Source organism: Gorilla gorilla, chromosome 17 (assembly GCF_029281585.2).
Source record: "Gorilla gorilla gorilla isolate KB3781 chromosome 17, NHGRI_mGorGor1-v2.1_pri, whole genome shotgun sequence".
Lineage (NCBI taxonomy): Eukaryota > Metazoa > Chordata > Mammalia > Primates > Hominidae > Gorilla > Gorilla gorilla.
The window spans coordinates 93,091,966-93,164,054 of NC_073241.2; the positions used below are offsets into that span (position 1 = coordinate 93,091,966).

Consider the following 72,089-nt stretch of genomic DNA (forward strand, 5'->3'; position numbering starts at 1 on the left):
TAATCCAAAAACTAAGTATCTGATGTTAAACTGTTATGGAAATATGAAGCACTTACAAAGAGTACCTTAAATAATAAAAAGTCAGAGAATGAAGTTAAAGGCTAAAGAATGAGTTTCAGCTTTCACTGGTGCCTTTGACTTGGGTTTAATAAGGCAGAAATTATTGGCCATTGGGTAAAGAATATTGTAGCTACTTTTTTTTATTAAAGATCATGTCCTGTGAACATGCACTAATTACTTTACTAAATCAAGGAAATTTCTAATGTCTTAAATCCTAACATTTCACCATGCTATTCTTTGAGAATTCCATGACTTGAGAATGCATTTCAGGCCAATGAACCCAGAAAAGAACAAGTTCAACCTGTGTTACTAAATGGGTCACTGTAGAGAATTGCATTACAATACAATTGTATAGTATTTCCCAAGTTATGAAAACAGAAACTCTGCATGCCATTTCTATGGTATGAGCTAAATTAGAGGCAGGCCCTAGAGTGAAGCTTACTCAACCTTCAGGGAAAAGAAACAAATTTTCCCAAGAGTTGAATTCTTATAAGTGATTATTAACCTGATAGGCTTGGATGAATTTTTCTCTATCACTTACAGCCATGGTTCCCAATATCTTGGGTAGGATTATGTGAGGGCAGTGGGATTTTGTTTGCTAAACTAAGAAGGTGTTACCACTCTACTGTTCTGTGGGCCTTAGCCCAATTACTGTGTCTGGGGATTTCAAAAACAAATTGTTTTCTGACTAATTCATATTCAAATAAACATATGAGTGACAAAGTGGTTTGGCCCTTTCTTGAAGGAACTCAGGTTTCTGCTTATTTGAGCTCTGACTGTCCCTATCCATGTGGCTGCTGAGTGGAGAGTCAAGAGGAAACTTCTCACTCATCTCTCAGGAGGGGCTGTTCCCAAGCACCAAGGCTATTCTTAAGTAACAGGTGACTCGATGTGTTTTTAAAATCATAGAAATTAATAATTCCACTATACTCTCCAGTCAGGCATTTCTCTCGAAAAATAAACACTGAAATATACTCTTATTAAACAATTTTAATTGGCAAAAAAAAATGGACATATGAATGGAGCAGAGTGTAACTCAGAAATAGACTGTTAGAAAGTTAAAACAGCTTGTAATGCATGGGTATCACACATCTTTTGGGAAAAGAGAGCTTAAAGAAATAATAGTGGTATATTTGATTAACCACTATTATTATTATTACATGTGTGTATCATCACCTCATATCTAAAGATTACAGAAGGCAAGAAAATAAAACAAAATAAACTACCAGAAGAGGTGAGTAATTAGGCATTGGATCACAGAGTAGGAAAGGAGTTTCTAAACATAAATCACAGAAAAAATGATATATTTTTCACTGTGTAAACATATAAATTACATCTATGTTAAAATTATCAACAGAAATTTAAAAGACCATAAACAAATTGCAGAATTTGTTTATGACAAATAAAATCTTCTGAGCTCTCTGTGATTCCTTTGTTTTTTCCTTCATAGTCACCTCCCACAATTGTAGATTCAACTATGTGTGAATAGCCAATAAGCACCTCAAACTTAAGTCCCCAAACCTCATTCTCTGCAATATTCCACATCTTAGAAAAATGATACAAACTCTTATTCAATTACCAAAGCCATAAGTCCAGATGTTATCTTGTTTTTTTCATTTTCTTCCCTTTCCTTATAAAATCCGTCAGTGTAGCCTGAAGATTCTACCTCCTAAATTTATCTGGAGTACATTTTCTCCATCTCTGATGGCACTCCGTGGTCCACATCACTATTATTTCTGGCCTGGTCTGTTCAAATAACCTGTCTTTTGTTTTGTTTCCACTCTTGTCCATCTCTGATTTGTTTTCTAGAGCAGCTAGAGTGTCATTTTTTAAAAAGTAAGATAAGAATAAGCCATCTCTTGCTTAAAATATTTCACTAGCTTCCCTTCCCATTTAGGATAAAATTCAAATTCTTTCTGACAGCCTACAGCCTCTACACAGTCCCTGGTTTTCCTCATCCTATGCCACTCTTCTTGCTGTTCTTTCTTTCTAGAATGCTCTCTCCCTTCCTCTCCTGCTCATACACTGCAGCTCCATTCTTATATTTTAGATCCTGACTTAGATTTATTTCCTTAGAAATGCCTCCATTGACATTACAATCTAAATAAGTGATTCCCATCCTATTATTCTCTTTCTAGAAACCGATTTTTTTCCTTCATAGCACTTATTATTTATAGCGTGTGTTTAATGTATTAGGATTAATTTGACAGGTTTCAAGCAGCTGAAAAACAGCATTTTTTCATGTAATTAGAAGTTTAGAGCTAGGTAAGGGGTTGCTGGTCTTGCCGTTAGTGGTTCAAGGCTATCAGGACAGATGTCTCTGTAATTCCTTTGTTCTTTCCTTCAGTGTCTCTGTCCCCAGTCACAAGGATGCTGCTCTACCTCCTGCATCCTACATTCCAGGGAAGAGCAGTGAAGAGCATAGGATAAAATGGGCACCTAACAACTGTGTAACTCCTCTCTTGGAAAAGTTTCCTGGAAGCCATAGACAGAAGCTTCTACTTGCATGACTATTTGTCAGAATCTAGACACATGTTCCTCCCCATCTGCAAGGGAGGAGGGAATTCTTTCGTTTGTTTTTGAACTGGGCACAATGGCTTCTCCCGTTTCCCATTAGTTTTCTTTCAACTAAACAAAATTTAGTTTCCTTTAAAAGAAAAAGAGGGAGAATGAATCTTGGGTATTAACATTCTTGGATACAGTGTGTATGTTTGTTTACCAAATTCCTGTTTTTCCTAACTTTTAAAAGAAGAAATCATGTTTTATTTTTTCCAAAAATGTATATACCCATGGCCTACATTTGGGTAAGCATTCAATAAATTGTTGGACAAATAAAACTTACTGAGAATCATGGCATAGCACTTCCTGAACTTTCCAGTTCAGGGATGCTATGTTGAGGTGGTCTAGTTTGCACTTGAAGGCTAAACTTTTGCTCATGCCCTTGGGGATCATTTTGCAGGAATGCTCTTCTGAAATTATCTTTCTGTTTCTCCTTCACCATCTATTATTCTTCCACTAGATGATTCCCAAAGCAAACAAGATGACTTATTATCTCCCAACTTAAAAAGATATATCTATATGCTGATTGCTACCTTCCCAACCCAGCACTGACTTCTTTCCTGAACTGGATAAAACTATCTGTCTGACATTACCATCTAAAGGCTGCTCAAACCATTATCAAAACAACTTTCAATTCCCTCTAGTCATCTGCATTTTGGTAAAAAGCGAAGCAACTAGTTACATAAACCAAAGAACCTTGAAGTGATTCTTTTTTCTACTTCTTTCATTACCTTCCACATCCAATCAGCAAGTTCTGCTAAATACACTTTCAACTTTGCATAAATCCATTACTTTTCTCCATCTCCACTGCTGCATCTCTGTTCACAGCATGGTTAGCCTTCTCCTGTCCTATGCTGAGTAAGAGTAGAGGCTGTCATTCCAGGCCACTCTTGCTGGATAACCATGGACCTACACAGGTCCAGTTGGGGACTGTGATGTGAAAGAATAGAGGCAATGGAGAGAAAAAAAATATGCAGAGATTTCCCACACATTCGCCGAACTTTTTAGAGCTCTCTTTTCTGCTACTCAAGCCAGAACCAGAGGGCTTCTCCTGGATTTCACTCTGTCTGCTTCACAATACTCAATTCAGAGTTCTGGGGTGGGCTGAGTTAAATAAATAAATGTATTTATTCAGGATGGGAATAATAGAGGGGAAAAAAGTTAAGCTCACCATTGTCTTGATTGTATTTAGAATTCTGTTCTTCCCAGATCAATCTGTTGATATTTGCTTTTTAGAGTTTTCAAATATCCATCTACACATTCTGTCCAGGTCTTATAGTTGAGTCTGTGGGAAATAAAAGAAAGACTGTGTTTCCTCCCTCGCCTTTTCCTTGGAGTGTTAATAGATTATACTAACAGGCTTTCTAATATTGAACCAGCCTTGCATTACTAACATAAATCCTTCTTGGTTGTGATGTATTATAATTTTTATATATTGCTGGGTTTGATTTACTAATATTTTATTCTGGATTTTCCAGCTCATAAATGAGCTGGAAACTGTTATTTCTCATTTTCTGGAAAAGATTTTGTAATATTGGTGTTATCTCTTCTCTGAATATTTGGTAGAATTCTCTAAGAAAACCATCTGGGACTTGAGATTTCTATTTTTGGAGTTTAAAACTACACATTTAATTTTGATAGGTATAGAACTACTCAGGTGATTTGTTTAATATGGGGTGAGTTTTGGTAGTTTGAGGTTTTCCACAGCTTTGGTCTAGCTTTTCTAAGTTGTTAAATTTATGTGCTTAAAGTTATTCCTAGTGTTTTTAAAAAAATTCTTTTAATATCTGTGAGGTCTGTGAATTCTGAAGGTCTCTTTCCTTCCTGATATTGAGAATTTATATGTTCTCTTTCTTTTTAGTGACAGTCTCGTTAGGGGTTAAATCTTATTGATTAATTTAGGAAATTATCTTTTGGATTAATTGATTTTCTGTATTGTTTTTATTGATTACTGCTCTTTTCTTTATGATTTTCTTGTTTCTGTTTGTTTTTGGTTTATTTTGCTCTTGTCCTAGTTTCTTCAAGTGAAAGTATAGATTATTGGTTTGAGACTGTTCTCCATTTTTTTTTATTCTGTAGATCATTCTACCCTTTTTTTCTTGCTTATCTATAACCTTCTGCTCCAATAGTGAGAAAATTTGACTCGCACCATCTTTCATCCATTTATTTCATCACTCCATTACACTATACATGTATAATGATATCAGAATTATTTACCTATACTCCTGTGAGAAACACCTTTATTACTGGACCACAGTGCTTATGTGCAGTTTATTTTGCCTTTAGTCTTACAAACTCCACTCATTTCCAAAGTCACTTAGGTTCATGCCTTTTCCCTTTCAGTGAGTTTGTTTCATACATTTGTGATATAATTAGATATTTTTGTTACATTTTGCATGTCTTTCTTCCTATTAAGTTTTTGAAAAGTCAGCTTTATTGAACTACAATTATGCATAATAAATTGCATCGATTTAAAATGTAATTCAATGAGCTCTGACAAATGCAAAAAAAATTGCCACACCCAGGAAACCACTGCCACCATCAATTCATAGAATGTTTCCATCACCCCCAAAACTCCCCAAGGTCCCTTTGCCATCTGTCCTCCCTCCAGCCCTGGCCCCAGTCTACTACTAAGCTCTTTGTTACCATAAATCAGATTATGGTTTTGTTTTAGGGATTTTGAGATTCATCCACAGTTTTGAATGTATCAATAATTTGCTCTTTTAAAAAAAGGACTAGTATTCCATTGTTTGGCTATACCACAATTTATCTTTATTTTATTTAACACCTGTTGAGGAATATTTGGTTTGTTTAAAGTTTTTAGCTATCGTGAATGAATGAAGCTACTGTAACACTTATGTACAAGCACTTTTGTGCAAATAATCTTTCTTTTTCCTTGGGTAAATAACTTGGAGTTACAACTCAATGACATAATGTTAGATGTTTTATTGGTGTCTCACAAGCTCTTGAAGAGAGATGAACAGAAAATTTGAAATTAAATGAAAAAGAAAAATTGATTGAAAAATTTCTGTTGATCTCTCTAAAAGTTTCTTTATTTTTTCCATCATTTTCATTACTACATTTTGATTTTTATTATTGTATTTTTTATTCTAAAATTTCTATTTGCTATTACTATCTATTTTCTATTTTCCCACTTATTATAAAAGTGTCTGAAACCACTTGTTAGAGCCTTTTTAAAATAGCTGCTTTAAAATCCTTGTCAGATAATTCTAAAATCTGTCTCATCTTGGTGTTGACATCTGCTGATTGTCTTTTACCATATGAATTGAGATTTTCCTGGTTTTTGGTTTGACAAGTATTTTGTATTATGTCCTGGACATTTTGAGTATTATATAATGAGACTCTGGTTCCTGTTTAAATCTACTTTTTAAATAGACAGCAATGGTTTTAATGATAATTGGTGAGTTCTGATTTTAATGGCAATTTAATTGTCAAAATCTTTGTAGTCCTACTCTCATCTGCCCTGTTTTTGCACTACCCAGCAGTCAATCTGAAACTATATCATAATTTAGTCAACAAAGCTTTTGCTCTATTGATTCTGTTCATTTTCACAGATTAATGGAACAGTGATGAACTCAGGACTTCATATACAAATTTAAATCATTCTTTTCTCCATCTCTCACTTCTTTATGATTGTCCTCAAACCCTCTACCTGGGAGGGGAAGGGGTGCTACACTTTTGCTAGTGTCTACTTTCTTCAGGGTGGTAGTTGACAGGATCCCACCTCACGACTTTGTGCACACAGTGTGAGTGGAAGGGGAAGGGCTTTGTTATCTGTGTCTGCAGTCACCATCAAAGGATGGAGGCAGGACACTGCCGCTTCTGCTTGTGTTTGCTTAGTGCAGAGTGGGATTGTCATTATGGTTCTACCCTACAGTTTTTACAGCAACCAGGCCAGTGGGGAGGATAGAGGGTGTTGCTTCTCTTGTGGCATCTGCTTGTAGTGGGGTGATTATCATCCAAAGGATTTTTCTTCTTTCCGGACCTCTGGTTAGAGAGATTTTATCCCTGCCCCTATTAGTATTATAGCTGCAGGGTGTGGTTCGCAATAGCACCTAGGCTGGAATGTAAACGAAAACAACAGCAACAACAACAAATGTAATACTAAGTGGCCCCTCAAGTCCTGAGATTCCTGGCCAGTCTTCCTTCTTTTCTTCCCCTTTTAGAGTTTTCTCATCGTTACTCTATGGCTTTTGTCCAGAAGTTTTAGTTGTAATTAGCAGGAAAGAATATGGTGGAGTGTGTTTTTCATATCTTGACCCAAACTGGAAGCTATTGTCATTATTATTATTATTAAATTCTAGTAATTTCAGTTTCTATTTAACTTTTACTCAGGAATTAATGACAGGATTTTTACTACCCATGTGAAGGAACATGTGAGTTTTTCTGCTGTTGTTGATAGTAAACTCTAGTTTTATTGAATGTGATCAGAGAGTATTGTTTGTAATATTCTTCCTTTATTAAAGTTACTGATATTTTCTTTGTGACTTATATGTGATGAATTTCTATGCATGAGCCACGGGCATTTGAGATGAATGTGTTCTCTACTATTAGGGTATAGAGTTCAATAGATTCATATTTAACATAATGATTATGTTGTTTAAAACTTTTACAACCTTACTTTATTTTATTTCCAGTCTGCACATGCACACACACACACACACACTCACTCACACACTCACACAGAGAGATTCCATAAAATTTTATTCATCCTCGTTGGAACAAAGGGGGCTGATAGTCTGAGAAGATGTTGCCAGGGTGGAAGAAAAACTGAACTTCCAAAAGATGTGCATGCAGTTTGCATGGTGGGGTGGGGTGGGGTGGGTAGGTCACATGGCACTGGGTGCTTTAGGAATGGGGATAGTGTGAACATGTACAAGAAAGTAAGAGACAAAAGGGAAAGGGAGGCATAATTGTTGTGAGGAAACAGTGCATTTGAAGAGAGATGGAAGGTATTTAGTTGCTGATGTGAGTGAAAGTTCGGGGATGGGAAGAAATATTTTAAAAGAATGTAGGAAGTACTTTTGATGTTGGCATGCTTTGTGAAATCCTTAGGGAGGTCTCTTTAAGGAAGCCTAAGTGAATGAAATGGGATTTGTGTTTTCTTTGAATATGGTTTCCTGCATAGACTGGATCCTGGTGGCTCCCAGTTTTTATTCTCAGTTTTTACTTTTATTTTATATCTTATTTATAATGATTGATAGAATTGTAAATGAAATGACCACAATAAGGTAAACTTTTAATAGTTTCCTAATCTTATTAGACTTCCCATTAGTTTATACTTATTTCATGTGTTCTTATGTGTTTCACATACACAGAACATATTGTTTTTTTCTTAAAGACAGAATTGATATATGCTATTGCAACCTCTGCCCATAAATTAAAGGCATCCTTCTAAGGGTTCGCACGGGTTGGAAATTTATTACTCCAAAAATAGTCAGGAAACTACTCTGAGTTGAAAGGGTTTACTTTTGTTTTTGATAAGGTTATATATGGGATTCTCTGTTTCTCATAGACCCTTATGAGAACAGATGGACTGTGATTTTTTTAAGCAGATTTTGTGGGGATATTTATGAATAAGTCAAGATAGTAGCCATATTGTCTTCTGACTTCTAAGGATAAGTTTAAAAGGATGTAGTGGGAGACAAGCCCAGAAATGATCAGGAAGGCTTCATGGTTCAAAAAGAAAAAAAAAAATCATAGGCATCCTAGGATCTATTTCAGCTGCTTCTTTTTTATTTAACTTTTATTTTAAGTTCAGGAGTACATGTGCAGGTTTGTTATATAGGTAAACTGCATGTCGGCAGGGACGTTGTATAGAGATTATTTCCTCTCTTAGGTAATAAGCATATACTTGAGGGTGGAGGGCGGGAGAAGGGAGAGGATCAACTGCTTCTTATTTGAGAAAGACACAACACAAACTTTCTGAGCCCTACTTTTCTCATTTGTAAAATGGGAGACTTCAACTTAAATAATGTCTAAAGTTTCCTTTAGCTTACTATCTATCTATCTATTAATAAAGGAAAAATTGGATATATATTTACTTTCAAGGCCACTGAATTTGCATATTTAATTAAAATTAAAGTGAGGATTTAAGCATCACTCTGCAAATGGAAGAATATAGGTAGAGGTTTTAAAGCTCCCATTTACAAACACAACAATAATTTTAAAGGATAAGAAAATAGAGGCTTGTAGGAAAATTAAATACATCATTTATATTTAACTTTGCCACTGAAACTGGTCAAGTAAAGCTTAATAAATTTAAAGGTTTACAATATTTACTTTTTCATGACAAATAATGACATTCAAAATGTGATGATAAAATAATTTAGGAGGTGAAATGGGACCAATTACTGCATTTCTCTGGGAAGTTGAAATCCTGAGGTAGAAAGTGAACTTTAATTTGCTTCTAAAATTAGATTTGGATTTTGTTTAGGAAACCTCCCTGTGTTTGTTCATGAATCTCATAGAACTAAAAGGTTTAAATAGAAAAGGTAGCACTGATAACAATAGTGATTCTTCAAGAATTTTCCATTTATTATTATGTTGGTTGGGGCCACGACAACGTGATGAAATGATGTAGCACAAATAAGTGGAAACCAACAAGGCCTCCTGCAGTTGGAATTCTGATCAGAGAGATGATAGGAAGTTCCGCTGACTGCATTCATTTAAATGCATAAGGACAATATTATATCATGTTATTTATTGCCAAATGAGAGCTGAGATTATTCGTGTCAAAAGTAAAAGAGAATCAGAAGAAGGAGGAGGAATTATAGCAAAAGGAGAAGAGAGGGTAAATATTTACATGTAAACAAGAGACATAGAGTAACTGAATTCCTTTATGTCCTGCCCACAGTAAAACGACAAAGAATACATCAAGAAGTAAAAATAGACCTAACATGCAATCACTTAGAATGAATTCACATGATAGAATCTGCAATTAAGACATGGAACTTGCCACTACAAGATTTTCTTCAAATAGATAGATTAGAAAGGTTAGATTTGGTAAACAGAGTTTATATAAAAATTTCAATGTCTGGAATTTGGACCAACAAAAACCATATCAAGCAAACAAATAAAACACAAATGACATCAGCTTCCAGGGAATAGGTTTATATATTTTAGGATGTGCAAAGAATATCCCTAATTTGGAACATTAAGTATTCCCAGGTCATTTCCATTTTCTGGGCACTACACTAAATCTAGCACCCCTTACCATGCCCTCGCCATTAGTATTCGGTCACCAAAGAATTCTTAAATCTTCAGCCTAACTACAGAGCTCTATGTAACCAGAGTTCACAGCCTTCTCTACTGACACCTCGTGTAATCCTGAATTAATCCCTAGTAGTTTCCTTAAACCCCTCTTCAGCCCTGGGTAAGTGAGGACAAGAGACAGTAAAATGTAGGTTATTACAGTTCATGTTTCCTCATCTATATGCATGAACTGGCAAGGCCAATGGAAATTTGGATTATCATTGTATGGCAAGGGAGAATAATTAATGTAACACGCCAGTCCACATGACTGCTTTCTTCTCATACTTATGTCACTTTGGGATTGGTTAATTGTAAATCAACTGTTGCAAACACAGTAGTGGGAGGGATGTCTGAGTTAATGTGAAGAAGAAAACAATGGTGAGTAGAGCCTTAATTATGGATGACTCTTGGTAATTCCAAGAAGATTATCCAGTATGTGTTTCACGTGGGTCCCTTGCCTTTTACCTATTGACCATTTCACCACTTGAAAGTACTTTATATCCTCAGTAGGTATGAAATAGAAAGGATGTGGGATTCAAAATATTCAGCCTATGAGCACTGCAATTAGAATATGGAGAACAGGGAATCCATTTGTAGGCTCATTTTTTTTAATATTAACAACAACCTTCTCCTTCAGAAAGTTCACCACAACTGCTAAATCAAAATTAAATTTCAGGGATTTTCTGCAACTTTACTTTTCTCTATGATTATTCTACTCATAAACAATCATGGAGGTGAGCAATAACTACTCTATTCGATTTTGGATAAGTTAACAGGACCCCCTTCTTCCTGGGAAAGAGGCAAAATTGCACAAAATTGAGAGGCGAGCAACTGTAAGATGATGGTACCTTCTAATTCCAATAGCTTTTTACAATAGAGAACCCAGTTACTTGGATAAATGTTGGCTGTACTTTTGAAAACACTCAGGCAGAAGGACCAGGCTTGCAGTCACTTCCATGCATAGCAGGTGAAGGTAGGTGCAACATACAGCTCAACCTCATGATGCTACGGCCAGAAACCGAAATGTGTTTTTGCCCCTGTGTGGCATGTTCTGATGGCAAAGGTGTAGGCAACCAACTGGGCCCAACCTACCTTTCCCTACACCTGGTCACTTTTCAAAGTGCAAACCCACTTTAACAAACTCTAGCCTGTATTATAGGAGGAAGGATCTGGGTGGTGCAGACGTGGCTTTCCATTGCCAGATCAGAAGGGTGGAGGAGAGGCTGGCAGGATGACAAGAATGAATGAACACACCAAGTTTCAGCTCCTATCTGAAGCTGCTCAGTTCAGGTAAGCATTTAGAGAAGCCAGTTGCAATAACTAACAGGGCAAACGTTTCTCTGGAAAATTCCAAGCCAGAGAAAATTGAGAAAAAGAGGGAAGGATGGAAAGCAGTACAAAGAGAAGCCAGCTCAAAAGGTTAGAGGTCCAGATGAAAATCTGAGATTGGAGAATGATAAAAAACATTGTGTGAGATTCTATTTTAGGTCATTATGCTAGGGAAATTTACACAGGATAGGGTTGAAAGAAATTAGGCTATAAGATGAGTGGCAAGTTGCAATAAAATGGCACCCTAAACTCACCAAGTCACTGTTGTCACTGCTATCTTGCCTTAGTTGATTTGATGTCTAGTTAGTCTATTTGTGTGTTTCTCACAGAAGAGTATGTTTTGACCCAGGCTGACAGACACTGTTGATTCTGAAATTTGTTTTTATGATTACGTTAAAACCATTGTCATTATAAGAAACAGAGATGGGAATATTGCCTCCTGAAATCTGATTCACATACAAACTGAATGAACTACATAACAACCACCTTAGTCAGATACTATTTTGAAACCTGGTTCAAAACCTAAATGCTTATAAGATTCTTGAGAGACAGTGCTGTGCTCTGAGTCATAGGGAAGCCATCCCAGAAGCCAGGTCTACTCATCAATAAGCAGCTGCCTGTGCAGGGTGCAGGCTGCATCTTTGGACAGCCTTTAAAACTAAATTCTCAGAATTTTAGAACAAATTTTGGTCTAGAAATGCTGACTTTGGTTCATTAGGTAGTGGTAAAACAGGCTCCCTTCGAAGCTGTCCTTCATCACCTTCCTAAGTGCATGGGGGAAAATACCTAGGGCTCAACAGTCTTGAGAAGTGTGGAAACGTTTTCTTTGTGAGTGAGAACCGATCACCTAGAGAAAGGAGACCAGATTCCCATCACTGCTTCTGGGTATCAGATGCTAGCGTGAGTACACTGTTGATTTGCTTATCCAATTATTGATTTACATTATTGCTCTTATCTTCTGTTGTAGGCAAGAGGTAAGTTCGCTAACGAATCTCAAGGAAGGTGTAAATGGCCAATGATCATGCTCAGAGGCCTGAAATCTCTCCAGGTCGCCTCGTTGGAGGGATGCTTTTCTGGTGGGGCAGCTTGTATCACCATACACAAATGTGCTTGGGTTTGGATTCTGCTGGAGAGAACACTGTGACCCGTGGTCTCTTCCTTGGGCCATGTCAGTCAGTCTTGGACTTATTTTGCATCCTATTCTTTACCTCACTGATGCCTGTGTATCCTTGGCTTGGTGTCCCAGCCCATTGTCCATCAAAACCTGCTATCAGGAATAGATCAATTATCAGTTATACACAATGCGCCATGACCCTATCTCAGAGGCATTAGGTCATTTGGCTTCATGTTTTTTTTGTTGTTGCTGTTGAGTTTCAAAATAATGAAATATAATGTAGCTACATAAAGATGAATTCAATAGATGCATACAATTTAATAATAGAACATCACCAGAACCTCTAAAACCTCCCTCCCCATTCTTTCACCAACAAAACCTCCCCTCCCACTAGGGGTAACTAAAGCAGTTATATCTGTGGCTTAGTCTATCCACCCATGTAAGCATCCATTAAAAAGCAGTTTTGTCTGGTTTGATCTTTTCATGAAGGGCATCTTACTGTGTGTATTCTTTCGTGCCTGATTTATTTGCCTTCTAAACCTTACTTCTATCAGTGGCGTGGGAGCTGATGGCTACTGCTGTGGTGATTTCAGACAGTCTTGAGAAGATGAGGGTAGAGTTTTGTGGTCAGAAACCTTCTTGTGTGCCTTAAGATAGTGCAAATTGAAAGACCATGTTCTGGTATGAAGCATAGTTTTTGGGTATACTAGATAAACCAAGGTCTGTGAGAAGCTCTGGTAGACAAAGGGAAGAAGTGGGTCCCAGTGGACGTCTAACAAGGACTGGGGGGTTTAAATCATTAAGACTATGATAATTTTATCCACAGTTGATCTATAAAGTGTACTATGATATACTTTTCACAATGTAAGCTTTCTCTGGAGTTAATAATTATCAAATTTGCTCATTTTTTGGATATTTGTTTGCTTTCTAAGTTCCTATCACTAATGTATTTCTTTTCTGATGGGGGTAGATATCCCTCTCCATGTGTTCAATATATTCTAACGCATCTCTCTCTCTGATAGCATATTCACCTTAGAGAGCTTCAAACAGTCAGCATACTCAATTTTAGCATTAATCATACAATGAAAATAAAGGCAGTATGTGCAAACACTTGTGGGAAATAATGTGTAAGATAAAGTCAGAAACACTATGTGAGGTACAACCTTACTTCTCCTGAGAGGGACAGCTCACCTACCTCCCTTAAATACAATGTTCCCCAAATACAGCATAAATACCATGTTAGTGATTATACACATACATAGCAACACACACATATATATATGTTTGTGTGTACTGATGAAAATGTAATTGGTGTGAATTTTTATTTTATGGATGAGAAAAGGCCCACTCTATTCTATAGCACTTTGCTTTCTTCACCTCTCTGGGACTGCAGTGCTACTCCTCTATGACAGTTGAATTTATAGATGTCAGAATGTGAATTATTCCAGGTGGGGCTCGGTCATATTCATCAAATACCAAAATCAGAGCAGGGAGGAATCAAATAAACAATAACAAAAATCAGTAACTAAATTTCCACATGTAAGAAGTGCCAGTTGTGCCTTAATGTAAGGATATCTAAATTTACTACATAAAAATACTATGTGATATTAAATATCAAATGAAATAACATTTCATGCTAAAATTTGATTCATTAAAAATATCTATTTGACTACTTTGAATTAGAGCTATAGCTAATATTCTACAGACTTCTTTTAAATTGCTCTATAAAGCATCTGAACATATTTATTTTAATGACATTATTTAAAACTATCATGGCCATCATAAAAAAAAAGTAGGGAGTGTCTGAGTCAGAGGCTTTATATTTCAGAGTAATGCAAGGAACTCTTTCAGACTCACCCAACCAGCGGCCAACTTCCTCTATGAAGACAGTAAGGTAAATACTTCTGAAGTCCATAATTTAAAGTCTGGCCAGATCCTTCGAAAAAAGACACACACACACAGACACAGACACAGACACAGAGAGAGAGAGAGAGAGAGAGAGAGAGAGAAAGAGAGAGAGAAATCTTGGTTACTTTGTGTCTGAGACATTAAATTCATCAAACAACATCCAGATCGGATAATGGTCCTCTTGTCTGCTTCTCCACCTTACAGCTTGTCTATGACTGATTTAAGTGGTGTCATGGGAGAATGGCATGGGAATCGGATGCCAGCTGAAAAATTTGTGTTCCATCTTTGAAGAGATAAGTAGGGATTATGTTCAAATCTAGATTCTATATTTCCTGTGTTCTTATTTAAGGCATTATAGGTTGGAATATACTAGATTTTGAGATTAGAATTGAACTCTTTTAAGTGCATAATATACTAATTTGATTAGAGGTTTATCAAAATTTGAAACTATGTTTTTAAAAGAAATACAAAGATTTTAAAATATTTCTTCCAGGAGTATCTGTATAGCATCGTATTTGACTTATTGATAAGAATAAAAATTAATCACATACAAGGGATTATTCATTTCTTTCCTATATGTATATCCTAATTCAGTAAATATAAAAGCTTTTTTAAAAAATAATGTGTCATGAACTATAATTAATTTTCTATATACAGGCAAAAGTATCCTAAGACTAGATAATACTTTTATCAAGCATTTAAGGCACATAATTTATCAGTTAGGTGTAATAAGTTTAGGTCCATAAAATAGTATCATAACTTTATGTTTTATTGAATGGGTTTTGTGCCTGAATTTTCTTATGCTTTATTTAAAAACTACTTTTTGCTTTTTATTAAACTTTAAAAAGAAGGTTTAGTGAGAAAATATCTATTTTTATTGTTGTTTTGACGCAAATAATATATTGGCTAAAGGATGAAAGGGATAAAAAAGTTCTCAGATTGAAATAGACCATAAGGAATCAAATAGGCTTCAGGCTGCCATGGACTTTTAGACCCTCAAGTCTGAAGTTTGGGATGTAAAAACATCCATGAGTACGTGCTAATTTGTGTTAACTTTAAAATTATAAATTAATTGCATGCTTGTTTGTTAAGCTAAAATATTTATGCAAGAAACATAAGAATATAGTATATTTTTAGCAAAATGAAAAATCAGACTATAAAGCCAAGTTCTTTTATGATTTGAAAAGAACTTTCCTGCATTGCCATGTCCAGACAATGAAATACTGGGTGGTGTCACACTGACATCTTCTTTAGGTAGCTTTAATGTGGTTGTTTTCCTTTTCAATTTCCTTAGTTATTTAACTGGGACTCAAGTCAATTGGTAGCTGTTGGTGGCTGTTGGTGGCTTGCCTGAACTTAGTTTATTTTTGTTAATGTTTTATCTATTTAAGTTGCTTTGAAAGTATTTATAGGGAAACGAAAAATCACAGTTTTGGTCTCATGCTAATTTTTATTTATGTGTCACCTGATGAAAACTTGGAGGTATAAAACAATCAGTTCAGTCTTAAATATAATTGTTTATTTGCCAATGAGAATCAGACTTTATATCAGAAGAGGAGAAACAAATCTTACTTTTATTCCTGGAACTTAAACAGTGCACCTGCATAGAGAAAGATAATAAAAATAATTATGTGAAATGGAACATACTTTTTGGTATTTATTTTAAGCATACATGAACATGTCTGTACAAGAATGTTAAAGTATATGCTATTTAGTATCACCTATCATTTTAAGAGTTATGACTTGAGAATTCATAATTATCTAGGAATGTCTTGGCTCATGTTTCTCTGTCGTGATTTTTTTTTTCTAGTATGGTTTCTCTGCCATAAAACTTACCTAAGCTAAACATTTACGTACTCTGTATCCTGAATGAATACATTCTTGTGTAGCTTCTCTTTTGTTCAATAAGATTATAGTTTCATCAATAATTTACCGTGGAAATAGGAAGCCTGAAATTTTAGAAAATGAAAATTTGTGATTGGTGCTTAGAAAGTAATTAAAGAATACTATTCAAAAATATAATTTTTTTGCCCCAAAGGATAAAATAGTAAGGCATAATTTGTAAAACAACAAGGAGAATTGGAACTTGAACAAAGAAAAATGTATCTTAAAGTATCTTTTTGCACTTTGGGAAATGATAGCTTCCAGACCCCCACTGGCCCGTGCAAGCGGGTTTCTAAACAGGGTCATTCAAAAACCTTTCAGGTCTTATTTTAAAAACTCTAGCTCACATTTTATGAAAACATTAAAATACACCCAATCTTCTATTAAATATATTTTTCACTGTAAATACTTTGAAAGGATTAATATGACTTTGCTTTCGAAGTTACTTTCCTAAGAACAATTCATTTCATTTACTACTGCCTGATTTTCAGCAACCAGCATGAAGCCTTGGAAATTCTTTAGGATGGAGAGAATCTAGCACACAATTTCCTTCTAAAATTAATGAAATTCTTATGAATACTAAATTAAATAGAAAAATCAGCATAGATTTCATTTTCATATATTTAATTGTAAACTTGTTAATTTTGATCTTATTTTTTCATATTTTAGAAGGAATACTTATCTTTAGGTCAAAAATATGATTTGAATCCCTTAAACATTTGAGGGCCTTTGGCACTGCTAGTATCACTCACTGTATAAAGCTGCCCTTTTCCTGCCAACTCGCATCCTGTATACCTAGCCCTAACTTTCACTGTTTCTCGTCTCCTTTGTTGCAAAGAGTTTCTCCTGTAGCTTTAATCACAATTGCCACAACTTTTTACCCGGGATTACTTGGATTAGATAGAAAATCAACATACATTTTTTTCTGGGTAGCTTTTGAAAGAACATAGGTGTTCTTTCTTAGTAAAGATATGTGGGGTGTGAATGATTTTCTCACCTTATGTGCCTAGGGTGTAACTGAGGAGTATGACTTATAACGAATTCTATATAGCTGAATTTGACCCTGAAAAACAGCATCATGTAGGGTGTCATGCCTCAGTGGTGTTTTCTGTGCTTGGAATTCCAAAGAGCAGAGTATGGGTCCCTCAGGGACATTCTTTCTGGAAATGTGTGCTGTCTTTTAGGACAGAACAGGCTATTACCACTTCACAGAGAATAGTAAATGCAGCAGCTTCAATTCATTGAACGTCTACTCTGGATCGTGCATTGTACTAGAAAAGTTTTTTTTTTTTATTTTTTAACTCAAACTCTCATTTGACATAATAAAAGTTAAAAAACTTATTTTAATTTCATTTGCAATTTTAAAAGGCCTTAAGTATTTGCAACTGCGACAAAGCCAACACAACGGCAATTTTAGAATGTTCTTTCAGACTGCATGGCTCTCCCTCCTTGTGACCCCGTCCTCACCCACAACATGCCAGTCCCCAGATGCCTATGTGTGCTCTTCTTATGGAGCAAAAGGTACAAGGAAGCATGGTTTTCTGTTGAGAATCGCTATGCTAGATCCTGTACATAGATCACCTCACTGAATAAGATGAAACTTAGAAGTTCAGAGAAATTAAAGACTTGACCCGGTTCACACAACTATTAGCAACAGGGTTGAGACTTGGATGAAGTCCCCTAAGGGTTTGTGACTCCTGGCATCTGCAACACCTGGCACCTGCCACACCATCAGATGTAATATCATTGGACATTCATGAGGAATAATTTGGAGAATTCATGTAAGTTCATGTAGTCCGAGACAACCCCAACTGCGATTTTGAGATCAATTTGAGTTGAGGAGATATTCTGCAAAAAAAATTACCCAAGTGGATCCCTGAAGAATTCCATGGTGGTAGCAGCCCTCTGTATTTCAGAAACAACATCATGAATTTGAAGATAATCTCCACTTTGTTACTGCACCCTGGGTTCTCTAGGAAGAAATAGGCCTGTGTGTTGAAAAGTCTTGTACATGTTCTTGATACATACTCTGATAATCACACTTTGCATTCCAAAAAAATCAGAAAATGGTTTTAAACAAATTAATGCACTTATGGGACCAATGATGCATAATACTTAAAATTAGGACAGTTTTGAAAAAAAATAGAATGTATGATTGTTCTAAGAATTTACAGAGGCCTTAATGGAAAGAATGGGTTAAAAATGATGTGTTAAACCTCAAAAATTTAACATTGTACTGAATTACAGATGGTTTAGAAAGCAAAGGCTGTAGTGCCTCAAATAGACTGTCTAATATTGTAATATTTACTTTTGCTGTGTTTCAGTTCAGAAATCTGGGGTGATTTGAGAAATAGTGAGCCCCATGAATGTGTCTGCTTGGGGGTTGGAAACAGGCCACTCACAGGGCACTGAGGACAGAAATGTCCACCAACGAGAAGAGATAGTTTTAGGGTATTAGTGACAAGGATACTGGGCCAAGGGAACTTTTCCCTTTTTGTTAGAGTTATTTGATGATTACCTCCAAGGCTGAAAAAAAATGAAGCTTTAAATTATAAAAAATAAATAAATCTAAAAATATAATATTCCTAGAAAATGTACCGGGAACTAATTTCATTTTCTCATTGTCCTCTAGGCTGCACTCCATTTTGCAATGGCCTCCCTTGCTGCAGCAAATGCAGAGTTTTGCTTCAACCTGTTCAGAGAGATGCATGACAATCAAGGAAATGGAAATGTGTTCTTTTCCTCTCTGAGCCTCTTTGCTGCCCTGGCCCTGGTCCGCTTGGGTGCTCAAGATGACTCTCTCTCTCAGATTGATAAGGTCAGTCTCAGCTTTTGCAGTTAATCATTGGGACAAATTGTTTTTCCCACGAGAACATTTCGTTGCAATGGTCCCCATGTTAATGGAGGTCATCATGAGGCACAAGGTGTCACATCTTCACACATCTCCACGAGGCCCTCTTTGGGTGTGAAGAAAGCACACAGCTTGCAGTACTTGTTTTTGAGCCAAGAGGCAGCAGAAATATTCCAAGTACTGCAGCTTTGATGTTTTCCCTTAGTGCAGTGGTTCTCAAAGTGTGTTTCCCAGACCAGGATCATCAGCACCGCCTGGAGAACTTGTTAGAAATGCAAATGCTGGCCGGGCGCGGTGGCTCATGCCTGTAATCCCAGCACTTTGGGAGGCCAAGGCGGGCAGATCACGAGGTCAGGAGATCGAGACCATCCTGGCTAACACGGTGAAACCCCGTCTCTACTAAAAATACAAAAAATTAGCCGGGCATGGTGGCGGGCGCCTGTAGTCCCAGCTACTCGGGAGGCTGAGGCAGGAGAATGGCATGAACCCGGGAGGTGGAGTTTGCAGTGAGCCGAGATAGCGCTACTGCAGTCCAGCCTGGGCGACAGAGCGAGACTCCGTCTCAGAAAACAAACGAACAAACAAAACAAAACAAAACAAAACAAAAAAGAAAGAAAGAAAGAAGGAAAGAAAGAAAAAGAAAGAAAGAAATGCACATGCTTGGGCTCTACCCCCGAAGTACTGAATCAGAAACTATGGGTGTTGGGCCCAGCACTCTGGGTTTTAATGAGCTCTCCAGGTGCACATGAAAGGTTGAGAACCACTGCCTGAGTAGATACAGTTGAGATAGGAGAGTTGGAAGGAGATTCCAATGACATCCCAGTTTAAGCACTGGTTACCTGGGCACAAAAACATCATAGTACATTCCAGATAATAGCAGCCTACCTGAATAGTCTTCACATTGTCATCATCACCACCTTCACCGCCACCTTCAGGGAGTGCTTATGAACACACCCTTGCACACAGCTCTGGGAGCACTTTATAGGGAAGTGGAATGGTCGTTTCCCTCCCTTCTCAGAAAATTGCCACTGAAACTCAGTAGCTCAACAGCAGGTGAGATGCCAGGTCCAGGCTGCATGCAGAGGCCTTGATGTCGTCCCTTTCTGCCCCCACCTCACTGTGCCCACCTCTTGCCCCACTATTCCCCCCATTATTTTAGTTCCGAAGGGCTTGCCAGAGGAATCTGGTGCCTGTTGTAACCTGTCATACCTCAGGTCATATGGAAAACCATTTGTGGAGATAATTTAAGCTAGAATAATTCCTTTCTTTATCCGAATAGCTCAGTAAACATTAATTGCTAGAGAACAACTACAGAGTCTTAGACTGCTGTTTTTTTCAAGCGCTAGAGCGGTTTACAACCTAGTACATAGGATACAACACTTTAATGAGATGATAGTAACAACTATCTGCTGAGAACTTTATCAGTGTTCAGGATCTGGGATAAGCCCTAAGAATATGATCTTATTTGATATTCACATTGACACACTGAAGTGGGAATATTACCCTGATTTTATGGAGGGGTGACCATACTGTGTGCTGGTAGATGGCGGACCTGAGATTCAAACTCAGGATGATCTTCTACAACTGGTCTTCTCAACTTTGGCACTACTGACATTTTCGGCTGGATAAATCTTTGTTGTGAGGGGCTGTCCTATGCATCATTTAGCAGCATCCCCGGCCTCTCATCAACAACTACCAGCAGCATACCCCTCCCCCATCATGACAACCAAAAACATTTCCAGATATTTCCAAAAAATGCCCTCAAAAGCAAAATCAGTCTCCAGTTGAGAACTGCTCTGAAGCCACCAAACTGAAATATAGCTCAAAGTACATCACTGTGAAGCTTCAGTATTTTAAAGTGGGTATTTTGATAAATAAATATAAAGCCCTTGAAAAACATTCAACAAATAAAAATTTATTCATTCATACAAATGCATAATGTTTCAGAACCAACTGAGATGATTTGGTATCATGGAAACATAGCCCCGGTCTGGGAGTTAGAAGATTGGGTCGAAGTTCTGACCTTGGGAAAATCATTTCATCTCTGTGGGCACTAGTGTCCTCACCTGTGCACGAAGGATGCTGATTTGATGATAAAACGAATAAAGAAAAAAACCTTACAGTTGTCACTGTTCAATGTGTTAGACAATGATGTGCAGGCACCATGCCTATGACTAAAGCTTGATTTTAATGCAACAGAAGACACACGGCTCTTACCTACTGTGTGCTTTCATGTCAGGAGCAATCTTTCAGCTCCTGTCTGGTACACCTTCTGAAGTCTCCTTGCCCCGCACATCATGCCTGGTGGGCCAGGGTCAACAGCTCATGAGTCATGGTGAACTGAGAGAGCTGCTGTTCTGCTGGAGTTTGCTCTGTACTCTTTACTGCCTCATCAATTACTCTCATGTGTGACTTTTTATAACTCTTACTATTATGATCTTGCATGAAAAAACATGTAAGAGGAGAAAAGGCAGCTACAGACACAAAAACATTCATCTAATTTATCTGCACACATTTTTAATCCTCTGTAAATGTCTTCTAGGAAATTAATTTTCAGCTTCTCCCCTGCTTCAGTTGGTTTCTCATTACTACACTCGACCCTTGTCACCATAAATCACACATTTCTATTTTAAATGAATCCCGGCTCAATTTATGGCTTCCATCTGTGTGTCTCTTTTAAGCATTCCCATGGATCTGTGTTTCTTTTTCTTTTTGATGCTCAAAGTGTCATAGCTTCACCAGTAGATATCTCTTTAACCCAATCTTTTTAAACAATCCTTCCCAATAACTTTAAAATATTTTTGCTTTCTGACAAGACGTTCTGGGCTTGTCTTGAGTTATCTTAGCTCCAAAAGGAGCTCAGCTATTCCTCATGAAACTCTGGCTCATTTACTCTATTAAATATATAGTATAGAGTAAATATATATGTTTACTTGATTAAAGTCAAGAATCAGTGTGCTTGAGGTTCAATGCAGTTGAAGTGCCATGAAGGCTGCTCACCATTTGAGTGAAAGAGCTGGAAAAGCGTATTTACTGACAAAGTCATGGGTTCAGACTCATGGTTTCTTTTTGTTGTTGTTTTTTGGTTTTTTTGTGTGTGTTTTTATTTTCATTTAGATCTAATAATGCTGTTCTTTCTTATAGTGTTTGAATATAAAAGTATTAAAAAGTGATTTTCCTATTTCATAAGCTACTTACTCCTCTCTTCTCTCACAAGACATTTCCTTCGAAATGCTTTATATATATATATAATATATGTATATATACACATATATAATATACATATATACACATATATAATCTATGTATATATAATATACGTGTATATATACGTATATTATATATGTATATATATAATATACGTATATATACATATATGTATATAATACATGTGTATATGTAATATACTTATATATACATATATACGTATATAATATAAGTATATATATGTATGTATGTATATATATATGTATATACATATATACACACACACACACACACACACACACACACACACCAGCATGGCACATGGCACACACACACCAGCATGGCACATACGTGTATATATATATATATATATACACACACACACACACATCCACACATTTCCTTTGAAATGCATTATTTTATATATTATATATAGTTTGGATTACACGTTTGGATTATATATGTATGAGAGCCATATGTTTGGACTTCCTTCTCTCAATGTTTCCATTGAAATACATTATGAAATATATACGTATACACACACGCATATATATATTTTTCTAAAGTTATGTTTGGATTACAATATTATTTAAAAGTTGTACAAATTTGAATTTTCTAAAATGCAACTGAGTTTTACAAAAAGCATTTAAAAATAATCACTATAATATATTACCTATTCTACCACTCTCTAAGACGAAATAATAGTTTTATAATTTGACATGAATATGCAGGTAGAAGCCCAAGGATGATTCATAGTATCCTTTTTTTTAAAAAAATCCTTAATCCAAATGTCCTGAAATTGCTTAGACTGTATAGACCCATGATTTTCCTCATTGCCATCATCTGAATTCATAAACCATTTATCAGAAAGAAAAATTCTGATTTCCCTACATAAGCACATGAGGGAACATGAAAGTATAGCACACTTTGTATTTCAGATAGAAACACCAAAGAATTAGATAAGAAAAGTAAGAAGAGGAAGAATTGTGATAAACAAGCCCTTTGAAGTTTTATCTAATGTTTATCACACATAAATATTTACTGTAGGTTGAATATCCCTTATCTAAAATGCCTGGGACCAAGTGTTTTGGATTTTGGATTTTTTCCCATTTGGGATTTTTTTAGATTTCAGCATGTTTGTTTATACATGAGATGGGATAAGACCCAGGTATAAACATGAAATTAATTTATGTTTCATATACAACCTATACATATAGCATGAAGGTAATTTTATACTACATTTTAAATCTTTTTATTAATGAAACAAAGTTTTGACCGTGACACATCACATGAGGTCACATATGGAATTTTCTACTTGTGTCATGTTGATGCTCAAAAATTTCAGAATTTGGAGCATTTTGGATTTTGGATTAGGATGCTCCACCTGTAGCATCATTATACATCTTTAGTCATGGTAGTTTTACTGTTGAATCTACAATTTCTTGGGTTTTTGTAAAGATAAAAACATATGTATCATTTCAATATTTGACACTTCTGTTTACTAAGATTCAATTAGGAATATCAGAAAATCAACCAAATTCATATCAAAAGAGAGTAATATTAGTAATGATCAAAGAACGATGTTAAATATTTAAACTTATTAAAACTTTATTCAAAAAGTTAAGGAGAATGACTTCTGGATAGTTATATAATTTTAAAATTATTGCCTGGGTGCCACAAGCATTATCTCAGGAAAGATGTTAGTATGTTTGAATCACTTTAACATGGTATTTTATATTTTTGTTCCATGCACATATTCCTAAATAATTCTTTCCAATGGTAGCTTTAGGACTATTAAAAACAAAACAACAACAACAACAAAAAACAAAAAAGAATTGCAGGGAGTTGTTAAAAAGTTACAGTCTGTCTTAAGAGAAATTTTGGCTAATGAGAAGGGGAGATTCCGTTCTCTGCAAGGCGTCACATGAATTACTACATTCTTTTTACGAGGTACAGTCACAGTCCACATAATGACATTTTGGTCTATGATGGACCACATATATGAGGGCAGTACCGTCAAATTATAATGAAACTGAGGTATTACTATTGTCTAGTGATGTTGCAGCCATCATAATATCATAGCGAAATGCATTACTCATGTGTTTGTAGTGATGCTGGCATAAGCCAACCTACTGGACTGCCAGTTGTAGAAAAGCCCAACACATACAATGATGTACAGTACGTAATGCTTGATAATGGTGACTATTACTGATTTATGCATTTACAATAGTATACTTTTAGTAGTTATTTTAAAGTGTACTCCTTCTACTTATGAAAAATAAAAGTTCGCTGTGGAACAGCCTCAGACAGACCCTTCAGGAGTGATTCCAGAAGGAGGCATTGTTGTCATAGGAGATGATGGTGCCATGCGTGTTAATGCTCGGAAGACCTTTCAGTGGGACAAGACGTGAAGGAAAAAGACAGTGATATTGACAATCCTGACTCTGTGTAGGCCTAGGCTAAAGTGTTTATGTCTTACTTATTCACAAAAAAGTTTAAAAAGTTAAAAAATTAAATAAATACAGCTCATAGGATAAGAATATAAAGAAAAAATATAATTGTACTGTTGTATGATGTCTTTGTGTTTTAAGACTAGTGTTGTTACAAAAGAATCAAAATGTTTTTTAAAAATAAGAAGTTTATAAAGTAAAAAAGTTAAAGTAAGCCAAAGTTAACTTATTACTGAAAACAAAAATATTCTTTATAAATGTAGTGTAGCCTAAGTGTACAGTGCTTGTGAAGTCTACAGCGGTGTACAGTAACATCCTAGGCCTTCACACTCACTCATTAGTCACTCGCTGACTCACCCAGTGCCACTTCCTGTCTTGCAAGTGCCATTCATGGGAAGTGCCTATACTGTTTTACCAGTTTTCATCTTTCATACAGTTTTTTACTATACCTTTTCTATTATTAGATGTATTTAATACACAGATATTTACCACTGTGTTACAACTACCTACAGTATTCAGTACAGTAACATGCTATACAGGTTTGTATTCGGGAGCAATAGGCTATATCATGTAGCCAAGTTGTATAGTAGGCCATACCATCTAGGTTTGCATAAGTACACACTGTAACATTCACACAATGACAAAATCACCTAACCATACATTTCTCAGAAAGAATCCGTGTAGTTAAGTGATGCATGATTGTAATAAGTAGAAGGTTTAAAACTTTGAAGAGCAGACATCAGTCAAATTATATTTTATAACTTATATTTATATAAATGTACATAGCCATTTATATTTTGCTCAAGACGTTATGTCATAATCAAATATGACTTCCAATATGTTCTCAGCCTTTACTGGTTAAACTTTCCTCCTTGAACTGTTTCAAAGATTAGCGAGCTGGTCCCATCAACTCCTGACCCCTCATTTTAGGAAAGAAGGATACAAAGGGACCACCTAAGTTCAAGCTGGCCACTGCTCATCTCTCTCTCCATCTTATACTGAGATGATGGACAGTAATGGCTTTCATTTGAAACTTTTCATTTTGGGAGCCCTGACAGACAAACTTCATCTATTTTCTGACATAGGATGAAACAATTATAATGACGTAGTCCAAAGTATAAAGATACATGCTTTTATTTCCTTTCTTATAGTAGTCCAAATAAATAATTCCATGGAGTGGAAGGTCCCTGTTGAACCTCCCTTTCCTAGTAACAAGTGACCAACTCCACTGTTCGCCACTGCTCACCAATGAAGTCGCAGCTGCAATAAAATTGACTAAAAAACTGAGGGAGGATTAAGGATACAGAGTACCCAGTATATTCTCTCTCTGAATTCTTTCTCTCAATTGGGAAGAGATAACTGCCATATTTTTAAAGGCATTGAAAATCCACGTTGGCCAAGAGCTTATTCTATTTTCAAGTAGAGATGTTGCAAAGATGCAAGATTCTCAAAATATAGTGAAAGGTTGAAGATTAAAAGACTTATGCTTTCATCATCTTTTCTTTATCATAACATGCATAAATGTTCTTGTAGACTGATATGACAGGTCCTTCAGTACCATATGCTCACAGTGACAGTTTATCTAAAGACTAAGAAAGCTCTTCTATAAATCAAATGCTGATGTTCCCAGGCTGTTGAACCAGAATTGTTCAAGGGTCTCTGTCACTCAGTCACTGCAGGTTCTAGTTCAAAATTTTGGATTTTGAATTTTTCCATAGGTGAAAACATGCCATGCATAGTCACTATTGAAATAAAAATCACTTGCAAATAATTAGGTGATAAAAACTACAACTTAATAACAGCAATGACTTCTTGAGCTTTATTGTAAGTACGGACGTTTCTAAACTGAAAAATATTAAGCTTTCCAGTTTTATTATATTATGAATTTAACAAATTTTTCTTTAAACTAAGCCCACTTAATATAAAAATCCCCAAATTAAACACATTTTAAATTTTATAAACCTCCGTAAAATAATTTTGAATTGAAGGAGCAGAGGGGGCAAGTGCTGAAAAGTTCTCTTCTTTTGTCAGAAGCCACCATGGTGAGGTTGATGACAACAATGATGGTGGGATTAGTTAAAAACAGTCAGCTTTGTGGAGGAAGCATTTAATCACTGTTATTCTGTATATACACTGCTATGAGAAAAATCCTCTATCAGACTAATATGGTCAAAATTATGCCTGATACACAAAATATAGTTTTTAAATTTGGTTGGTACAAATGATTACCTTAACTCAGTTTGTATAGTGCCTCCTTTGTGTGAGACAATGTGTAGTTATAAACAATAAGAAAGAAATATAAGGGATAATATCGAATATTAGAGATAGTACAAATTCTAATTATGAGTTTGTATTCTCAATAAGCTGAAAGTTAGGGGAAGCTCTACATGTTGAAAATACTGTAAAACATGGGGTAGGGAGGGAAGGGGAGAAAGAAAGAGTTTTAAGTGTTCATATGGATTTGACCCACCCATCCCATTACTGGGTATATACCCAAAGGATTATAAATCATTCTACTATAAAGACGCATGCACACGTATGTTTATTGCAGCGCTATTCACAATAGCAAAGACTTGGAACCAACCCAAATGCCCAGCAATGATAGACTGGATAAAGAAAATGTGGCACATATGCACTATGGAATACTATACAGCCATAAAAAGGATGAGTTCATGTCCTTTGCAGGGACATGGATGAAGCTGGAAACCATCATTCTCAGCAAACTAACACAGGAACAGAAAACCAAACACTGCATATTCTCACTTATAAGTGGGAGTTGAACAATGAGAACATATGGACACAGGGAGGGGTACATCATACACCAGGGCCTGTCAGTGGGCTGGGGGGGCTAGAGAAGGGATAGCATTAGGAGAAATACCTAATGTAGATGATGGGTTGATGGGTGCAGCAAACCACCATGGCACGTGTATACCTATGTAAAAAACCTGCACATTCTACACATGTATCCCAGAACTTAAAAAATAATAAAAATAAATAAATATTTTTTTAAAATGGTGATGACATAGAGTTTTAGAGCCTATTTAAGTAAAACAGTGCTTTTTTGTGTAAAATGACATTTCAAGAAATTTAGGAATAATCATTGGTGGGAAATGTTGATAGGTTCCATGATTCCAAAATTACAAAAAATAAGAGGAAAATCTGGTAGGTAAAACTTAATAAATATTAAATTAACACATGAATTGATGACCTAATTTGTATTGGCCCAAATGTTAAAATTATAGCTGCCCAGTCACTTCAGAAAGAGGCTTATTCATTCCATAAATCACAAAATAGTCCACAGGTATTTTTATTTTTATTTTTTTTGAGACGGAGTCTCGCTCTGTCGCCCAGGCTGGACTGCAGTAGCGCTATCTCGGCTCACTGCAAACTCCACCTCCCGGGTTCATGCCATTCTCCTGCCTCAGCCTCCCGAGTAGCTGGGACTACAGGCGCCCGCCACCATGCCCGGCTAATTTTTTGTATTTTTAGTAGAGACGGGGTTTCACCGTGTTAGCCAGGATGGTCTCGATCTCCTGACCTCGTGATCTGCCCGCCTTGGCCTCCCAAAGTGCTGAGATTACAGGCGTGAGCCACCGCGCCCGGCCAGTCCACAGGTATTCTGAGTTACATCATTGTATAGTGAAGAAGGTGGTCACATTTCACTGACTATATTGAAAATTGTAGAGTTCCGCTGCTGAAATATGCTTTTCATTCAGTGTCAGACTGGGAGAGCTGTGCACTGAGGCATTAATATCCGTGTGTGGACTGACTACCAGACAAGCATGATTTAATTGGAAGCGATATCACCATAGCATTTATGTAAATTGACACAAATTCCAAAATCCTAGTAAACCTAAGAGAAAATCAAGTTGTGGTAAAGAAAGGAAATGCAATAAAAATTAAAACCAAGTATGCCTGTTGATGTGCATTCAGAGTCATGGGGAGAATCTGCTCTAAGATACTAATGAACTTGGAATGGCAATTAGACACACTTATTGGGAAAGAATATCTTTATTTTTAAAACCTCTTGCAAACTGTTCTCGTAACCTCTGATTCTAATGATTGCTTTCCTTGTGCCCTGTTTACAGTTGCTTCATGTTAACACTGCCTCAGGATATGGAAACTCTTCTAATAGTCAGGTAAAGACAATATGTTCTTTTAGAAAAAGAGAAGGTGAGCCAGGTGCAGGGGCTCACGCCTGTAATACCAGAACTTTGGAAGGCTGAGGCGGGTGGCTCACTGGAGCCCAGGAGTTCGAGATCAGCCTGGGCAACATGGCAAAACCCCATCTCTGCAAAATATACAAAAATTAGTTTATAATCCCAGCTACTTGGGCGGCTATGGTGGGAGGTTAGCTTGAACCCAAGAGATGGAAGTTGGAGAATGTGGAACTATCCTTTCAAAGCAAAGAAACATGCTTTATTCAGATTTCCAGATTGTGAATTTTTCAAGTAAAATTTTTGATAATTTACTTGTTATTTATTACTTTAGTAATATTTTATTTGCATATTGGCCATATTTGGGCAAGAAAGGATGAAGTTAAATGTTTTGCCTTTTTCTTTGTATATTCATAGACAACTTACATTGGTAAAATTAATTAATATATATGTTATGCAAAATCATTACCTTCTGTTAACAATTTTAAGTCCAAGTATTTAGTAAATTATTTCATTTGATCACAGACACTATTTTGAGAAAGGGTAAGACATAGATGTATGTGGCCTTGTTTGCCATTTTTATAGTATTTAAAAAAATTCTTTTATGGTATAATTTGCATGTTTTGTTTTATGTGTAAGTGAGATTATGCATATCTTTGCAGTCCAAAAATAAATTTTTATACATCTTTTTAATAACAGTCAGGGCTCCAGTCTCAACTGAAAAGAGTTTTTTCTGATATAAATGCATCCCACAAGGATTATGATCTCAGCATTGTGAATGGGCTTTTTGCTGAAAAAGTGTATGGCTTTCATAAGGTAAGTGAAACTGCCTTTGTTAGAAGGACCTGAATCTTGTTAAATCCATTATCTGAACAAAGGCTTGTGTCTTTCTACTGAGCAATACAAAGATGGTTTTGTTTCTCATTGCTACTTATTATGTTCTCAGATGTCTTGAATATATCATCACCATTTCCAAAGTTCAACTTTTTACCCAATTAATCCACATATTCAGGTTCATTAGACTGATAGGCTTCAAAACAGAAGAGAACGTGTCTATTGGTAGGGATGCTGAGCTGTAAATGGAATGCAGGAGCAGTCAGCCCATTTAGGGGTGTCCATGGCAGGAAACACATTCCGGGCTCAAGCAATAATCCCACCTCAGCTTCCTGAGTAGCTGTGACCACAGGTGCATGCCACTATGCCCAGCTAATTTTTTTGTTGTTGAGAAAGGGTCTCTCTATGTTGCCCAGATTGGTCTTGAACCCCTGGGCTCAAGTGACCCTCTTGCTTCAGCCTCCCAAATTGCTGCAACTACAGGCATGAGCCATCTTGCCTGGCCAAATTTTATTTTTTATGTCACTTAAGTTTTATGTATTTTTTTAAGGACATAGACAAGTCTTAGAAGGAGATCAACATGACATACTCGTTGGACTTTGTAAAAAAGTATAAATGCTTAGTGGCTTCTAGCTCTTCTAGAGCTTCTCTCTCTCTCTCTCTCTCTTTCTTTTAGACAGAGTCTAGCTCTGTTGCCCGGGATGGAGTGCACTGGCGCAATCTCGGCTCACTGCAACCTCTGCGTCTCGGGTTCAAGCGATTCTCCTGCCTCAGCTTCCCAAGTAGCTGGGATTACAGGCACGTGCCACCATGTCCTGCTAATTTTTTTTTTTTTTTTTTTGTATTTTTAGTAGAGACGGGGATTTGCTATGTTGGCCTGGCTGGTCTCAAACTCTTGACCTCAGGTGATCTGCCCACATCAGCCGCCCAAAGTGCTGGGATTACAGGCATGAGCCACTACATCTGGCCTGAGTTTCTTGGAAGTGGTAGAGAATAGCAACATCTATATAACTATCCTGTCCCTCCCCACTGCTATCTTTATTCCTTGCTGACATCTTGCATGTATCAACCTCTTGCATGTATCAACCTTTCTAGGCCATGGACTACTTAAAACTACTCTTTGTGCGGTGGCTCACGCCTGTAATCCCAGCACTTTGGGAGGCTGAGGCGGGCGGATCACGAGGTCAGGAGGTCGAGACCATCCTGGCTAACACGGTGAAACCCTGTCTCTACTAAAAATACAAAAAATTAGCCGGGCGCTGTGGCAGGCGCCTGTAGTCCCAGCTACTCCGGAGGCTGAGGCAGGATAATGGCATGAATCCAGGAGGCGGAGCTTGCAGTGAGCCAAGATAGCGCCACTGCACTCCGGCCTGGGCGAAAGAGCGAGACTCTGTCTCAAAAAACAAAAAGCAAATAAACAAACAAACAAACAAAAAATACTCTTTGTGTCAAAGTGGATGGATGAATGGATGTGTGGATGGAAGAATGAATTAATCAGTAGATGAAAAGAGCTGTATCCAAGGAAATCACACACAAAGCTTGCATTAGAGAGCTAGTCTTATCCTGCAGGTAGACAAAGGACAACTAGTGAATCTTCATTATTAGGATGAAAATCCTATAAACTTTAACAGGAAATCCACTAACAATACATGGTTTGTAATACATCTTTCTCTTCTAATTCTGAACATCTTTCCACAAAAATATATTTGTGTATATTCATTGAATTACTAATGTGTTGATAAATTAGATCATTATGACTTTTTTTGTATTAAGAACAGCAAGTATTTCTTAGGCAACTATAATGTCCAAGGCAATGTGCTAGGTACTGGGAATAAAATAATAAGCAAGGCATATATAGTCTTGACTTCACATAATTTGCTGTTTTGTGAAGGACTCAGACAATCTCAAAGGTAAAAAGGATGCATTATGATAACAGCTGTTAAGAAAAGAAATCAAGATAAACAGACTGTTAGAAAATGTAGGTGGGAGCAGGCACGGTGGCTCATGCCTGTAATCCTAGCACTTTGGGAGGCTGAGGCGGGAGGATCACCTGAGGTCAGGAGTTCAAGACAAGCCTGACCAACATGGTGAAACCCCATCTCTACTAAAAATACAAAAATTAGCCTGGCGTGGTGGCAGGAACCTGTAATCCCAGCTACTCGGGAAGCTGAGGCAGGAGAATCACTTGAACCCAGGAGGCAGATGTTGCAGTGAGCTGACATCGCGCCATTGCACTCCAGCCTGCAAGGGGACAAGAGTGAAACATCGTCTCAAAAAAAGAATTAAAAGAAAAGAAAAGAAAAGAAAATGTGGGTGGAACCTAGAGAAGATATCTGTCCAGGAGAGACAGCCATACTTGGAACTAGAAAATGGGTAAGACATAATCATGAGCTATATGGGCCATTTCAGGCCGAAGGAATGTTGTTCAAACACCTCTAGTGAGAGAGGACACATGGCATTTTTGAGCAACTGTCAGGAATGTGGTATCGTGGGAGAGCAGAGTAAGGAGAAAGTGGCTATGATGTAAGTAGGGTGGGGATCAGCAGAGCCTTTTAGGCAAGGTTCAAGAGCTTGGGCTTTGTCTTGAGTGCAATAATGTAGCCTTGAAAAATTTGCAGCAGGAAGGGATGACACAGGCAAGGGAGACTGGTTAGGAGGCTATTGAGTTATTTAATATGAGAACGCAGTGGTAAAAGAGTGTGCTTTATCCATTCTCTATTAGCCTCCTCAAATCCATTTCAGATAAACTTAAGTTTAAACAGAGTATTTGCTGTACAAATTCAACTTCAAATACACCAGATCCCCTTCCAGTCCCATTTCCATATGTCCCTATATTTACATACTCATTTTTGAATAAAGCAGTGGAAATTAAAAGTTCAAAAATACATTTCTTATATACTTAGTTGGTGATGATTTGTAAATACAAGAACTATATTCTTCTTTATAGGACTACATTGAGTGTGCCGAAAAATTATACAATGCCAAAGTGGAGCGAGTTGACTTTACGAATCATTTAGAAGACACTAGACGTAATATTAATAAGTGGGTTGAAAATGAAACACATGGTGAGTATTGAAATACCCTATTTTTCTACAAGATTTGTCAGTTATATGTGAATACTGGGAACAAAAGCTGGGTGTCTTTTGTACATACAAGGAACAGCTCCTCCTAGTTCAAAGTAATGATTGCTGCTACTTAAAATTGCTTTAGTATTTGTCTGCAATGTGGTTTTGAATAATCTTAATAATTTGAATGCCTTGTACTTTTCAGAAGTTCAGTCTTTTACATTATCTCATTTAATTGGCAAAACCCTGCAGGACAAACATATTATTGTGCCCACTTCATATATGAATAACAAGCTGAGTTAATTTGATAAATTAACTTCAATATATCACCCTAGTTAGTGAACAAAAACTAAGAGTTATTATTTTCTTGTTATTACTTTCAATGACCGCATTATTATTTTCAGTGACCACAGCATAACATTTCATTTAATAATCAACCTATTTTTTAAAGATAGGGCTGATTTTCATACTTTATAATTGCTTTATGGACTGAATCTTATTAAAGTTATAACATTCTACTGTCAAAGAAATGTATTTTCATGATATTGCTTTTTCCAAGGATGTATATTATATCTCTCATTTTAATTATTTACCAAAATAATTTATGTAACAAAGGTAGTACCTTCCAGAACAAGTACAGCTCTTTATTGGTAAGTCTCTGTCACAACTAAAAACCGAATTCCAGCTAATGTTCTGGTTTAGTGCAAAGCAAATAAAGAAATTTATTAATCCTTGTTTTGTTCATCAACCAATTCCAAAGCTAGTAGTTGTTTCATTACCTAAGGGTTGGCCTTGATTTGTACTCTAAATATTGTACCTGTATTTACTGAGCCTAGCTGTGCCTCAGAAATATGATATAATATATCTTGCACTTTTAAATGCAAACTTTCAGCAGCATACACTTAGTCCTGGGACTAAGAATGCAGTGTATAAATTTTCTTTTTATTCATTCATTCCTCATTATATTCATAGTGGGTTACTTTGATGTTTAGCCATCACGTGTTTCATATATAGCACTTATAAATCAAGAGAAACTATGTAATTATTACTCTTCGAAAATCTAGGTGGGATTCTATTTAATATTTAACATAAGGGTATCAGATTGCTAAGAACTTTTTCTATTTAGTTATTTATTTCTCTTCCTTTCTCATGCAAATCTATGCATAATTACTCTAATTTTTCATAAGCATATCTACTCAATATTTATTTGAGGAAGCACTTTAAAATGTTGCCAATATTCTAAACAACCCTACCCAGGTCTTGAAGCCCACATCCTCTACACAATACCAGAGCCATCTTTTTGAAAGGCAAATCAGATCCATCATGACCATGACCTTTCTTGTCTTTCAATGAATCCTGAGCAATTATTTTCCATCATCTTCAAAATAATCCACAGTTCTTACCAGACATTCAAGCCTCTTCATTATCAGGCCCTTGCTTCCAATCTTGCCAACCTTATTCTCCCCGACAAATACACCTTGCTCTTTCAGGTTTCTGTGCCTTTGAATAAATAGTCTCTGCTTTATGGAAGCTCTTCCTGCTCCCCACTGTTCTTCAGCTAAAGCAGATAGCCACAGAAAAAGTTGGGTGACTTTAATCTGTGCTCCCACAGTGCACTGAGATCAGACCTCTATGTTACTGGTGGGTTACAACTGCTCTTTGGATGTTGACTCTTCTGTGCTGGACTGGGAGCTCAATGATGGCACAGGCTATGTCTTTCACATTTGTAATTCAAATATGCAGAATAGTGCATAGCATCCAGCAAAAATTTCATTTATGTGGAATGAAGGAGGGCATTACCTTTCAATGGATTGAAGTACTGTAGTAGCAAAAGGTGGCCTAGTCAATGCAGTAAAGGCACTTTGGTACCTATGAGCAGGGACCCTGGGGTTGTCTTCCTGGGTTGGAATCCTATTGCTATCACTTTCTTGTGTGTCTTAATCTCTTTGTGCCTTAGCTTCCTCAACAGGAAATGGAAACAATAATAGTGCCTACCTCACAGGGATTATGTAAGGATTAAACCAAAGATTGCATTTAAAGGGCTTAGAAAGTGCTGGACACATTAATTGCTCATAGGTTATCTTAATATTCTTATTGGTGTTATTATGTGTTAAGAAAAAAACTTCATACCAATTAATGGTCTTTTAAATCATTTAAAAAATTATATTAAAATAAACGTTTTTCCCTCAATTTTTTTTTCAAAAGGCAAAATCAAGAACGTGATTGGTGAAGGTGGCATAAGCTCATCTGCTGTAATGGTGCTGGTGAATGCTGTGTACTTCAAAGGCAAGTGGCAATCAGCCTTCACCAAGAGCGAAACCATAAATTGCCATTTCAAATCTCCCAAGGTATGTTGTCAATCTCCTATTTAATTTAGAACTTTTCCGCAATCGTATTCCTTTGCAGGACTGTTATAGTTACATAGTAAACTCTAGGTTCACCGTTTTTAACCCATTTCTTCTTTTGCATTACCAGTGTCGTATGGTCAGTTGCTTTATAAAGCAAACTTTCTATTTTCCCTGTCATGCAGGCTATGAAACACCACCAAAGGTGTCTTGTAAATTGGTATTCTTTAAAATACATTCAAAATTGAAAGAAGTGGTATGAATGTATCTTAAGATATTATAATTGGAGACCTATAAGAAAAAATATGACAAAAGTGTGTTTTTCGTTTTTCATTATTTTAACCATGGGGTCTATACTTAAAATCATTTACCATCAATGATTTTCCTGAGTCACAGCAGGGAATGTGTTTTCTTTTGCAAGGGGAAAAGTTATATTTAGTAAAGTTATGCATTTCCAAGTACAAGCCATATGTATTTCTTCATTTAGTTCTGTTTTTGATCTAAAACATCTTATTACCAACCTTTATAAAACATATATTCTTGGGTTTTAAAATCAATTTGTACACAGTAATCTTAGTACAGCAGAAACAAGAAAGCTCTTGCAGTCACGAATGTTGTATTGGGGCCCCTGCCTTGCTTCACAGAAGCTGCATTCCTGTTTCCTGTGTTATTCTTTTTCTCCTAATTTCTTTTTATTTTAAAAAGCATTACTATATCATAATATTGTTTTAAACACTCTTCCTGCTAGTCCACACACCCTATGTAATGTAGCTATAACAGACAGCTTGTAATGTAATATGCTGTGGAATCTAGATCTCTGATATCAATGTTAGTTCTATCATATTAAAAATTGGTGACATAATCTCTCCAGCATAACCCAGATGTGTGATTCTTTCCCTGCCCCAGTGAGACATCCTGTCTATCACATCCCAGTCCCCATGTGTATCAGGCTCAATTCTGCGGACCTGTCTCACTAAGTAGGTAGATTTCATGTGTGTTCTTTCTGAGGATTGGACTCTAAGTCAAAAAAGGCAACCTTTCCAGAGAGAGAAGGACCTTTGGTTCAAGGACAGAGAATTATCTGTCCTCCCCATGTAGGATGTTTTTTCCTAAAAGGGGATATTACAGAAATGTTGACAAGTTTGCAGATCGTAATATTACTAGGAGAAAATTTATTGCACCTCAGTGGTATCTCTAAATCTATAAATGATATTCTCAAGATAAGAACTACTTATTTTTTGCCCTAGTGAATTTGAGGGACATTATCAAATACCTTGCAGGAATCTTTATTTTTCTGAGACCTCATGCTTAAATAGTGTATTTTTTTTTTTTTTTGAGACAGGGTCTCAAGCTTGCCCAGGCTGGAGTGTAGTGGTGAACTCACTGCTCACTCTAGCCTTGACCTCTTGGGCTCAGGTGGTCCTCCCACCTCAGCCTCCCAAGTAGCTGGGAGTACAGGCATGTTCCACCACACCCAGCTGTTTTTTATTTTATTTTATTTTTAGTAGAGATGCAGTCTCGCCATGTTGCTCAGCCTGGTCTTGAGCTCCTGGGCTCAAGTAGTCCTCTTGCCTGGACCTCCCAAAGTGCTGGGATTACAGGCATGAGCCACAGCGCCTGGTCTTAAATCATGTAATTTTGTTAGTACTAGTCTGTATTTTACTTCTGAGAAGAAAAAAAAAAACCTATAGCATTCATTTTTCATTTTAATGTTATTTAGTAAATTTTCATTACTTATTATAGAGACTTTTCAGTTAAAATACTAAGTACAATGTTCCAAGTGCTAGCTATATTAATTCACATAATCCTCACAACAATCCTGTACAGCAGGGATTATAGTCATTCCCATTCTATAGATGAGGAAATGGAGGAACAGAGAGGAACAGTAACTCACCCAAGGTCACATAGTTAGGAAATTTTAAACTCAAGGAATCAAATTTGAAGTCGTGGCTTTACCACTAAGATTTGCACCAATGCAACCACTATTGGTAACATGTCAGGAAAAAATCTGCACGGTCAACTGAGCAAAAATTTATTGACCAAGTACAATATTGTTATATGTATTTGGTTAATAAAGTAAAATGAGGTGGGACTATAAATAATTTTTTGTGACTTGACTTTCAGTGCTCTGGGAAGGCAGTGGCCATGATGCATCAGGAACGGAAGTTCAATTTGTCTGTTATTGAGGACCCGTCAATGAAGATTCTTGAGCTCAGATACAATGGTGGCATAAACATGTACGTTCTGCTGCCTGAGAATGACCTCTCTGAAGTAAGTTACGACTGTCATTTTCACTATTGGGAAATAAGACTTTTAGGATACTGTGGATTCAGTTTTCATTGATAAACTGTAAGATTTCAGGGTATTGAGATACTAGAGACTTACCTGCTTATTAATTTATTTGACAAATATTTAACGAGTACCTAGTATGAACCAGACACCATTATAGTTGCTGAGATTGACTTAACTCAGTTTAGCATAATTTTAGTTGAGTAGTGATCAAATTGGAACCCTCTCAAATGTCAGCTATGGAATTAAAAAGACATGAGTTTAGGCCTTTTTGGTGTTTGACCATGAATACAGTCTTCTATGTGTCATTGAAATTTTGCTAGACTGAGCATCTTTAGGCAGGTATGATATGATAGAGTCCTGAACCTTTTAGAATTAAAATGTATGGTCTCACTGTAATTGGACAAGAGGGTCTCCCTGCCTGCTGCACAGACAAAATCAATTCACTGAGGGCACAGCATTGTAGTAAAGAGAGTTTAATTGATGCAAGGCTGACCATGCCACATGGGAGATGAGGTCACTACTACTCAAATCAATCTCCCTGAAGGTTTGGAGGTCAGGAGTTTTCAAGGATAGTTTGGTGGGCAGCGATCTAGGGAATGAGCACTGTTGATTGGGTGGGGATGCAGTCACAAGCGTGTGTAAAACTGTCCTCGTGCACTGAGTCCACCTCTGGACTCTGTGGGGGCCAGAGGACCGGTTTAGTCATGAGTCATGAGTCCAAGTGGAGTTAGTGTCAGAAATGTAAAAGTCTGAAAAGACATCTCAAAAGGCCCGTCTTCGGTTCTACAATAGTGATAGTATCCACAAGAGTCATTGAGGGGGTTACAAATTTTATGGCCTCCATAACAATGATTGGTTAATGTTTACTATCCCTACATCGTGGTGGAATTCAGGCCTCTCTCATAATCATAATCATGTGGTCTTTCATTAGTTTTACAAAGGTGGTTTAGTTTTGGGAAGGGCTACTATGATCTTTGCTTTACATTCAAACTATAAACTAAATTTCTTCCAAAGTTATCTTAGCCTATGCCAAATAATGACCAACAACAGCTTGGAGGTTAGCAGCAAGATCGAGTCAACTATGTCAGATTTCCTACTGTTATAATTTTGCAAAGGCAGTTTCATCACTCCATGCTGCTGTGTCTCAAGTGAAAAGCACAGTTTAGGGACTGCCCTGTGACTGATGTGGCAGGAGAAATGGACCAACGCAGTGCAATAGGGAGACGGTGGGGGCCATGCAAGCCAGACACCACCACTGAATCTCAGAGCCTGATCTTTTTTCAGCCCTTTTTCTGCTTTTCCTCCTCCTGAACTTGGCTCTTTGAGTTTGATCTGCAATCTCAGAGGCCTGGACTCATCTCCCTTCTCTATTCTCTCATTAAAAAGGAATAATAGGTGCCATTTATTGAGCACCTACTACATCCCAGGCCATGTGCTCTGAGCTTCATTTATATTATCTTGTTTGATGTTTATAGCAAGCATGTGAGATAGGGAAGGGAGGCTGACAGAATTTAGTCAATTTTTCTGATAGATGCATATGTATAGATATGCATATTTGTGTGTATGTATGTGCACACACATATATGTATGTCAGCTACACTGAAAAGTTACATACACATAAAAGTATTTGTTTTGTTTTGACTTGGAAAATAATGAATATTTGCTGTGGAATAACAGGACAGGGGAATGAATATAAAGAAACAGACATGCCTACCATCCAAGGGGCATTAGTATGATTTAAAAACATGACTTTAAAGCTTTGGAATGACACTTTCTGCATAGACAAAGATTACGGAATTTTAGCAACAACTTTCTTTCATTACGTTTTCATCTTAATTATTTTGACATGAGAAGCAAGAGAAATGTCATAAAATTGGTACTATTAAATCTAAAGTATGACCATATAAAATATTGGTCCTCATATTAAACCTATAATTCACTTGATAATCTTCATAACAGTCAGATTTTAGCATACAGCAATTAGTTTAACTTGAAATAATCTGCAACAGAAAAAGTAGCCCAGATAAAGCAAGCTAACAATATAGTTTTGTTCTTGCACTTACTGTCTGAATTTTCCTTTTCAGTAATAGATTTACCTAATAATGTTTGAATCTGATTATTATAAACCTACATACTATACAATCTTAAATACCTGCATAATCTTTCATAACCAGATAACGATGAGGAAGTTGGATCTCAGTGCACTAAATGAAAAAAAAAATTCCAACAGGGTAAAAATATATTACAGATTAACCGCAAAACTGGATAACTAAAACAAAAAATTCAAATTAGACTAAATTTGATTGTATAAATTTAGGTCCTTGATAAGAATACAAGTTAAATTTAATATCAGTAAAAAGTTGTTTAGGATTGAAGTTGAGCCTGAATTTAGGAAGAAATGTCCTTATGTAAGATTTCTAAACAATGTTTATGAAAAATCTTCTTATTCTAAATTGAGAATTTATGATCAATTCTCAGTATTCAAGAGCTGGTGAATTGGCTTTGTGAATTGTTTGCGGGCAGCGATGCTGTTGGAGAGAGAGATAAGGACTCTTCTAGCTGTGTAACTAAGGTTGCTTGCTTTGCATTCAGGCATATCCAGCTACATCCTCCTGCACTTCAGTTGCCCCATCTGTTGAGAACAAGAAATTGATTTGAATTCAAGCTTCCCAGACAGTATGGGTAACTGTACTGGGAGATATTGGTCACCCAAACCTTCGAGGCTGGAGCTCTGGCCTCCTTGCCTCAGGCCACATGGGGTTCCTTTGGTTTACTCCAGTAAGCTGTGCAAACATTATTTTATCTGTCTTTCATGATGAGGAGATGGCTAGGAAATATTGATTTAAATGACCACTGGGCTCCTTTCTCCCTCTAACGGTCTCAAATTCCCAGGTTCCTTCACCTGTCTATTGCTCCACGTTGGCTGTATCTGCTCATGGGTGAGCAGAGAGCGGAATTGCCCTAAGGTGCAAATAAGACATGCCTTCTCATAGTAGAGCAAATTAAACATGGGATTTGTTTAAAAGTACTTGAGCTATTCATTTTATTCATGTTGTTTCAAGACTTCCCAAGACACATTCATGTACTTGAACACAAATATCCAGGAAGCGATAATTATAGAAAACTATGTATCTCTGTAGCTATTGTTTCACCTATCACTTAACCATATGATTCTAAATTATCTCTGAATTATTTTTACAGATTGAAAACAAACTGACCTTTCAGAATCTAATGGAATGGACCAATCCAAGGCAAATGACCTCTAAGTATGTTGAGGTATTTTTTCCTCAGTTCAAGATAGAGAAGAATTATGAAATGAAACAATATTTGAGAGCCCTAGGGCTGAAAGATATCTTTGATGAATCCAAAGCAGATCTCTCTGGGATTGCTTCAGGGAGTCGTCTGTATATATCAAGAATGATGCACAAATCTTACATAGAGGTCACTGAGGAGGGCACCGAGGCTACTGCTGCCACAGGAAGTAATATTGTAGAAAAGCAACTCCCTCAGTCCACGCTGTTTAGAGCTGACCACCCATTCCTATTTGTTATCAGGAAGGATGACATCATCTTATTCAGTGGCAAAGTTTCTTGCCCTTGAAAATCCAATTGGTTTCTATTATAGCAGTCCCCACAACATCAAAGAACCACCACAAGTCAATAGATTTGAGTTTAATTGGAAAAATGTGGTGTTTCCTTTGAGTTTATTTCTTCCTAACATTGGTCAGCAGATGACACTGGTGACTTGACCCTTCCTAGACACCTGGTTGATTGTCCTGATCCCTGCTCTTAGCATTCTACCACCATGTGTCTCACCCATTTCTAATTTCATTGTCTTTCTTCCCACGCTCATTTCTATCATTCTCCCCCATGACCCGTCTGGAAATTATGGAGAGTGCTCAATTGGTAAGGAGAACGTAGAAGTAGCCCTAGGGATCCTTTTTGAAACTCTACAGTTATCGCAGATATTCTAGCTTCATTGTAAACAATCTAGGAAATAAGCCCTACTGCTTTCTAGAAATAAGTGTGAAGGATAAATTTTCTTTGTTGACCTATGAAGATATTAGAGTTTACCTTCATATGTTTGATTTTAAATCAGTGTATAATCTAGATGGTAAAAAATGTGAAATTGGGATTAGGGACCAACCAAAATATTTCATTAATGCTTTCAGTTGACAAATTTTGGCCTTTCTTTGATAAGACAATATGTACATAGTTTTTTCAAATATTAAAGATCTTTTAACTGTTGGCAGTTGTTATTTACAGAATCATATTTCATATGCTGTGTAGTTTATAAGTTTTTTCTCTATTTATCAGAATAAAGAAATACAACATACCTGTACAGTGTGATTGTTTTCCTCTGACCAATTGTAGGACAACTAGGGCTTTCTTTGTTTTCTAGGCAAAGCAAGCAAGCAAGCAAGCAAGCAAGCAAGCAAGCAAGCAAGCAAGAATTCTTTTATAATATGTTTGATTTGATTCAATGTGGCTCATTTATTACACATAAAATTGCTTATGCAGATATATAGACTGATGAACTAATTTTAAACAGTAGTATTTAAATTCATGAGGGAAATGATTTGTGTATACGAATATTTATAATAAGCCCTCTGTAATTTTATAAACAGAAGAAAAATAAATTGAGAATCAGTAGATCATGCTGAACTTACTTATGAGTTTGTAAACAATGAGTCCATTGAATTATATTTTCATCAAAAAACACTTTTACCTGAATAGGAACTGTATAAATCAATGATAGCCTACTGCATGGCTCTGCAGTGCTCAATACCAGACCTGGCAGATACCTAATTTTCAACAAATATTGTGGAATCCAAAAATATGATATAAATGAGTAAATATGACATGACTTGAAATATGTAGAAAATCTCTTGACCAAAATAATTTAACCACTAACCTGTAGCACCCGAACTATTACAGCTTTCAGGACATTTATGGAGAGTGAATTTAAGTGGCATGTTTTGAGAGAGGAATTGATTTTTCTGATCACCATTCCAATCTACCACCGTTCAAAGCATGACCTCAGGAAATAGGCGATGGGAACATGCATTCGGCTGGTGGCCATATTGTGTTGGGGGTTAGGTATCGACATACGGACTTGGGGAGATCACAAACATTCACACCATAGCACTATAGACAAACTAAATACAAACTTTCTCTGCAATTTTGGTTGGTTGGTCCTGCCCATATGTCCATCTCATGTTTAAGGGTCCCAACTTATTCAGAGAATGGCTATATTGTGTAGTCATGATCTAGGCTTTAGTTTAGTGGAACTTTCATAAGCTTGAAACAGCTTCTGAAACTGTGGTGCCTGTGGAATCATCGATCTTTTCTGTTGAATGTTGTCAAACATCAGGTTCAACAGCAGCAAAGGTAACATCTGTTCAGCTCGTCTCTTACCATTGAAGTTCATGCTTCCTGGGACAGGATTCATGTCTGATTTGTTTTTGTATCCTCACAATCCCAGAGCAATACTTGACATATGGTAGGTACTCAGTATATCTCTAGAATAAATATAGTCATTCGTTTCAAGAACATGATTTGAGTTGGAAAGAAGAACATAGGGACCACTTTAGTATAAGGACATGTCACTGACCTTGTAATGGGTTCTTTTTTATACAAAGATGACTTTTCATCTTTCAGGTTCATAATTCTTTAATCTGTTTATTAACCACAGTTATTTGCAGGGTTCTTCTCCTCTTTTTCAAAATTCTTTCTATATATAATTCCATCCAGTCACATGGCTTCAATAATTGCTGGTGACAACTATCTATATGCTTAACTTCATCTTGATTCACAATTGCCTCCTGATAAATCCACCTGAATGTCCTAGGGTGAAACTAAACACATCTAAGAGGAAACACATACCCCTTTCCTTGAGTTTGTTACCCAGTCTTCGGTGCTCATTGTGGTCCATTGACTAAAACTCAAACACGAAACATCAAGATGATCCTTGTATCTTCCTCCTTTTTCACAATGGAACTGTTTATTGGTGTTACCATGAAAATGACTCTTGAATATATCCCCTTTTCTTCTTTTTCATCAACACTGACCTTATTTAGGCTGCATTTGTTCTCTGGATTCATCTCGTATCTGTTCTACCTGTCTCTTGTGACTCTTAACTTTTCTCTCACTTTTAAAGTTGTGAAGATATTCTATGTTTTCATCTATAAATGCCAGTTTTCTACCTAAAACACAGATCAGATCAAGTTCATATTCTTATAAAACACTGACAGCTCTTCACCCTCTGAGGATAGAGTCTAAACTTTCTAGTACGACATTCAAAGCCTTCCCACGAGGTTACTCTACCTTCCTTTTCCTATTTGTTTTGCCACTCTCTGCCAAAGACTCTAACCTGAGGTAACTTGTACTATTTGGAAACCAAATCCACTACTCTCACATTGTTTAGCTTGTCCCATCTGACTGGGACGCTCTCTCTATCTTTGTTTGATAAGACTCATTTAATTGTTCAAGAAACTGGCCATGTTCATGTTCTCTGTATAGCTTTTCACTCAGCTGGACTCAAAGAACACATTGTGCATCCTTGTATGAGAGCTGTGTTCGGATTTCTTGCTATGTGTTGTTTGTGTGTGTGCATGTCTATATGCGTATGTATGTGCATGTATGTTGTGTGGTGTCTCGCTAGCTAAAAAACTCTTTAAGGACAGAAAATGACATACGGTAGGTATCCCTTTCTCATTTCAAATGAAAAAACTCCCTTAGAGTCCTAAGAAAGGAACAAAATCAGAGTACAAGTGCAGACTGTATCCAGCCCTAATTCCCACCTCCACCAGGGGCTCCTGAGAACTTTCTATGTTCTGCTAGTCATATGCCAAAGCCCATATAAAGGCACAATCTTGATCTCTAAGGTGGGGGAAGGAGCACTACTGGATCTTCTGTTATTAGAGGGGTAGGAGGAAGTGTGTTTCATTCATCTCTCAATGCCCAGGCGAAGCATTACTGTCATCATCTTCACAATCATTTTCTTCATTGCCATTCCTGCTTCATCACTTACAAAATAATTTCCCAGGCTTCATCTCAATTGTCAGTACAGTTGTGTGAGGTGGGAGTTACTATGATTATTATTGTTATTCCTATTTCATAAGAAAAATAATGTTCAGAGAGGAGAGGCAATTTCCCAGGATCATGTGTGCTGTTTCCATCATAACATGCTGTTGTGGACTTCATTACAAATCTCACTTGTGCCTCAGCTGTGCTCAGAGTCCTCTCATTTCATGCCCCAGAACGTCACATGGCTCACTTCTTCCCTGGCATTTGTACTGACTGATCAAGCATCGCTGATGACCTCAGATTTTCTTGGAACACCGCACCTCTTACAAACTTGGACAAGTCCATAATAGCTATGTGTTCTCGTGTTTGGGTAGTTTAGACATTTAGGTGATTTCCCTTGGCTTGATATTATTTATAATAATCTTCCTGAGAGTTTCTATAACAGGAATAATATTGTAAACTCTCCAAATAATAAACTCTTAAGTATAAACTCACTGAGAGAAGAGACAGCTTCTGCTCCCTTTGTAATCTCTGGCACATTGTAGACAACTTCACTGACTGATTGATGCTACTTATCCAGGGAAAGGCAGTATATGTATCTTTAATCATCTGGACATTTCTTGACACTAATGTTTCATTTCTATTCCTGCAGACAAAACTAGAATGTGTGAAAACCCATGGCTAGAATAGTATTTATAAACCTAAACCTCCTGTTAGATATGAGCAGCACCTTCAAAAGAGAAAGCCGCAGAAGTCTTACCTAATAAAACAGGTAACAGCCTGGTTAACAAAACTTAATTGCATAGTTGGACATTCCTTGTTACTCTTTGTTCCTTGCCTATAGCATTGTGAACCAAAACAAGAATACCACTGTCCTTGAAATATAAGAATACTTTAGTGAAACTAAAGTGACTAAACCTTTACAAATAGTTTGACTCTTAATGAATGATGTATAATTTAAACAAAGCAAAATAACATAACTCTATATTATCAGTTCATTGAGAAGAAAGAAAAAGTGATCCGAATAGAAAGGGAAGTGTGGATGGAGCAGAAATTCTTTCTAGATATTTTAAAAACAATCTATTTTACATTATACCATTCTCCCACCCCATGGTTGTGCCTCTTCAGACAATACTCTTCAGTGTGACTAAGAGTCTTAGTCTTAGTCTAGAAGGAGTGGTCACAATTTCCACAGGCATAGCAGGGAAATAAATGTGATGAGTGAGGGCAGATGAGCTATGGACATGTGAAGCAGGGGTTTCTACACTATTCCCGAAGTTTGGGAAGACTTCCTGGAGGAAGGGATGCTGTGGCTCAGATGTGGAACAATGAGTAGGAGTGGGAGGAATGGGAGGAGAAGGAGAGAGGGTTCCAGTGGGTGCAACAGCATGATCCAGGGCCCATAGTGAGAGAATACAGTCTCCTCGGATTCCTGCAAGGATGTAGAGGGCATAAGCGCAGTGAAAGGTAGGTTGGGGAGGGGCAGCAGGCAGGCCACAGAGAGCCTTGGACAGTAGGATGAAGAGTTTGCTGTGGTTCTAAGATGACTGCAAAGGCATTGAAGGGCTCTAAGGAGAGGAGTGAACCTCTCTGCTTTGAATTTCTGAAGGGTTGTGTTTGCTGATTTGTGGGCATGGGGTTAGAGTATTACGAGACTTGACAGGGAGAAATGGACAGTGGTCCAGGTGAGAAGTGATGGTGGCCTAACCTAGAAGATGGGTCTTGGGAATGCACATAGTGAATGAAGGTGACAGATTTGGGAGGCAGCCTGACTGGTCAGGACTCTGTGAATGACTGGATGAATGTGGCAGTAAAAGGGGAGGACTTCTCAAGATTCAACTTCACAATCTTTAAACAACCGTAACATCACCAGCCAGAGCAGAGGGGAGGGGAAGACAGAAGAAGGGGAGAAGCTGGATGGCAGGGGCATCCCTGTAAGGCCACTGGAGCTGTTATTGTAACGGTTCTTTACTTTTGAACTAAGCACTCCTTTTGAAAATCAGATTTAGGGGTATCCAAAAATGCACACAGAAAGAATTTAGGTATATAATTTTAAGAAGTTCAAAGAGCTCCTGAATCCCATTCATAGATTCCCTAGGTTACAAATCCCTGTCACTTATACCTAAAATAGGGCATACCGGATGGGAACCATCCATCGTAGCCCAAAGTGAAGGGTAAGAGCCATGGACCACTAGATAGATGCCCTTTCTATGGGACTAGGACTCTAGGATGATCTGTGCCTTTAAACATCCTGCACAATAGGCAGGGATGCACCACCTCACTCGTAACTATTAATTAGAGTCTTTATAGACAATAGACTTTATAGGCAAGAGAAACCGGTAAATGTTTCATTAAATATAATAACATAGATGTCATTGACCACACCCAGCCACCTCTTTGCAAACAACCTCTGGTTCTGTGACTAGACATTTAGTGAATATTAACCTTTTAAAAAGTATCCATTCCTTGGGTCTATCAGAGAACAGTGTCTCTAGAGGCATCAGGGTCTTTGAGAAGTTGATAGCATTTATTCTTTCATTATGATTTCCTTTTTTTTCCCTCTTCGTCCTTGAATCCAAATCCTCCTTAAGACTGTAGATGAGAGAAGTCAGGTTCTTCAAACTGCTGGACCGATTCAAGGTGTGTTTCTTTGAGCCTAGAGAAGATTTTAATAGTTGTTTTATAGTTCATCTCTCTCCAGAGCAAGATGAATACTGTCCCCTTTTCTCACTCAAGTGTTTCCACACAAGGCCTTAGCTCCTCAACGAGTGATCCCATGCCTCCTGTCTCTGTTTTAAATGGCTCCTTTGCTAGAAGTGGGTACTGGTATTTGGAGTGTTTCAGTGAGGTGAGTTGGCTCTCTGAAAGAGCTAGGTCTTCTTGAGAATATAGACCATGCATCCTGGATGTCTCTCACTAACGTCGTAAATGATTAGGTTGTTTCATTTTTTTTCCCTTCCCCTTTTGAAAATTTCAGAAACAAGCAGAACCATTAGGCATTTTTCTACTGGCTTCTGTGCCATTTCTTTTCACACTCCTTAGGGTAAAGCCAAACACTGCTTAATTGTTTGAGAGGGAAGGCATTTGTCATTTTTGTTTTCTGAAAACCATAACTTAAGCTTTTACTCTTGTGTGTACAATAATTTTGTAATATTTACTATCAAGTTACATAAAGTTTTATAAAGGAAACTATTGGGTTAGTTTCCTTTGTAACTATCCTTTGTGCCTATTTTTACATTATTTATACAAATCAGGCTCATTTTATGAAAATACAAAAGATCTAAATCTTGCCTTTTCTCTTTACTTTTTATTTCCATGAATCTTTTTCTTCCATTAATTAACCTCTTCTTCCTCTGTAGATGTCCATAGTTTGGATTCCCTTTTAAAAAGTAGAAGCTTTTCTTTCTGTATATGTTTATACATGCGCAATTTGATTAAAAGGAGTTAATATGAGTGCCTGGCTTTGATTTTAATTACACCCAATTAGTGTTAGCTAATAATTTGTTGGGGATATTCTTTATGAGAAAGTCAAAAATATGTATCTTTAATTTTAGAGAAAAATATGTTCAGGATATAGTTGTTTAATTTACAGGGGTCAAATGAAAGACAAAACTTCTTAAGGAATACAGATGAAATGAAACAACTCAATCAAGATGCCTAATATCAACATACAGATAGGATCTTCTGTTGGCCAATTGTACGCAAACACACAAAATTACCCCTTATAGAAGTTAGCTGCTATGCACTGAACAATTTGAGAAGACTAATCTTTTTTTTTCTTTTTTTGGTTTTTTATTAAGGCAGAGTCTTGCTCTGTCATCCAGGCTGGAGTGCAGTGGCACAAGGTTGGCTCACTGCAACCTCTGCCTCTCTGGTTCAAGTGATTCTCCTACCTCAGCTGGGATTACAGGCATGTGCCACCACACCTGGCTAATTTCTCTATTTTTATTAGAGGTGGGGTTTCACCATGCTGGCCAGGCTAGTCTTGAACTCCTGACCTCAGTTGATCCATCCACTCCCAAAATGCTGGGATTACAGATGTGAGCCACCGCACCGGGCCATCCTTTCTATCCATGCACTATGTTAAAGGACTTACCTAGTGCTTAATTCTTCTTTTGAAAAATGAAGTTGTTCATGGTGTCTCATGCTTATAATCCCAGCACTTTGGGAGGCCAAGCAGGAGGATTACTTGAGGCCAGGAGTTGGAGACTAGCCTGGGCAACATAGAGAGACCTCATCTTGACAAAAAAAAAAAAAAAAAATTTTGAAAAATGCTCTGAGTATGGTGGCATATGTCTGTAGTCCCAGCTACACAGGAGGCTGAAGAGAGAGGATTGCTTTCAGGAGTTCAAGGCTGCAGTGAACTATGATTATGGCACTGTACTCCAGCCTGGGTGACAGAGCAAGATACCATTTTTAAATAAATAAATAATAATAATAAGCAAAAAAACATGAGGTGATTGGGCCATATCAGTGTTTGTAATGTTGGGATGGAACCTATCTGTAGGTTGTAAAAACAATTTAGAGAATTGCCACCAGTGTTTTAAAAATATAAAATAATACAGTAGAAAAGGAAATATCAGAATGCATTAGTAGTAGTAGTTAGCAGAAGTTTTTTTGTGAAACACTTGAATATGTATTCTGGATCACTGTTGGAATTTCTTAGTTGGAATCCCAAATCCCTGAAGAAATGCTTTCTAAGGCCTTTAGTTCTAATATTTGAAGACACAGTATTGGTCTCTGAGTTAGGGCTGCAGCTGATTTGTAGTTTGCTTTAAGTGGGAATCCTGCCTACATTTGTTGTGAGATATGTTTGAAACCCTTATGCAACAAAGATTTCAGGGAAAGCAATTTGTTACCAGTTCCCAAGACAAAGTGCTTCCTCTCTGGCTTTTAAACACCAGTAATTTATTGTCATAGTCAGAGGGTGTATATAATGTAATATGTGTGTGTCTCTGTGTGTGTATGTATCACATTTAATTTTTAACACATAACATATTTTATAATTATAAAATAACATTTGATTTGTTGTATAAAATGCATGACATTAGATGTTTCATTAATATTCTTCTACATCTTTTGGGCCATTGTTTTGACCCAGGGAAACTGTGTGTCTCACAATGTATGCGTCAGCTAGCTCATGCTCTATCCTGTTGTATAAATACTTTAAATCGCTTCACAATGCAAGGAAAAAAGACTTGTGGAACCAAATTCTAAGAAGACAAGGGAGGAGCCAGCTGAGTGCTGGTGTAGCTGTGTATTTCAGACTCAACTCTGGGCTCACCAAGCAGAACTTGAGAAAACTTGAAGATGAAGTAAAAATGTGAACACTAAATTGTACTTTCTTTGAGGTGATTTTTGTAACTGGTGATGATTTTATACAGGATAAAATATTTAGTTGTAATCAAAGGAAAAGGGCAATGTGAGGCACCTGGTGTGGGGGGCTATAGGTGTGGAGAGGGAGACACAAATTTATAAGAATGCTGCATACTTCACTTTCAAGTTACTGAATGAGCTTGTTGATGTCATGGTTTCCAATATTGTAGAGAGCTGTTCCTGTTGCCAATCTTCATTTTCAGGTTAATGTGAGGATTTAAAGAATGATAGAACTAAGACTGAATGAGTAATTTTGTAAATGCCTATGAATACCCAAAGGAGAAATTGTACCATGCAGTACCAAAATTTAGATTCTCTTTTTTTTCTCTTAAAGTTTTATTTTAGATGCAGAGGGTATGTGTACAGGTTTATCACATGGATATATTGCATGATGCTGAGGTTTGGGGTATGGATCCCATCACTCAGGTAGTGAGCATAGTACTCAACAGGTCGTTTTTCAACTCATTCTCCCCTTCTCCCCACTACCCCCAGAAGTCCCCAATGTCTATTGTTCCCATCTATGTCCACGTGTACTCAGTGTTTAGTGCCCACTTATAAGTGAGAACATATGACATTTAGTTTTCTGTTTCTGGGTTAACTTACTTAGGATAATGGCCTCCAGCTGAATCCATGTTGCTGCAAAGGACATGATTTTGTTTATTTCTGTGGCTGTGTAGGATTCCATGGTGTATATATACCATGGAATCTTTATCCAGTCCTCTGTTGCTGGTCATCTTGGTTGATTCCATGTTTTTGCTTTTGTGAATAGTACTGTGATGGACATTTAAGTGTGTGTGTCTTTTTGGTAGAACAATTTATTTTCCTTTGAGTACATATCCAATCATGGGATGGCTGGGTAATGGTAACTGTGTTTTAAGCTCTTTGAGAAATCTCCAACAAGCTTTCTACGGTGGCTGAACTAATTTACATTCTCACCAACAGTGTATAAGTGTTTCCTTTTCTCTGCAGCCTTGTCAGCATCTGCTATTTTTTGACTTTTTAATAATAGCCATTCTGACAGGTGTGAGATGGTATCTCGTTTTGATTTGCATTTCTCTGATGATTTGTGAGAATTAACATTTTTTCATATGTTTTTTGGCCATTTGTCTTCTTTTGTGCACTCTCTTCATGTTTTTTGCCCACTTTTAATAGATTTATCTGTTTTTGCTATAATTCTGTTTATGTGATGAATCATATTTATTGATTTGTGTATGCTGAAACAGCCTCGCATCCCAGGAATAAAGCCTACTTGATTGTGGTGTATTAACTTCTCGATGTTTTGCTGGATTTGGGTTGCTAATGTTTCGTTGAGGATTTTTGTATCTATGTTCAGCAGAGATATTAAACTGAAGTTTTCTTTTTTCATTGTGTCTCTGCCAGCTTTTGATATCAGGGTGATGCTATCTTCATAGGATGAGTTATGGAGGAGCCCCTCCTCCTCAATTTTTGGGAATAGTTTCAATAAAATTGGTACCAGTTATTCTTTGTACATCTGGTAGAATTTGGTTGTGAATCTATCTGGCCCACGACTATTTTTAGTTGGTAGTTTTTTATTACTGATTCAATTTCAGAACTTGTTATTGGTCTGTTCAAGTTTTCACTTTCTTTCTGATTCAATCTTGAAAGGTTGTGTGTTTCCAGGAATTTATTGGTTTCCTCTAGATTTTCTAATTTGTGTGCATAGACTTATTCACAATAGCCCCTGAGGATCTTTTGTATTTCTGTAGGATCAGTTGTAATGTCATCTTTGTCATTTCTGGTTGTACTTACTTCAGTCTTCATTGTGTTAATCTGGCTAGTTGTCTAGCAATCTTATTTATTCTTTCAAAAAACCAACTCTTGGTTTTATTGATCTTCTGTATGGATTTCATACAGAGTTCATAGAGGAACTCAATTTCATTCAGTTCCTCTGTAGTTTTAGATACTTCTTTTCTTTGGCTAGCTTTGGGGGTTTTTTTCTCTTTTTTTTTCCTCTTTGTCCTCTACGTGCCATTTTAGTTTGTTAGTTTGAGATCTTTCTAACTGTTTGATGTAGGCATTTTAGTGCTATAAACTTTCCTATTAACACTGCTTTAGCTGCATTCCAAGGATGTTGGTTAAGTTGTGCCTCTATTTTCATTAATTTCAAACAATTTTTTTATTTCTGCCTTAAAAGAGTTATTCAGAAGCAAGTTGTTTAATTTTCGTGTATATGTGTATGTTTGAAAGATCTTCTTGCTATTGATTTCTGTTTTTAATGCACTGTGGTCTGAGATTGTGCTTGTTATAATTTCAATTTTTTGAATTTATTGAGACTTGCTTTGTGATCAAGCATATAGTTGATCTTAGAATATGTTCTGTGTGCAGATGAGAAGAATGTATAGTTTGTGGTTGATCGGTAGAGCATTCTGTGCATGTCTTTTAGGTCCAATTGGTTGAGTGTCAAGTTCAAGTACAGAATTTTGTCGTTAGTTTTCTGTGTCAATGATTGGTCTAACAGAGTCAATGGGATGTTGAAGTCTCCCAGCATTATTGTGTGGCTGTCTAAATATTTTCATAGGTCATGAAGGACTGGTTATAGATCTGGGTGCTTCAGTGTTGGGTGAATATATATTTAGGATAGCTAACTCTTCTTGTTGACTTGAACCCTTTATCATTATGTAATGCCCTTCTTTGTCCTTCCTGAATGTTGTTGATTTAAAATCTGTTTCATCTGATATAAGAGTAGTGACTCCTGCTCCTTTTTTTTTATTTTCTGTTTGCATGGTAGATCTTTCTCCATCCCTTTACTCTGAGCCTTTGGGTGTCCTTACATGTAAGATGGGTTTCTTGAAGACAGCAGACAGTTTAGTATTGCCTTTTTATCCAGTTGCCATTCTATGTCTTTTAAGTGCAGCATTTAGACCATTTATATTCAGAATTAATATTGATTTGTGAGAGTTTTATTTTGTTATTGTGTTTATATCAGGTTGTTTTGTAGACTTGATTGGGTAGTTGCATTATAGTGCCTCTGGGCTGTGTGTTTAAGTGTAGTTTTATGGTAACAGGTGTCATTCTTTCATTTCTATGTTTAGCACTCTCTTAGGACCTCTTGTAAGGCTGGTCTAGTTGTAATGAATTCTCTCAGCATTTGCTTGTCTGAAAAGGATTCTATTTCTCCTTCACTTAGGAAGTTTAGTTTGGTGGGATATGAAATTCTTGGTTGGAATTTCTTTTCTTTTCTTTTTTCTTTTTTTCTTTTTTAGACAAGGGTCTCTCTCTGTCACCCAGGCTACAGTGCAGTGGCACGATCTCGGCTCACTGCAAGCTCCACCTCCTGGGCTCATGCCATTTTCCTGCCTCAGCCTCCCGAGTAACTAGGACTACAGGCAACCACCACCACCCCCGGCTAATTTCTTTGTATTTTTAGTAGAGACGGGGTTTCACTGTGTTAGCCAGGATGGTCTTGATCTCCTGACCTCATGATCCACCCGCCTCTGTCTCCCAAAGTGCCGGAATTACAGGCTTGAGCCACCATGCCCGGCCTTGGAATTTCTTTTCTTTAGGAATGTTGAAAATAGGCCCCCAATCTCTTCTGACTTATTAAGGTTTCTGCTAAGAGTTCTGCTTCTAGCCTGATGGAGTTCTTTTTGTACATGACCTGCCCCTTCTCTCTAGCTGCCTTTAAGATTTTTTTCTTTCATGTTTTCCTTGGTGAATCTGATGACTATGTGCCTCAGAGATGGTGGTCTTGTATAGTATCTCACCAAGGTTCTCTGTATTTCTTGAATTTGTATGTCAACCTAACGAGATTGGGGAAATTTTTGTGGACTATATGTTCAAATATGTTTTCCAAGTTGCTTACCCTCTTCCCTCTTTCAGGAATGCCAGTGAGTCATAAATTCTATCTCTTTACAAAATCCCATATTTCTTGGAGGTTTTATTCATTTTTTAAAATTATTTTTCTTTATTTTTGTCAGGCTCCATTGATTCAAAGAAGTAATCCTTGAGCTCTGAGATTCTTTTCTTGGCATGGTCTATTCTATTCTGCTGTTAACGCTTCTAATTATATTATGAAATTCTTGTAGTGAATTGTCCAGTTCTAGAAGTTCACTTTGGTTCTTTCTTAAAATGTCTATTTTTGTCTTTCAGCTCTTGGACTGTTTTACTGGATTCTTTGGATTCCTTGGTTTGGGTTTCAACTTTTTCCTGAAGCTCAATGAACTGCCTTGCCAGCCATATTCTGAATTCTATGTCTGTCATTTCAGTCATTCCAATCTGCCTAAGAACCACTGTTGGGAAGCTAGTGGAATCATTTGTAGATAAGGGGATACTTTGGATTTTTGAGTTGTAGAGATCTTGGACTCTTTCTTTTTCATCTGAAAGGGCTGGTGTTTCTTTAACTATGGCATAAGTTGAGTATAGTCAGTTGGCTTTATTTCTGGATGCTTTCAGGGGGCTAAGTCTCTGTACAAGATCTTTATTTGTGGTTGGATTCTTGCCCTGAGTGTCATAGGAATGTTTATTGGAAGAATAATTTTTTATGTGATTTGGGCTGTGATCCAGTGGATGTGGCTTAAGAGTAATCGGTAGCAGATAGCCCCTTACTCAGCTGCATGGCTATTTTGTATTTCCACACATTTGTAGCCATGCTCTGTGATGGGGATGCAGAGAGATGATCCCCTCACTAGGTTCACTCTTGGGCCTCAGGAGAGCCCCCTCCAAACACTGGCACTGTGTCTGTGTTTCTTTTATTGGGTTAACAGGGCTGCGGGGCTCCCTCAGGTAGATATCATGGCTAGGAGACAGGCCACACTCTCCCTGGTCTGGTCTTATGTAGGGAGGCACATCCTGTTCCCATGCCAGCCTGCAAACCCATGAGTCTCACCCCTCTCAGTGTTCTGAGAGTGGAAGTGTCCTCCTCCAGTTAAGTGTTAGCCATAGATCTCTGCTTGGCACTCCTGAGCTGCACACTGCATCCCTGGAGTGCCAGGACTGGACTGAAGCTCTGTCTTCTGGACCCTTGGAATCGGGCAACAGTTATGCTGGGGGATGTGAAGTGCTCCCTGGCCACAGGGAAGTACTCAGGTGGAGCCACTGGTAGAGCACTCATACTGAGCAGTGGAGGCTGTGTTGTGCACTGGCTTCTGCGGGACTGGCCAGGCAGCATCCCTGGGAGGGCCTGTCAGGCATGAGAGCCTGCAGAACAGAAGCACCTCAGTCCTCCTGGGAAACTGGCCCCACTCTCTCTTGGCCCTTCAGTCTGCTGGGGCTGGAGCTACTCAGAGGGAGATGGGGTGCCCGTGGGGATGGGGACCACTGACAGCATGCTGCTATAGCTGCAACATGTGCAAAAGTCCCTGGATTCTGCCCAGGTTGGAGCTGGGTCTCTGACTACTCTCCAGGGAGACCTTCCTGACAGCTCAAATGTTTATGAGGGGCATGAGATCTCTTGTAGCTAAGATCCCAGAGGTCTTTGGCAACGGTGGGATGCCCCTCCATCCCTACACTCACCCCTTCCCTAGAAACTGCTCAGGCCTAGAAATTAGCCCTAGCATTCAGCAACCCCATGCAGGGTTCCTAGCTTCCTCCTCTTCAGGCTTGGTGTCTGCATCTTTTCTCTATCAACTGTTGGTGTTGCCACTCCAGAGGTCTCCTCAAACTATGTCGGTTTACCGACTGTTTTGTTCTCTCTTAGTGGGGGCAATGTTTCCTGGCTGCGTTTAGCTGGCCATTTTGTCTCTATCTGTCAAATTAGAGGGAAAGGTGTTGGAAAATTAGAGGAAAATTGGCTCTTAATTTTGAATTTGGTGTTTTCTAGATGTGTGGACTTGAGCAAGTCAGGTAGCCCTCCCTTCAGTTTCTCCATTTGTTGGATTTGGGGGCAGATACTTTTCTTTTCAAATCCATGACTCCTCTTTGGGTTAAATCTATATTTCTTAGAAGGGCGAAGGAAGATAACATTATTGAGTGACTTTTCTCTTTAGAGGCTTTCTAGTCACCATTTAACAAGCATTGTAAAAGTGTAAGGTATCTTCTATTATCCCTAGTTTATGTATACAGGTGCAGAAAAGTAAGTTGCTACATACATAGCAAAAGACAGGTCTGAATTAGAACTTAAATTTGTCTGATTTAAGCTTTCCATTATAAGGATCTATGATTGGGCATTTCAACTGATCATCCCTACAGCAGAGCAAACTTGCTTCTTAGATTCTGTGGGTCTAATTATAATGATCCATATGACTTAGCAGGGGGCAGTCTTCTCAAACAGTTGAGTGAGGAGGAAAAACCAATAAGTCAGTATCTTGCAAGCTCTTAGAAACAGGGCCATGCTTTTACCTTTATTTCTATTTTCTTGTGACTTGAACCCCATCTGACCCCCACTTTTTCCCCTCTCCCATTTCTTCCCAGTTGTGTGACATTCTAGTCCTGGAACAACTAGGCAACAGAGATACATGGCGTCTTAGAGGCTTTTATTTCTGTGTTGTTGTGATGAGAGTGTTAGCTTTCCAAACAAGTGGTAAAATTTCTGGTCTCTGTGAAATGTCAACCAGCCAGCCAGTCAAATTATTTAAGCTGACTCTTGTCTGTGTAGGAATTCTTAAGCCAGTTCTATTGGAATCACATCCCTAGGCTGAGAGAGTTGCTGCAGGGCCTCCGGATGCTGGCAAGACACAACGTAAATTAAATCTTTCAGAAGAAAGGATTATGACTTTCCCATTAATATTCTCATCCAAACCCAGCAACCACAAGTTTTCCTTTTCAAGTTTTTTTAAAGGAATCTTTTCATAATGAGTGTCTTCCCCCTTTTAAAACCTGCAGGACGAACAAGGCATTTTTCTCAGTTTTCCTCAGACTTTTTGACTTTGCTTGACTGAGGTGCTCCATTTGCACCAATAGCAGAGGGCAGAATCACTTTAATTCTGATACTCTAGGAGCTCTCTGGAGCATCTGTGATGTGATACAAGACAACAATACAGCCACCAAAAGACTTGCTACCTGCTGTATCCAAAGATCTGACCAGGTGTCTCAAGCAGGGGCAGGAATAGGGTGAGGCAAAGGAGGCTGCTATGGTGCAAAACTTAAGGAGACACTGACTCTCAGGTACCAGCCCTGTACTCGTATGGCCTTGAGTAGTGCCTCCTTAAATGTTATACAAAATGTGGCTCATTCTTAAAGAGACGCTCACTCTCAGTATCTCAGGGTCCTGCAAGGACAGAGTCCACACAGTAGAGCGAGGACACCCTAGGGTCTCCCTTCATCCTAGTCCCAGCACTAATCCCAAGAGGCCATAGACCCCACCATGGTTTTTTAACACAGCAGCCTCAGGCAAGGAAGGGAGATGCAGAACACAGCGCATGGGCTCCCATTACCTGATTCCACCTGCAACTGACTTCAGTGCAGGTGCCAGGCAGCAGCAGCAATGCTGAACTTCCCGAGTTGTTCTCTAGCCTTATTCCTCCAGACAGTTCCCAGTGCAAGGGAGGATTTAGTGAATGGAGGAAGGAAGGCAGGAATGAAGGAATGTTCTTCCTGGAATTCTCTTACATGGCTTTATGTTAGCTCCTTTGAAGAGACTCAGAGTTCCAAAATCCTATTGTGGCTGTGAGCAACCACTTGAGAAGGCATTAAGCCCAGGTGAGCTCTGCCAGTTCCAAAAACCTTAGAACAGGAAACTCTGTCTCTCAGTAAATATTTGAAGATGACTCCAAAGAAGAAAGTAGAATATTCATTCTATAGGATGATAATACACTTAGTTATATTTTCCCCACCTTCAAAATACAGATAAAATAGTATACTCCTTTATTTATGTTGATGGCACTGCCAACCCACTGTGAGAGGATGTGTACTTTGAGATGTTTTTCCAATGGGAAATGGGGATGGGAATTGGCTTTGGCTGGTGCATACTTACCCTCTCCTTCAGCCCCTTTTGTGTACTTCTGCAAGATACAGTGAGGTCATGCGCCTATTGGGATCAAAATTATAACATTGTCTTTTTTGTTATTACCCTGACAAAGGGAACTAAACTAAGCTAACAATAACAACAGCAATAGTAACAAAATGGCATTACTTGACCACCATTTGCAGGCACTGTCCTGGGAACCCCATAAACATCACATGATTTAATCATTGCACTAATCCTATAAGGAAGCTGTTATTTAAGCACTTTTCCAGAAAAGGAAATAGAAGCCAAAAGATCTTAGGTAACTGGCCATAAAATTAGAATATGGCAGAGTAGGAAATGCATTTGGTTATAAAATCTGCATTATTTTTGCCTCCCCAAAGCCCCTCTCTGAGCACTTATGTTGACAAAATAAAAGTAAGTCTTGCCCTAATTTGAAATAAACTGTTAAATAGTGGTGTTTCAATTTATATTTTCGTGGTTGTTGTTGACGTTTGCCTTTGTATTCCAGATGCAGGTAGAGAAAGAGGCTCTTTCAGTGCAGCGAATGCGCAATTCTGCTTTGATGCCTTTAAAGAAATTAGCTATGGCCACACAACTGAGAATCTCTTCTTTTGTCCCTTGACTCTCCTGTCTCCCTGGCTGTGGGGCTCTTTGGAGCCAGAGGCAACAGTGCATCTCACATGGAGAAGGTCATCACAACACACTTTCAGTCATGTCTAGAGGACAATCGGGTTACAATTTCAAACACTGTCATGGCATGGAGATTTTATAGATGCTGGACTCTGTAAACACAAGAGAAGGTCCACTCTCACCTAAAGTTTCCTAGGAAATTGCCTCCCTCAAAAAAGGGTGTAAAAGGTAAGAGTGTCCATAGGCCGGGCGCGGTGGCTCACGCCTGTAATCCCAGCACTTTGGGAGGCCGAGGTGGGTGGATCACAAGGTCAGAAGATTGAGACCATCCTGGCTAACACGGTGAAACCCCGTCTCTACTAAAAATACAAAAAATTAGCCAGGCGTGGTGGTGGGCACCTGTAGTCCCAGCTACTCAGGAGACTGAGGCAGGAGAATGGCGTGAACCCGGGAGGCGGAGCTTGCAGTGAGCCGAGATCGTGCCACTACACTTCAGCCTGCGCAACACAGCGAGACTCCATCTCAGGAAAAAAAAACAAAAAAACAAAAACAGTGTCCATAGCTCTCTTCTGTGGAGCAGTCGAAGAAGGGATAGCCGAGGCTGGAAGGAGGAGACACACTCAATGATGCCAACCAGGCCCATGGAAAATTGGGAGTCCCCACCTCCATCCCTTCCTGTACATTCTTAGCTACCAAGTGCCATCCTGGTGTAAGTCAGCATCCCAAAATTCTTCCTAAAATTCGGGCCCTTTTAACCTCCTTTCTTTTACTTCCTCTTATGTGATCTGTTTTCTCAAAACACAATCTAGGTGCCAGGTGGACTGAAATTAATGTGTTTTAAGACACAAGTGGATAACTCAAGTCAGATGATAAGTATACAATATTCAGGATTGTGCTGAATTGTGCTCTGTGCATAGTAAATGATCAGTGCCTCCAGCACCCAGCGCTAAGGAGGCTTTACAAAACTATTTTTGCCCATTGACTCAATAATTGCTGGATGAATAAACAAATGACTATAGATCACATAAAGAATATTTCATAAGGCTTCTGTCCCCAAGAGACTTATAATCTAATGAAAGAATTTACAGTCTTCTAAGGGTAAATAGTACTGCAACTCAATTGAGAATTTTAGGTGAGTGGAGAAAATATTTCTTAGTAGGGATCTTTCCATTTGCCTTAATTATCTCTCTATTTTAGAGGGGATAATTAACTAATGGAACAAGGCTTCTCCCAATTTGGGTTTTAAACTGGAAGTTAATTGAGAAGCTGTAGTCTAACACGGAATTTAATGTTATTTTTAAAAACAAGAAAAATTGGCCAGGCCTGGTGGCTTACGCCTGTAATCCCAGCACTTTGGGAGGCTGAGGCTGGTGGATCACTTGAGGTCAGGAGTTCGAGATCAGCCTGGCCAACATGGTGAAACCCCGTCTTTACTAAAAATACAAAAATTAGCCGGGCGTGGTGGCAGGCGCCTATAATCCCAGCTACTCAGGAGGCTGAGGCAAGAGAATCGCTTGAATCTGGGAGGCAGAGGTTGCAGTGAGCCGAGATTGTGCCATCGCACTCCAGCCTGGGGGACAAAAGCGAGACTTCGTCTCAAAAAAAAAAAAAAAAAGGAAAAAAAAGAAAAATTAAATGTTAAGGCTGTTGTGTTCCATTTGTTTCTCTTTCCGTGCATTAGAAGAATAGCTCCTGAGTGACTCACCCATAATATGTGTTTGGTAAGTATATATATGTGGAGATGGAGACATAGTTGAGAATGAGGAAGCTGTGGGAATCTTTACAATCATCTTGGGATGTGGATGCATAGGGTAGAATCCCTCTGTCCTCACCCGCTTTCTTCAACGTGAGAGACTGGCTGGCCGCCTTGGCTGCACTTGTGCTGCCTCAGGTTTTGCAACCAGAGATATGGTGTGGACTGCAGTGCTGCGGGCACAAGTCAGGCAGACAGTCTGGAGTGGAAATAATTATTTGTCTCTGACAGCCAAGCTGACTGAGTAAGAACAGAATCAAATCAAACTTTTCCTTCTCTTCTTCCCATACAAAAATGAAGAAAAATTCTCATATTTTTCCTCTTAATGATTCTTCCCCCAAAACATTCAGAGATTGAGCCAAATGCTTAGAATTGCAGGCTTAATAATTGCAATTTTCTTTTGATGATGGCGGTAATGGAGATGATGATGATGAGGATGATGATGGAAGCAACACCAGGGGGCGCCATTCATGCATTCCCTAGATTATGGAGCAGCGTTGTGTCTTCTAACACGAGCCTTTCAAAAACATTCAGACAGCTCTAAAGGTTAGAAAGTTGTTCCTCACATTGAGCTGGAGTCTACCTCTCTATAACCATTGCTCCATTATAATTTTCTTGCTCTTCAAAGCACATGCACAACAAGCTCTCTTCCTTGTTTTAATATCGGTTATTATATCTGTTCTGTATCTGCTGCCTGTGTATTTCATTTCTACTTTTAAAAACCACACAAAACATGATAAAAGCACTCAGCGTTTAAATATCTGAAGAGATCTGCAGGTTTTTGATTTAGCTGTTATCTGATAGAGACCTTAGGAAATTACGGTTATACCTCAAGTAAGTCCATTCTCGCACTGCTGTAAAGAAACACCTGAGACTGGGCCGGGCGTGGTGGCTCACACCTGTAATCCTAGCACTTTGGGAGGCCAAGGCTGGCGGATCACCTGAGGAATTCGAGACCAGCCTGGCCCAACATGGGGAAACCTCGTCTCCTACTAAAAATACAAAACTTAGCCTGGCGAGGTGGTGGGCACCTGTAATCCCAGGTACTCGGGAGGCTGAGGCAGGAGAATCACTTGAACCCAGGAGTTGGAGATTGCAGTGAGCTGAGATCACGCCACTGCACTCCAGCCTGGGCGACAGAGCAAGACTCCATTTCAAAAAAAAAAAAAAAAAAAAAAAAAAAAAGAAAAGAAAAAGAAATACATGAGACTGGGCAATTTATTTTTTAAAAAAGGTTTAATTGGCTTACAGTTCTGCAGGCTGTACAGGAAGCATGGCAGCATCTGCATGGCTTCAATTATGGTGGGAGGCAAAGGGGAAGCCAGCACTTCGCATGGCCAGAGCAGAAGGAAGAGAGGGTGAAGGGGAAGGGGCAATGCACTTTTAAACAACCAGATCTCATGAGAACTCTATCACAAGAACAAAACCAAAGGGGAAAATCCACCCCCATGGTCGATCCAATCACCTCTCCCCAGGCCCTATCTCCAACACTGGGGATTACAATTTAACGTGAGATCTGGGTGGCGACAGAGATCCAAACCATATCAAGTTGCCTTGTGACTACAGTACTACAGGAAACATGTTAATAGTAGTGAAGAAAAATAGTACCAGCTCCTGGAGTCTCAAAGGGATACTGTGCAGAGCAAATCAGATAATATTTGTGAAGGCAACCAGAAAATAATTACCAATTATGTGAATTCAAATCATTATTTGTATATGGCCAGAGAATAATAAATAATATTAACTGCCTGCAAATGATATTAAAATGCATTCATTTATCCATTCGCTATTTATTCATCCTTCATTCAACAAATATTTATGAGGTTCCTACTATGTTTTACAACCAGCAAAGCACAGATGAACAAATTTAAGTGAAACACAAATAAGCAAGCCTGAATTGGTTTTAAAACATCTTTTTAAACCTTCAGTTTGCTTTTTCTATACCATCATAGATTGGGTTGCCTATTCTAAAATTTCAAATAAATGGAATAATATAGCAAGTACTTTTTCTTCTGTCCTGTTTTTTTTATACCCAGCATATAATTCTGAGGTCAATGTGAAATACAATTAAGCAAGCCTGAATTTACTTTAAACCCTTTTTAAACCTTTAGTTTGCTTTCTAACGCAAGGGTTGTAATGGTGAATATGCATATATAAGAGTTAATGCCTACCCCCCATTCTTAACTTTCCGACACTCAGAACACTGCCTAAGAGCACTTGAAAGGTTTTATTTTCAAACTCACCTTTCTTCTTTAAAATAATATGATTTTTTAAAGATGAGGAACAAAAGTAAGAAACAGAAAAAAAGACAGGTGGAATGAATAACAGAAAATTCATAAAAATGTAAAAAGTGTATCATTTATGGCAAGAAAATGGCCTGCTATGTCACTATCTGGTCTTTTGGCATAATATTTGCAAAGCCTTTGAAAATCGTTCTTTGTTTTCCATTGCAGGTGCTCCACTTGGATGAATTAACAAGAACTTCAAGTTCTTCCAATGAGGAGGTATTGTTTCTCTTTTCATTTTTACTTCTATTACAGTAGTCCGTCTTCAGTCCATGAGGATTAAATGTTTATGGAAATAAACAGTATTTGTTCCATACATCTTTTGCGTCTAGAATGTAGATACATACACAAACTCCTACTATGCTTCTTTAAAAGAATTAATCATGTTAAGATTTGGAAATAAGAGGTGACAAAGTAAAAAACTCAAATAGTTAAGCTGGACACAATGTGTCTTGAAGAAAAAGAGCTATTCTCTTCCATGAGCAGTAAGTGCAAAAGGGAGATTATTCTCACAGACATGTTATAATGCAATCCCAAAAGCCACCCAGAGGGTAGAATTGCTTCAAACAGTCCCTAGATGATAGTGAGTGTTCAACAAATACAGGGATCAAAAAATATAGATGAATATGGGAATGTTAACCACAAAGAGATAAATATGTCATATTTTGAAATTATAACTATATAAATATGGTTTGACTTTATAAGTTTTATTGATATATGTTAATTTCTGGGGGAAATGTATAATGTATACCTTCATTTGTCTACAGCCATCTGTCACTTCATAAAAGATGTGGGCTTCCCCAGTATCATCCACGGTGGGGCTGCTAAGACCAAATTTTATGGCTCATAATTCTTACGTATTAAAACACACAGCAAATACATTTTCCTGATGTCAACTGTACTAAAATTAATACGTCAGTATTGTTTGCTCTGGGCCAGCTGGTGGGGAAGATAGGATGAATTCTTACTTGGGCAGGGATGTGCCAAGTCACCCTTTACTCCTTTGTGATTGTAACATGTTGCTCTGATGCCTGCTCTCCACATTCACTCAGATTGTCAGGCTGCACATTTTGGTGAAAAGCAAGAATTTAAGTTATTTATTGCAAACTGTAAATAAAGTCAGGTAATGAGAAATAACAGCAATAGACAATATAGAGAGGAGCTAGCAGGCAGGCCACCTGTAAAATGGGCATTATCTCTTTCAGAAGTAAAGTAGAACTGGTCAATGAAATTCACAGTAAGGACAAAAGACTCCAGGTTTACCACCCTTCCATCACCCTCAGCCTTCCCAACCTCTATTTTTAGTGTCTAGAAATTGTCCCAAATAACAGACCACAACCAAAATAAGACATGCTACTTAATAAGAAAGAATGGATCTGTATATAATAACTAAGTCACTATGCTATCAAGCATGTTCATTCTAGCTCACCAAGAAATGCTTGAAATTATAGGTAAATATAAAATGCGTTCTTGTCAAGTGTAAAATTAGAGTTTCTATTTCTGAATAAATACTTTTCATATAAAATAAACATGTACAAATAGTGGAATTAATAGTATTTGGTTCTTTTTTTGTCAACTTCAGTTAATACTAAAGTACCAGATACCACAATTCCCATTTTCAAGTATTTTCTAACACTATCTTATGTGATCAAGATAGAAGAGTCTATTCACATATTCAAGCTTTCCTCTCTGAAATCAGTAAGTCCAGCTGCAATCAAGCCCACATGGCAAGTGGAATTTTTGCAGAAGCAACTCATCCACTTCTCTTGGTAAGTTAGAATAAAACGTGTTTCCATAAATAAAGTCGAAACCTTTTCTTTCTGTCTTTATTTAATCTACTCTAGAATTGTCTGTGCTATCAAAACTGTGGCAAAATAAAAAAGATATTACAGATAGATAAATGCACGCAAAACTATGGGAAAATAAAAAAGATATCACAGATAGATAAATACATGCTAATATAGAATGTAAAATATATTTTATACATGCATTTTGTTTCATATAAAATACAAAAGAGTTTAGGATTCTAACTTTCAGGTGCTAGTTTGTAACAATTTTGATCATACTTTAGGCAGACCCAGCTGAAGCATGAATTTTTCAGAGTTTATGATATGGTTTTGATCTGTGTCTCCACCAAATGTCACGTAGAATTGTAATCCCCAGCGTTGGAGGTGCAGCCTGCGGGGAGGTGATTGGATCACGGAGGCAGTTTCTCATGAATGGTTTAGCACCATCCCCTTGGAACTATTCTCACGATAGTGAGTTCTCATGAAATCTGATCATTTAAAAGTGAGTAGAACCTCCCCCGTCTCTCTCTCTTGCTTCTACTCCTGCCATGTGAGACGCCTCACTCCCTCTTTGTCTTCTGCCATGACTGGAAGATTCCTGAGGCCTCCCTAGAAGCAGAAGCCACTGTGCTTCCTGTACAGCCTTCAGAACTGTAAGCCAATTAATCTCTTTTCTTTATAAATTACCCAGTCTCAGGTATTTCTTTAGCTGTTATGAATAATGCTGCTGTGAATATTCCTGTAAAAGGCTTTTTGTGTACATATTCTTTCACTCCTGTTAAATAAATATCTACTAGTGGAACTGCTGGGTCATAGGGTACATGCAGATGTACATGTAAGAAAATATGCTAGATTTTCTCAGAAGATTTTGATTGTCTTTTATTTTACATTTGAGTTTTTGCTCCATGTTATTATTATTAGTCAAGGACTTTACTGAAGGTAGAAAAACAAAGACACATTAACAGTGTAACATTTATTAACAGTATGACAAGAAAATTTCATCCACAATTTTGCATGTTGCTATAAAATAGATAAATAGGCTATACACTCACTTTCTTTTCTTCTGCATCTTCCACATTCCTTGTCCATTATAGAATTGGGAATGCTTTACATATTTGCTCAAAAGTCTTGTTTTTGGTTCATATGAAGATATCCGGTGTTAATTATTTATGCCAATTAAAAATAGATCTAAAGTCAAAACAAAACCAGTGAAAATAATTCATATTCAATTGTTGATTAGGTATGGTCTTGCTTTGTTTCACTTCCCACGGGTGAAATCTAGGATCTCTTATCACCCCACAGCCTCATATCTCCCAATCAGCTGGTGTCGGTTAATGCCATCTCCTTCAGAGAGAACCAGAAAAATGCACTTCAGAAAGACCAAACAAAAGCAATGGCTTTCACGTTGGATGAGGTGGTCTCATGTAGTCTTATGGCTTAATTTGTTTATCTCTTAAAAGTAATCCTCAAAATTTTTGTCCTTAAGAATTGCTAAATTATTTCTGGCCTTAGGGAGGCAAATTAATTTCCAAGTGGCTATCCTAGCTACATTTGCAATAAAAAGCAGATTTTGATTTATAAAATATTTATTTTTTTGTTGAACTTTTCTTTAAAATTTTCCACTGTTTTTTACCCTGTATAAAAATAGAAATTCTATTTTAGCAATGCAGTTATACAATTAAAAAATGCTATGAAATATAGACCTTGAAAGTATTTAAAATAAGTCTTGGTTAAGACCACTTAAACTATTATCAAGCCACTTACCTCTTGCTAACTGGAAATAAGGTCAGGCAATAGGGAATAACAGCAAGAGACAACTGAGGAACTAACAGGCAAATCACTTGTTTTAAAATTATACTTTAAGTTCTGGGATACATGTGCAGAACATGCAGGTTTGCTACCTAGGTATACATGTGCCATGGTGGTTTGCTGCACCAGGCAGGTCACTTCTAAAATGAGTTTGATCTCCCTACAAAGCCAAGCTGAACTGGTGAACAAAATGCACAGTCAAGGTGGAAGGTTCTAGGCTTACTGCCCTTCTATGTAGCACCCTCAGCCTTCCAAACTTTTCTAAGTGTCAAAAATGTCCCAAATATCAGGCCACAACCAAAATAAGACATGTTATTTAACAATAAAGAATGGATCTGTATATAATAACTAAGCCACTGTGCTATCAAACGCATTTATTCCAGCCCACCAAGGAATGCTTGAAATCACAAGTAAATTTAAAATTTGTTCTTGTCAACTGTAAGAATAGACTTTCTATTTGTCAATAAATACTTTTCATATAAAATAAGTAGTAAATCAAGGAGAAACATAAACCTCTAGCCAGACACATTAGTCATATCTGGAAGTATGTAGTAATGCCCTTATAAGGAATATTACCATCACATTCACATTTTGAGGTTATAAAATGAACAATAAATTATATAGATGTTATGGCTGTGATTTTTGAAAATACAGATTCTAGGGCCACCTTCCTGGGGATTCTGATTTGCATGATGAGCTTGAGTATACATATTTTCAAAGAGCCCCTTTAGGTCCTTCCAAGGATCAGCCCGGTTGGGGAATCACAGTATGTAGAAAATGGGGTATTTTAGCAGGATTCATAAAGAGATGCTCAAAGGGGTAAGCATACCCCACAGCAAATAGATTTGCTAGAGAAAGCAGCTAACAAAACAGAACATTTTATTTCACAGAAAAATCTCATCCATTTGGCTTATATACACAATGCAGGTGTATATACCTGTTAACTAGCATTTCAAAGAAAAAAACATAAAGTATCATTATGGTCATAACAAAACTTCCTTAAAGTAGTCCAATTATGAGAACTCACCTGGTGCTTTGTCACATTCTTAGCTATTTTGTAACTCCAGAAATTATCAGAATCAGCTCAATGCTGCTGACTAGTTAAGATTAATCAGATTTTACTTGAGCTGGAGAGACTTCTAAATTATGCTCTTGAAAGGACCTATTTGTCCTTTAAAAATGGTTATCCTGGTAAGATCTTATGGTGTGGGTATTTCCCAGCCCTTTGAAGTGAATTAACCGCATCTGGAAGTCAAAAAAGTACACCTGAATGAAATTAATATATTGGGGAACTTGAATACTTTGGACTTTAGTAGCAGCTTTATTTAGGTTCCTCCCCTCTTTATGTCATCAAAATAACGTTCAATCGTAGGTATTTGTAAAGATGGATGGATGGTTTTCTTTTGCCACCAACTGTAGGCAATTTTGGAGGATGAAAATAAACATAAATTTTCTATGTCCTAAATATCAAAAGAAAGAGATTGGCTTTATTATTTCACTGTTTTTACTTTTGTAGTCTCAGAGCAGACCTGTGGAGATGATACATGCTCCATTTAGCTTTAAAAGGAGGCTCCATTAAGGACCCTCCTTTAGAAGTCCTTGAGATGCCCAACATGGAGGATCACCTGAGTGTGGTCATTGTCCTACCCAGCAAGGACATCCACTTGGAACAGATAAACCACTGAGCCTCCGCAGCTGTAGTTACAAGAGAAAGGCTCTGTGCTTGAGAATGACACATGCAGAAAGCTTGAGGTTAAAGTAACCGCATACACTCCTACGTCCTGTGGTGTCCTGTCCATTTACAAAAATAAGCAGAACCCCCAAATAAAGTAAATGCCCACATATTAGAATTTGTTGCTTGTACTTTTTAAAGTTTAGGTGTTCAAAACATAGTCATGTGCTTTTCTCTTTTGGTCCTCACAGGTTTTTGTTGTTGTTCTACATGCATTTTTGACATGTTACATATTGGCATCTCCTTCGGACATGTTGCCAACCAACTGAATCTATTTCCATCAACACTCAAGGCTGCAACATGCAGATGCAATGCTCATCTTTGCTCCTTTCTTGCTTCTCTGACACTTTCCTCTGAGTCTCATGTAGCCCCAGCTGTGCCACATTGTGTGTTCTTGCATTGGGAAGTGGTGATCTAGACCAACCTAACCATTCCTCAGCAGCTTTCTTTAAATCCCTGCCTTCCTTTCATTTATTCTGCTTTTTGTGCTTCTCCTGGGTTCTGCATTGCTCACACCTGCTTCTCTCCTGCTGGGAACATCTCATTCTCCCCTCCACCCTGTCTCCATCTTTGGTGGCAAGATCCTCGCTGATCCTGCGAGGCAGGCTGGGCCGGCACTGCTAGCTCATTTGGCAGAGAAAGAAACCTGCAGACCAGGCGACTGTATGATTTGCTCAAGTTTTCATAGCAAGTTAGTGTCTGTGACATCTTAGAGGCCTGTTTCTGGCTTCTCAGCCCACTCTGGGCTTGGTGTTAAAACATCTGCCCAGAATCACTAAGACCATGGCTGAAAAATCAAAATCTCAGCTCTTATATGTAAATAAACACATTTATATATGAGCAAATAAACAAATGTAGAAATAATATCATTGCTATATGCTATGAAAATAAAAGATGGACATGAGATAGTGACAGGGTTGGAAAGCGTCTATTTTACATAGGACGATCAGGGAAAACCTCTTTTACAAAGTGATATTTGAGTTATTATTGGTAATTAATGATTATTAATGTTAGATAGATTATTACTATTGAAGGCTTCTTTCCCATGGTTATTATAGGAACACTAAATTTGTTGGTGGCAGAATTGGAATCTGAGCACAATTTTGCCACAAACTCATACTACCTACATAATTATATTCTCAACACTCTGGGTGTACTTAAATATCCTTGGGTTGAGTAATGAAAATGGAACACTTTAGAGCAATGTTAAGATCTCTGAAAAGTAGGTAAATTCTCAAGTGTGAGTGCAGTTTGATACAATGATCCTAAAGGGGGAAGATTAGGGCAGGGAGATGAATATAGATTTTTATGACCAACCACTTTTTTCCTGTTAGAATGCCTAACATTGATTCACCACTCTAAATGAAAACAGTCATCCCCGGTTTCTGAAATGAGTATGAGTTGCAGGTGGTTACTCACTGGTATATGGTTAATGTAAATTCCATGCAAATAGTTTTTTTTTTTGCTTGATGCTGCATTGGTTAATGTCTAAATGCCTATCTCCCAATAAATTCCGTCCCCAAAAGAGTCTAAATGAGTCACTGCAAACATGAACCTCCTTCCACTAAGGATAAACGGAATGAAGAAAAGCCAGAAAAGATAGTATGTGGAGAGTGGATGAGAAATAGGGCAATCTCTTTCCCAAGTGGCTGGCACCACAGGCATGCCACCATACCTGGATATTTTTGTATTTTTTCGTAGAGACGGGGATTTGCCATGTTGCCCAGACAGGTCTCAAACCCCTGGGCTCAAGTGATCCTCTGGCCTCAGCCTCCCAAAGTGCTTGGATTACAGGCATGAGCCACCACTCTCGGTCTAAACTGTGCTTCTCAGCAGTGTTTTTCCTTCCACTGTCTCATGTAGGTATCCCTCCCATTTTTCCTTGGTTCAGTTTCCAGGGGTTAAAATTATAGCATACTAATAATTGCATTTATTTAAAAATTAAGATCAACACAATTTCTTAGGCAGTTTACAACTTACTCAGAACCTCATTTATAGGTTGTCAAAATTTAGAATGGCTTTTCCAATAAAACAATACTATTGTGTGATTAGATTACCAAGTTGGTTCACAAAAACTTGTTTACCTAAGCTAGCCCTCACCGGGTGTATGGTGTCTACCAGGCACTCTGCAAAGGATGTCACACAAATGACCCGATTTAATTCTCACCCAAATCCTGAGAGGCACTAACTTTTTTTTTTTTTCATTTTAAAGCCAGGAAACGGAGACTTAGGTTTATAATTTAACACACAAGTAGAAAGGGTCAGACTGAATTTTCAAACTCAGAAGTTTGGATAAAAGACCTCCACTCTTGACCACAATCCTGCTCTGTTCTATTCACCAATTCCCCCATCTTCATTTTGAGGCCCAGAGCCAGGGCTCCTAAGGCAGAAGATGAAACAGAAAAAAAAAAGGCAGGGGAGTGGTTGCCCTCGTTTTCCTTGTATAAGACTGGACACGATTTACAAATACATTTGTGAAACATTGTCAAGTTTACAAAGAAGTTCCATACTTGAAATCACTTAAGGGGCAAAATGTGTTTTTATTTTATGCTCATTCTTTTTTTGCTTGTGCTCCTCTCCACTTCTCAATTCCTACCTTCTTATCATCCAGCTCTGTTTACCCTTTGCCTCCAGGTACTCGTGGTTCCTCTCAGGGGATCCCACCAAAAACATGATGGGAAAAGCGCTGGATTTAGTGTCTGCAGATCCAAGTTGAAATCCTGAATGGGTGCATTTAGTAATTGACAAACTTGAGCAAGGCAGTGACCTCCCAGAGGTGATTTTCCTCCCCTGCAAAACTAAACAGACATTCAACATTGCCTCCTTCACAAGGTTGTTAGGAGAATCAAAAGTTTCTTTCTCATAAAAGAAAATGCTGGCTAAGTTGTTAACTTTATAATTATATGCTGCCAAAATGTGCACCTGTCTAGGAGCACTGTGCAAGGAATCCAGAGAATCTTCTTCGGGTCATCCCTTCCTTTGCTGTGTCTCTCCTCTTTTTCCTCTTTGCTTTCTATCTCTATGGGAAGAATTTTATTCCTGTGTCATATTGTTTTCAGGCTTAATTATCTAATGACAATTACTTACTTACCCTTGGGATATCATCTTGCTTCATTCTGCATTTCTGATTTTATCTGATGGGATTGATTCAGAGAAATAGTTTTGAGTATTTGCCCCAGATTTTAAAAATTCGAATTATATCTCTCCTTTTAAGTGACTTGCGGGGGCAGGAGGTGGTCACAGTTCAATGCACAACTAGTTCAATCTCTTTGCTCCTATCAGAACTTTAAAGAAGTTTTTTTTTTTACCATCTGGCTTTAAATTTACTGCTACAATAAATTTAATGTTAACCACTTCCTTTAATCCATTTCATTGGTCACTTTGGTCAGGTGAATCATTCTGATGATGCCTGTGCAATGCAATGAGATTGTTTGTCAATTTCCTCTACCTCATATTTAGATTTTAATGGCTTTCGATGGGATATAGCAATTATATTTTGACATAACTAAACAATAATCTGTATTGTGTGACTACTTAGGAAGTATTGGTAATGTCGTACTATTAAACGTTTACTAGTTGCCTAGAGTATTTCTCATTGAGTAACTTTGCATGCCCCATGCTATACAAGTGACTTGATAGACTCTAATAAAACAGTCCCAGAATTTGTTGTAAATTCCCCCTAGTGCTTAAGCTGATATCTGAGTCACCATAGTTTCCAAATTAAGTACTTCCAGAAGCAGCCAAAGAGATACAAGATGACAATTAATGCTGATCAAGCCAAGAAATCAAAAATATAAAAATAAAAAAAATAGGAGTGGGGAGCAAGGGGAAAGTATATAATACATTGAAATATTGCAACTTTTTGATTTTTTCATTTTAATGCTGATAAAATTTTTTCTTTCTTTTTTTTTTAAATAAAATTTACACTTATGTCCCTGGTCAAGCCTGTAGGAAAATAAGGAAAAAAGAAAAATGTTATTGGGGGAAATGAGACTTATATAATTATAGAAACTACTTCCTGCAAAAATAAAATTCTGGGAGCCTAATGGTTAGTTCAAATGGAACACACAGAGACTGAGCACAAAGCCATTCTTTCTCTAATATAAACAAAACAAACAAGGAAAAAGAACAAGCAGATTCCCAAGAACTGAATGATGTGAAAAATTGGATACTCCTCCCAAAGGCTCTTCATTGCCAGGGCACCCTTCATGTTTCCGGAGGGTGAAGCAGCCAGTTCTGCTGAAAGGAACGTCGTTGTTCATAGGATGCCAGTCCTTTCTACTCCCAACACGTAGAATCATGAAAGTTAATTGGCCATGACTTTTTATGTGGTGCCTTTGGTTCTAGTCACAGAAACATAACTGTTGTCAATAAGAAGAAGAGACTTTGAAATAATTTTAGTACTTCATTCATAAATGAATTCCCTAAATGCATAGATTTGTCCCTGAATGAATCCACTGATTATCTTCTATCTGAATTCTACATGGGCTATGCC

General features: G+C 37.6%; 1 protein-coding gene across 4 annotated transcripts; it reads left to right on the forward strand.

Annotated features, from left to right (window-relative positions):
• The first annotated feature begins 11,773 nt into the window (after positions 1-11,773).
• On the forward strand, positions 11,774-41,665 carry SERPINB7 (serpin family B member 7). 4 transcript variants are annotated; one of them, XM_004059513.4, is made up of 8 exons: positions 11,782-12,123; positions 18,762-18,947; positions 28,726-28,776; positions 29,494-29,610; positions 32,576-32,693; positions 34,899-35,041; positions 37,163-37,309; positions 40,532-41,665. In XM_004059513.4, the coding sequence occupies exons 2-8, from the start codon at positions 18,780-18,782 to the stop codon at positions 40,928-40,930; spliced, it is 1,143 nt and encodes a 380-aa protein (XP_004059561.2). In that variant the 5' UTR covers positions 11,782-12,123; positions 18,762-18,779; the 3' UTR covers positions 40,931-41,665. The 4 variants fall into 4 exon arrangements, with proteins under 4 accessions (XP_055224727.1, XP_004059561.2, XP_004059562.2 ...); XM_004059514.3 differs by lacking the exon at positions 11,782-12,123 and adding an exon at positions 14,154-14,231; XM_055368752.2 differs by lacking the exons at positions 28,726-28,776; positions 29,494-29,610 and having other exon boundaries at positions 11,774-12,123.
• Positions 41,666-72,089: the final 30,424 nt, after the last annotated feature.

Excerpts from the sequence above, each read along its gene's own strand:
- SERPINB7 (XM_004059513.4), top strand. The coding sequence starts at position 18,780 with ATGGCCTCCCTTGCTGCAGCAAATGCAGAGTTTTGCTTCAACCTGTTC. Across the intron at positions 18,948-28,725 it reads CTCTCTCTCAGATTGATAAG|TTGCTTCATGTTAACACTGC; the intron begins GTCAGTCTCAGC and ends CCCTGTTTACAG. Across the intron at positions 37,310-40,531 it reads CTGAGAATGACCTCTCTGAA|ATTGAAAACAAACTGACCTT; the intron begins GTAAGTTACGAC and ends TTATTTTTACAG.